The 70,622-nt window shown below is 34.4% G+C and overlaps 5 protein-coding genes across 5 annotated transcripts; 3 read left to right on the forward strand and 2 right to left on the reverse strand.

Annotated features, from left to right (window-relative positions):
• Positions 1 to 10,073: 10,073 nt before the first annotated feature.
• LOC110727646 lies at positions 10,074 to 11,947 on the reverse strand. The gene is made up of 2 exons (XM_021907224.1): positions 10,517 to 11,947; positions 10,074 to 10,391 (listed from the first exon to the last, which is right to left on the reverse strand). Exons 1-2 carry the CDS (start codon positions 11,945 to 11,947, stop codon positions 10,074 to 10,076), a joined length of 1,749 nt encoding a protein of 582 aa, XP_021762916.1.
• A 5,955-nt stretch (positions 11,948 to 17,902) lies between these two features.
• Positions 17,903 to 21,973, forward strand: LOC110727647. Its single transcript, XM_021907225.1, has 7 exons — positions 17,903 to 18,107; positions 18,313 to 18,539; positions 18,901 to 19,740; positions 19,876 to 20,188; positions 20,296 to 20,741; positions 20,843 to 20,968; positions 21,200 to 21,973. Exons 1-7 carry the CDS (start codon positions 17,903 to 17,905, stop codon positions 21,971 to 21,973), a joined length of 2,931 nt encoding a protein of 976 aa, XP_021762917.1.
• Positions 21,974 to 37,417: 15,444 nt separating this feature from the next.
• LOC110727926 (endoglucanase 17-like) lies at positions 37,418 to 40,296 on the forward strand. The gene is made up of 8 exons (XM_021907520.1): positions 37,418 to 37,818; positions 37,943 to 38,149; positions 38,286 to 38,486; positions 38,595 to 38,687; positions 38,770 to 38,931; positions 39,084 to 39,195; positions 39,319 to 39,482; positions 39,580 to 40,296. The coding sequence occupies exons 1-8, from the start codon at positions 37,567 to 37,569 to the stop codon at positions 39,910 to 39,912; spliced, it is 1,524 nt and encodes a 507-aa protein (XP_021763212.1). The 5' UTR covers positions 37,418 to 37,566; the 3' UTR covers positions 39,913 to 40,296.
• Positions 40,297 to 46,395: 6,099 nt separating this feature from the next.
• Positions 46,396 to 56,126, reverse strand: LOC110727927 (sucrose synthase). Its single transcript, XM_021907521.1, has 15 exons — positions 55,884 to 56,126; positions 55,465 to 55,597; positions 53,660 to 53,811; positions 53,384 to 53,576; positions 52,901 to 53,019; positions 52,529 to 52,745; positions 51,955 to 52,050; positions 51,641 to 51,814; positions 49,897 to 50,013; positions 49,633 to 49,799; positions 48,552 to 48,776; positions 47,912 to 48,233; positions 47,435 to 47,679; positions 47,217 to 47,355; positions 46,396 to 46,833 (listed from the first exon to the last, which is right to left on the reverse strand). The coding sequence occupies exons 1-15, from the start codon at positions 55,976 to 55,978 to the stop codon at positions 46,759 to 46,761; spliced, it is 2,469 nt and encodes an 822-aa protein (XP_021763213.1). The 5' UTR covers positions 55,979 to 56,126; the 3' UTR covers positions 46,396 to 46,758.
• A 2,290-nt stretch (positions 56,127 to 58,416) lies between these two features.
• On the forward strand, positions 58,417 to 65,038 carry LOC110727928 (exopolygalacturonase clone GBGE184-like). Its single transcript, XM_021907522.1, has 5 exons — positions 58,417 to 59,299; positions 60,471 to 60,779; positions 61,227 to 61,516; positions 63,181 to 63,400; positions 64,370 to 65,038. The coding sequence occupies exons 1-5, from the start codon at positions 59,099 to 59,101 to the stop codon at positions 64,628 to 64,630; spliced, it is 1,281 nt and encodes a 426-aa protein (XP_021763214.1). The 5' UTR covers positions 58,417 to 59,098; the 3' UTR covers positions 64,631 to 65,038.
• Positions 65,039 to 70,622: the final 5,584 nt, after the last annotated feature.

Genomic DNA, 70,622 nt, shown 5'->3' on the forward strand with positions numbered 1-70,622 from the left:
AGTCAGAAAGCGCACATGAATACGATCAGAATAAAGTAGAGGCCTATTATTAGGGCAGGTTCAATCTCTTTTAGGTTGGATTTGTACCATCATCCCCGAACCCTTATTTGGTTCATGACCTTATGGAGTTGACGATCTCTTGGATCGTTAAGGGGTGTAACCTTCATCCTTTGAACGGTTTACAAGTTCCTTAAAAACTTGTTGGCGACTCTTTTGCTCTATCTTCTTCCCTTTTGGACGCCACCGTACTTTAGTGTATGATCACAGTAGGGTTCGAGCTAGTGGGATTTTAAAGCTTGAAATTATTCCCTACATTAATAAAATAAATGGGAGCGAAAAAACTCTGTTTTCCTCCCAAGTGACCTTGTGTACCGATAGGACACAAGGTCTACTTAATAAAAGAAATGGGAGCGAAAAAACTCCGTTTTCCTCCCAAGTGACCTTGTGTACCGATAGGACACAAGGTCTACTTAATAAAAGAAATGTTTAAACGTAGCCGTTTAGGAGATGAATCGTTTGCTAGGTTTTAAGTGGGAAATATGCATTGAGGCATGACACGTGTTGTTAATCTATCGGTTTGTATTTAAATTTTTACAAATTGTCCTAGCCATTGGATTTTTGACTCAACCGTCACATCAGTTTCTTCTCTTTTTTTAAAAAAAAAAGAACAAATTTTCTCTTTTCTTTTATATTCCATTTTGAAAAAGCAAAATGTCGGTTCAAAACGGAGATTTTCAAAGAAAAGGTGTTTTCATCTTCTCCTCCATCGCTGCCATAGCAAAGTAACTGCCTGTTTGTCAGTTCGTTACTTAGAAGCACAATTGAAGTTCTGCACTTTTGGCGAATAGCTTTAAGGTATTTACAGAATTTAATTATTACATACACAGGTTTTTTGTTAAAAAAGGATTTGCATGCTTCGTAATTTGATTTTTTTTTAACCTCTTTTTTCTAAAAAAAATCCAAGTTAAGATATTATATGTCCAATAGTAGTATTGAGGAAGAACTTCCTTCCCTTAGCATTGTTAGGCGTCGTCTTATTAGACAATCGTTGGGGAAAGACCTCGACCGTTCTGGAGGGACTACTTCTTCCCTTTCTGACAATATTGACGATCTGTTTAAGCCGTTATCCCCAGAAGAACAAAAGAAAGCTTTTTACAGTCACAAATTACTAGCCGACTGTGAGAAGGCTACTCGCCCTGTTAACCCTTTTATTCCGGAAGACACTGAAATTCTTGATATCGAACCAGTTAATGTTCGTTATCATCTGAGGAGCTTTAATAACACACGGTTCGACCAATACGGCTCTAACGTCGAGAATATTGGTGTAAATACCACATCTATGCGAGAATGAAGCAAAAAAGTTGTCAGCCTGAGGTTGCCGCCAGGGAAGCTGCGGAATCAAGTAAAAAACCTGAGCAAGGTCAAGTGGTAAGTCCTAGTTCTTCTGATTCCGATAAAGAAGAGCGTCCTCCATCTCGGCCTGAAGATCAATCATCTCCTGTTCACGAGTCTGCAGTAAATTCGGTTCTTGGGGATGAGGATGATGATAATTCCGATGATGAGAGTAGGGACAATGTTGTTGACTTAACAACAGAGGTAATTCAAGAGGAGAGATTGGATGAAGAGTACAACTCTGAGACCGATGACAATGATTTTCGGCAACCCCTTGTCTTGTCAAGGAGCAGTAAAGTAGGGAAAGCTATAATAAGTGATAAATTCAAAAAAACTGCAATAGAAAAAGATTATTGCCGTCGTGCTAAGCGATTTTATAACCTTCCTAATGGTTATGACCTTTATCTTCCAGCCGCGGGATCCTCTGTACTAGATTGCCCTGCTGGCCATGTTGCCGTTTACGCTAAGCATTTTGATTTTGGTTTACGGTTTCCCCTTCATCCGTTCGTGGCAAAAATTTTAAAAGCTTGGAATGTCTGTTTAGTCCAGATAAACCCTCCCACAATTCGTGCCGTAATCGCCCTTGTGTGGGTTATGCTGTATAGGAATTTTCCCCTAACTCTTAATGCTTTTTGGAAGCTGATGACCTTAAAAAGAGATGGCCAATCTGTGGGTTGGTGGTCTTTGTATACTGCTTCTAGGAAATATACAGTTCACCCTAAGTTATCTAGTTGTAAAGGGTGGCAAGACAAGTTTTTCTTTTTATCTGTTCCCGATGATTATCCTATTCGGATAACTTTTTACTGGCCACATCCTCGATTTGACACTATTCCTGAGAGAGAACTTGGCCGCCATGAACTTAGAACCGTCAATTATTTTGACATTGTTGAATCCCAAGATGATGAAGGTAGATCTCGCCTTGCTCCAAAGGTGTGGGTTCCTAATGTGGGGTACATTCTCGGCAATGCCCCATTGTCACATGTCGGTCTGTGCTGGACTGACTGTTATGGTATTAATCCACTATTTATAATTATTTTTATGATTTTACTTTTTGTTGTCTAATATCTATATCTTACCATCTTAATATAACTTTAACCCCCATTTATATATGTATTTTTTAACAAGTGTCGACAAGTTAGATAATAAGCAGCTTGGATTGTCCGCTGACGGAAAGAGAATCATTCGGAGGTGTCCTAGAGCTCCCAGCTCCAGTTGCGACACACTTGCCTCGTATTGCAGCCGCGCTTCCCCTGTCAATCCCAAAAGAAAAGCTGAAAGGATGGCTGATGACCAATCAAAGAAAAGAAAGTTATCCACTCTGAGGAATCGCCGAGGCGGCAATGTCGGAGCAGTCAACACCAGAGTACCCGACATCCAAGTTGAGAAAAAATCGAGGGCGGACGACAACCAGACCAAATGCCCCTCTCCGTCTTCTAAGCCCGCTACTATAGAAGACAAGCCAATGGTTCAAACTGAACCAATTACTAAGAAGATGACTGAGGGGGTGGAGATTGAAGATCTCACTCGAACCTCCGAGTCTCCCCCTTTGCAACCTAATGAGACAGTTCCACCAGCCGGCCCAAACATCCCCATTACGGCTTGTGGTTCTGATACCAGCATTCTTGGGCTAATTTATCGGTCTCATCAGTGGATCGAGCGCCCAGAAGGGAGATTCCCAGAAGTTGTTCTGAGAGGGTTCTCTGTTCCTCCTGGCCATTCGGGGGATCGATGGCAGCCAAATCTTGATGTGTACCGAAACGAGTCTCTCTACACCGACGACCCAATGCAAGGTGGGAATCACGGATATCGCCTTTTGTGCAACTTGGCTCCTCCCCTGGATAGGCCTGTGGGCGAAATCGGTCCCCTCGCTGCTGTTCATATGCATAACATGATGAAGGTACTCAATTTTCCCTTTGGTCCCTTACATTTTTATACATATTTTTGCTTATACATTCACATATCTTTTTATTATAACATTTTGTTTACGTAGGCGAAATTGTGTCGTTTTTTTTTTATATCATCCTTAAATTATCGTTTTATGCTCTTATATTGGGACAACTTTTAAATGCATGCGGTTATGTCCGGTACCGAGCTGGTTGAGATGTACCGCTATTATCAGGAGCAACATCATCAGTCTTCTGCCAACCAAAATGCTTTACAAACCGCCTTAGACAACGCCGACAAGGCTTTAAATTTGCTGAAAGAAGTTAAAAAGAGGGATGACCTGGAGTTGGCGTCTCTAAAGGATAAAGCTGTCAAGGTCGAAGGACTTGAGAAAGAGGTTCAACAGCTAAAAAGTCAAATTGCCGAGAAGAACCTTGCTCTTGAGCGTCTTCCCTCCCTTGAGAAAGATCTCAATGACTTCAAGGCAAAAATTCAAAATCTTGAAGAGAAGGTTCAGAAGATGGAGGCTGACAAGCCAGGTATTCGGCAAAGAGCGATTGGCCGTTATTTGGCTTCTAAAGAATTCTTCACGCGGCTACAAGACCGCTTTGACGGAGGTTGGACAGCCACTCAAAGGTGCATTGCCCATGTTGCCAGCTGGAAAAAGAGGATTGGGCTAAGGTTGAAAAATCCTTTGACAACGAAGCCTTCAAGATTCCTTCCGGCTTTGAACAACAACAATTTGCTGAGGAAGATTTGTTTAACTACGAGCCAAGCGCCGACGAAGGCCTCAAAGATCCCAGCATTTTGGATTCCCCAACATCTGATAATAAACAAGATTGAAGGGACGGGAAGTCATCACCGACATCTTCTTGTGGGTCTTGTGTTGTTGGACCTTATCAGTCTTAGTTTGAAGTGTTTTTCCTGTTTTTTATCAAACTGTTTTTGTATATTAATGCTGCTTTATCGGCATATGCCCTTTTTGTGGTGGTGCACGTCGATTGTTCTCTTACTGTTTCAGACATGTAGTCGCTTTTCCGTTTTAATAACTTATGTTATGCTATTTTTATGACTATAAATTTCACATGTTAGTTAAGTGCAGCTCTTGCCTTTCATTACAAACCTTGTACATAAACCATTGCACCAACAAGTTGGCTAACCAATTTTACACGTTACGACATTACTAGGCTTAACGTCCTAATTTCATTTTCTGGGAAAAAATTCGTCTTGTCAGTAAGACAAAAGATTTTTATTGAATTAAGCCTTTTTCCTATACTTCCTGCCCCCTTAGTGCATATGCTTGTTAAAACAACTATATGCACTATAGCGCATTTTCCGTTGGTGATTCAGAGTATAATACCGGTCGCTTACTGCACAAATTTCAGTCAATTAAGCACCCTCTCGGAAATCATTATCAGAGCTACGCCTCTTATCGGCGTATACTCGATTTAATTTTTACCGGAATTATATTTTGAACCAGCAACCTCGTGAGGTAATGACTACAACTGATCAGGTTGCGATTACATTACCCTCACGGAAGCGGTTTTTAGTTGTCCGTCCCACTTAACGATGTTTTGTTAAGTAGAGGATGCCTATTCAATCAGTAGAATTTTTAAGCGACAATTTATATATATCCACTGTAATCATTGTCGTTATTACCATCAGTTTTTCTGATTACAAAATTTCATTATATTTCTTATACATAATACTTTTTTAGTACTGCACTATTCCAAACATTCTTCAATGGCTTTCCATCCATTGTCTTTAAGTAAAATGATCCTTGCATCACCATGTCTCTTATCATGTATGGCCCTTCCCAATTAGCCGTTAACTTTCCATCTTCATTTCCTTTCCCTGTGGCCGTTGTTCGTCGCAACACCAAATCTCCTTTATTCAATGGCCGATATGCAACTCTTTTATTATATGCCCTTGACATTCTATTTTTGAAGGCGGCTGATTTGATTGCTGCCTTTTCTCGTATTTCAGGGAGAAAATCTAACTGTTGCCGTAAAAGCAAATCATTCTGGTCTTCACAGTAATGCTGAATTCTGAATGTTGGCAACCCTACTTTTTCCGGTACCACCGCTTCTATTCCAAACACCAATGTGAATGGAGATTCTCCCGTTGCTTCTCTCACTGTAGTTCTATTTGCCCGCAAAATTTCCGGTATCAAATCAGCCCATAAACCCTTTGCATCTTCTATTTTCTTTTTTATTGCCCCTATAATCTGCTTGTTTGCCGATTTCGCCTAGCCGTTTGATTGCGGGTGACCGACTGCCGCATATGCAAATTTCACCTTATACATAGATAACAAACCCTTTATTAGTTTACAATCAAATTGAGATCCATGATCAAAGACCATTGCCATCGGCAATCCAAATCTCGTAAAAATACTTTTCCAAATAAACTTTTTCACCTCCGACGTTGTTATCTTTACTACTGGCTCCGCCTCTATCCATTTTGTAAAATAATCCACCCCTACTATGAGAAATTTCCTTCTACCCGTCGCCGAGGGAAACGGCCCTACTACATCCATTCCCCATTGTGAAAAAGGGACTGGATTAAGTATCGGTTATAAATCATTAGGTGGCAAATTGATAGCGGGCGCAAATTTCTGACATTTCTCACATTTCTTCACATACTTAACAACATCTTCATTCATTGTCGGCCAGTAATATCCTCTTCTCATTGCTTCCAGCGACAATGCTCTTGCCCCAAGATGATTTCCGCAGGTTCCTTCATGTATCTCCTCAATTATCTTTACAGATTCAAGATCCGTTACGCACCTTTGTAACAGCAAAGAAAATCCTCTCTTGTACAGCTGCCTTGATACATTATGAACTACACGCTATCCCTACGCAGTTTTCTTGATTCTTCCTTATTTGGGGGTAAAACTCCATATAGTAAGTATGCTAGTATCTTGTCAAACCATTGTATGCCGTTATCGACACAGCACACTTCTGGTTTTTCTTCTATACTTCTTTGTCTTAACACCTCCACCATGACTGTTCTCTCCAAGTCATTAAAACTTGAGGATGCCAACCTCGCCAAAGCATCAGCCTACGCATTTTGTGCTCTCGGCACTAGTTTGATTTCGAAATACTGCAACTGTGCCGTTAATTGCTTCATTTTTTCAGTATATTTTATCATTGTCGGCTCCCTTGTTTCATACTCTCCTGTATACTGGCTGGATACTAGCTGAGAATCGGTGATCAAAATTATTCGCTTTGCTTCAGCTGCCATTGACAACTGGATCCCTGCTATGGCTGCCTCATACTTAGCTTCATTGTTGGTGGCTTTGAACTTGAATTTGATTGCACACTCAAAAGTTTTCTGATGTGGGGTTGTTATCACTATCCTTGCCCCTGAACCAGTTGATGTTGCAGATCCATCTACTGATACCTGCCATATTGTAAGCTAATTGTAAGTACTTAATACATTTAAAATTTTTGTATCTTAAACATTTAAGCTTAAAACTTGTCATTAGTTTTTTTTTTATATCATAAGTATAGGATTATAAACCAGTGAAACCTGCCAAGTTCCCAATTCTTCTTCTTCATCATTGTAGGTGGTTTCCACAATGAAGTCTGATAAGGCCCGCGCCTTTATTGAAACCCTGGGCTTATAATTTATCTCATACTCCGACAGCTCCACAGCCCATTTTAGCAACCGACCTGATGTATCCATCTTGCGCAGAGATTTTTCCACTGGATGGTTTGTCAAGACATCTATCGGGTGTGAATCAAAATACGGCCTCAACTTTCTAGCTGTTGTGACCATTGCCAGTGCCATTTTTTCTATTACCGGATACCTTCGCTCAGTCGCACTTAGAACATGACTGACAAAATACACCGGCATTTGTATCTTCTTCCTTTCTATCAGTAATACTGCAGCTATCGTCTTTGGGGAAGCCGAATGTATAATTGTAACAACTCCCCCCTTTCCGGCCTTTCCACTGTTGGAAGGGACCTTAAATGGTTTCTCACGACTTCTAGTGCATCCCTTTGTTCCTTTCCCCACTCAAATGCTTTGTTCTGCCTTAAAGTCATCACAAAGAACGGAAGTGCTTTGTCAGCTTATTTACTGATGAACCGAGTTAACTCTGCCATCCTTCCGGTTATTGTATATCTCGGATAGTTTTTGGTTGTTTCATCTCAAGCACTACATTCACCTTATCAGGATTAGCATCTATTCCCCGTTCGCTAACCATAAAACCCAAGAACTTTCCTGACCGAACACCAAAGACACATTTCTCCGGGTTCAACTTCATCTGATATTTCCGCAATGTTTCAAATGTTTCCTTCAAATCGTCTATGTGATCCTTCTTTTCTCTACTCTTAACAACTGTATCATCTACATACACCTCTACATTTCGGCCCTTCTGTTTCTCGAAAATTTTGTCAACTAACTTCTGATAAGTTGCTCCTGCATTCTTTAACCCAAACGACATTGCCTTATAACAATATACACCCACATCTGTGATGAAAGTCGTTTTCGATCTATCTGCCTTATGAAGACTGACTTGATGATAACCTGAGAAAGCATCCAAAAAACTGAGCATTGCATGACTAGAGGTAGAGTCTACCAACCTATCTATCCGAGGCAACGGATAACAATCTTTAGGACAAGCCCTGTTCAAGTCGGTATAGTCCACACACATTCGCCACTTTCCCGTTGGCTTTCTCACCATAACAACATTTGCTAACCACTCCGGATATGTGCACGGCTATATAAACCCTGCCGCTAAAATCTTGTTAACCTCTGCCTCTATGGCCTCTATCTTTTCAGTGGAGAAATTCCGTTTTTTCTGTCTTACAGGCCTAAATCCTCTGTTGACATTCAACTTATGCTCCATTACACCAGGGTGGATTCCCGGCATTTCACTTGCCGAGAAAGCAAACACATCAGCGTTTTCACGCAACAAACTTATCAAATGACACCTCAGGTCTACATCCATATCTGCCCCAACCTTCACTGTTCGACTGGGATCTCCTGGTTGTAACTCTATCTGCACTGTTTCACCTCCCGGCAATGGCCTTGGAGTTGCTTTCGGCCTAGTGTCAAAGTTACTCATGGCCAGATCTCGTACCGTTGGCTCCAACTCTTTCTTAGGATTACTTATTACCACATTGATGTGTATATTTTATATAGTATTTTACCCCCGTCCCTTGGTCATAATTGGTAGTGTTTTTGGCTCTTTAGAGCCACTTTTATTACTAATTGGTGTTTTCTAGTGTCTTCGTAGATTTGGTTGACTTTTGCAGGGATTTATGCTTTTGGAGTATTTTCCCGAGATATTTTGGAGCAATCACGAGCATTAGAGAAGCACGACCAGATTCAATGGCCCAGGGCCGGTTAGAGCCATCAAACCGGTGATTAAGGGCTCGGTATAGGTGATACCGGGGCATTTGGACCGAGTATTCAAGACCCAAAGAGGAAACCCAGATTGGCCCGAAGAATTGGAGCCCAATCGAAGTCCAAATAGTGGCCCAAATGAGTCGCCCGGCCAAAGAGGCTGGCTCCCGAGGCGCGCCCGGCCGGGCGGGAGAAGCTTAGTCTGGCGCCCGGTGACGCGCCCGGCCGGGCGCGACATTTGTACTGTGATAAAAAAGGCGCGCCCGATTGGGTGGTGCCTCGCCCGATCGGGCGCGTGTATTTCTTAGTAGACGATTAACGTCGTTTTAATTTGTTTTAGTTTAGGATTTTTGTACGGAGTATAAATACTCCTCCGTAATACGTTTTTAGGATCACTTCTTCTTCTCCTTTTTACTTTTCTTTACTCTCTTAATTATTCTCTTAGATTTCTTTTCTCTTAAACCTTTGTCCTTAATTCTTCCTTTAATTCCAGATTTATTTTGGTTTCGATTTCTCTTTTCTTAATCTTAGTTATTTACTTTATTCTTTTTATCATGTCTTGCTTTATTACTTTGATTAGTTTAGTCATGATGATTTGTGAGTAGTTTAATTTCTAGGGTTTATGGGGATCTAATAAATAATATGAAGGGGTAAATTATTGTTGTTGATTATCAATGCTAGATTAATTTTCTATTGATTGATTTAATGCTCTGTGACTAGATTAGGCCTATCTTTTATGCATGAGTTTGACAATATTGATTCAAGATTCGAGAGATGAGAATTGATGTTTAGGTCTAGTTTCAATAGGCAGGTTAATTTATAAATGGTTAAGTCGAGATTCGAGAGATGAGATTTAATACCGGTAAATTAATTGTGTGATTGTAATACGTAGCGAAAGCCCTTTACAATCTGGTTAATTGATGCATTAATGATTGACTATTATTGATTATTGGTATTGCATGATAATTTCTTATTGAATTGTTTTAATGTTTTACAATTGCGGCTTGTAAAAGTATAGCAATATTAAATTGATGAATCGAGCAGATGTTAATTTGATATTAAAGGCTAGTTTCAATAAGAACTTAGATCTAGTAAATTGCGAGAGCCTGTTAGATCTATGTTGATTAATAAATTGCGAGAGCCTGTTAATCATGTTATTTATGCAATGTCAATGATTGATTACTATGTTTTACCCTGGAGTATTATTTATTGGTGAACCTATGCCCTAGATCCTTTTATATATTGTTTTCTCCCTATTCCTATTCTTTGTAGTTTAGTTTCATACTCAAATATAAATATTGGTTACTTAGATAATTTAGATTATAATAATTAATTAGGAGTAAAAAGACTTGTTTCCCTGTGGAGATCGACCCTACTTCCCTATCTACTTTATTAGAGGATTTAGTTATTTACTTTTGATTAGGGGATATGACTTTAACCTGTCACACATCCTCCCCAGATGGATTTTTCAAAGCTGTTACATAGCAAGATTTTGCCATCACCTGCCCTCCGTGAACCTTTTCAACAACTCCTAAATTTGATACGTAAGCTATTGTCAAATGGTATGTCGATACAACTGCTTGTACATCATGTATTATCGGTCTGCCGATAATGGCATTATAAGCTGACGGGACATTGACCACCAAAAACTCCTCCATCACATCTCTCGCACTCGGCCCATCACCCAACCGTACCGGTAAGACTATGCTTCCTTCTGGTCTCACTGTCGACCCATTAAACCCAATAATTGGGTAAGATACCTACGTCAAATACTGCCTCCCAATCATCATTTCATTAAAAACTTTCATGACAAGACATTTGCAGAGCTGCCCCCATACACTAGGACTCTCTTAACATCAGCTTCATTAATCTTTGTTATGAGCACCAGTGGGTCATCATGTGGAAATACAATGCCCCTAGCGTCTTCTTCTGTAAATACAAGATCTGGGATTGATGCTGGCCGAGGGCGGTTGTCGGTATCCAGGGCATTGATAATGTGACGATGCTCAGACAGATGCTTCTTGGCCCCGCTAACTGTTCCTCCATGAACCGGCCCTCCAGTTATCACATCTACCCTCCTTCTAGTTGAGACGGGAGGCATTCCGTCACTTCCCTGTCGGACCACTCCTCCTTGTAACCTTTCAGGCCTTGCTTCCAATTGGTGCCTTTCTATCTGCCTTTGAGGTGGTTGAGCTCCTCTTGCACTTAACCGATATTGAGTCAAGTGGCCTTTCCTTATCAACTCTTCAATGTTGTCTTTCAATTGCGTGCACTCTTCGGTATAGTGACCCACATCTCTATGAAACATATAGTACTTCTTAGCATCTCTTGGTCTTGCCTTCATCGGAATCGGCCTTGTCCATTCCTCTCTATTTTGATTAACTAAATAAATCGCTGCTCTTGGTGTATTCAAGGGCGTGTATGAACTATATCGCATTGGAGGTTTTGCAACTCTGAACTCCTGTCGATTTCCCCCTCCCCTTCCTGGGATCGGAGCTCTCGGCCTTCCACTTCCAGATGCCGACCCTTCATACTGATGCTGACCCTTACCAGCAGCTACACTCTTACTACTTGTTTTCATCAATTCTTCACTCTTGATATAATCATGGGCCTTGTTAAATGCAGCTGCCAGCATCGAGAAGTTCTTTCGTGTAAGATAACGCTTGAACTCAGAATCATTCAGGCCGTTCATGAGAGCCATTACAGCTATCTCTTGCTGCAACTTTGGAATTGTGTTTTCCTCATTGTTGAACCGCCTGATGTAATCCCTCAAAGAATCATCTTCCCTTTGCTCTACTGCCATCAATTCCCCTGATGTTCTCTGCCGCACGCTGTTGATAACATACTGCCCTATAAACATCTCGGTTAACTTTTCGAAACTATCTATCATCCCATTTTCCACATTGTTGAACCAATCGGCTGCAACTCCAATTAATGTAGTCGGAAAGACCTTGCACCACACAACATCTGAATTTGTGTAAAGCATTATATGCCCCTCGTATGACGTTATGAATCTACTCGGGTCTCCTCTTCCGTCATACCTACATGTCGGCATCTTGATCTTTTCCATCGGCTGATCCAAGATGCTTTGCGCAAATGGTGATGCTCTTAATTGTACCACAGTGCGCGGTACCTGCCCTTTAACCTGGGAACTCCTCTGCTGATGGGTTCTTGTAATCACAGTACGGCTTGACGATTGCCCCTCTATATGACGCGGTGTGGTATGTGTCCTTACCAGAGTTTCTTCCCGGCGGTGCCTTGGTGAACTCATTGCTTGATTGGATTGTTCACCATGATTAGCTAGCGGCACCCCCATTCTGCCTGAGCCATTTCGGCCTTTTTTCTTTTTTTTCTCATTGCGGTCATTACTCTCGATGCTACTTGCAATTCTTCTGGCGTAAACTCCGCCATGGGATCTACTGTCGTTCCCACTTGCCTCTCCGGGGTTAACGGCATGTGGAACTGATTTTCCTCTAATGTATGTGTTTCGTCTTCTACCTCAATTTCTGGCTGTGTTATAATCGGTCGATTTACCGTTTTGCTTATTATCGGTGTTGCATTGTTTTCGGCCATAACTATCATTACTTTTGTGTGCTAGGTTCTTAGGCGATAGAAGTAATCACTGGTCCCCTCCTTCTAGCGCCAAATTGTTTCTGTCTGGATCCGATAGCTCGAGAACCCGAACCCGAGATCCTGATACTCCTATTGGCAAGCTGAGAACCTACACAATGAGCAGAAGTTAGCTAACCCCGGGGTGATCCGGGGATAACCACTCCGATGATAAAATTAGAATGTGTTTAAGAGAAGGTAAGTAAGAGAGAGAAAGTAGAGAGAGAGAGAGTAATTAATGCTTATCATTTAATGAAACTTAATCTACTATTTATAATAAATTTCGTGACAGGTGGCTATAAGGACATGCAAGGCTTTTCTCGCCAAGTGTCAATGATAAGACTGCCACCCGAAGAGCCTACATGGTCGATATGTCTGCTTTTTAGATCATATCAGCCCTCGACACATATCATTCTGCTTTTTAGAGCATATCAGCCCTCGTCACATATCATCCCATACAGTTATGATTATGATTAAGTTATGATCGATTACGAGAAGAAAATAATGAAGTTTAATTTGATTAGATTTAAGTGGAATTATGGCTCAATTTAAACCAGGCCAAGCGGGTGCAATGCGAAATCCAAATAATTTTACCCTTTGGCCATATTTTCATATCCATTTTATGTTAAATTGAAGACTACATTAAGAAATGTGACAATATCTTCTTATTTAATGACATTGGCTTAAAAACCTCATGTCCTCTTATCATGCCATGCTTTGAATTTACATGCATTGATTATATAAATTATGTGAAAATATTTTCGGAATGTTTGTATATTATGTTACAACGTGAAGCTGTATAACTATTATTTCTCAGCGATAGTAACGATACAACTATTGTAAAAGGAATCAACCACCCTATTATAAGACCACAATTGCTAAATTAAAGTAATCATTCATGAAGGATACTTTTTTTTTTTAAGTGATTTAAAAATGGATTAAAAGAATATTATTGATTATTGATCTCACAATAATGTAATCATAAGTTAATCTTAGGCTTGACGTGATTTGTGCACGCCAATTACTGTACCTTACCCAATATATCTTTACCTCCCTATTAATTACATGATTTCATCTACTTTAACTTAGTAATTAGAGATCATATTAATTTGATAATGCATTGCATAATTCCATATTTTTAATTAAATTTACAAATTAAGTAGATTTTCTCATTCACCAAATCATATATATATATATATATATATATATATATATATATATAATAATATATATATATATATATATATATATATATATATATATATATATATAAGGAAAAATTGCTCCCATTAATCTGAACTTTGCCCCATCCGCCGAAATTAATCCCAACTTTTGTTTATTATCTATTGCACCGAACTTTGGGGGGTATTAATTTTCGTTGCACCCAACAGGTCAGCCAACCTGATGTAGCAGGTTACCTAGACACGTGTCAACACGTGATAGTTCCAAAAAAAAAGAAAAAAAAACCTACCAAACCCAACCCCCTACCCTTTCCCGGAAAACACCACACCCCCACCCCCACCCCGCCGGAATTTCAGCCCCCTCTCGAAAACCCCTCCCCCCGCCATCGAAAACCGCCGCCCAGCCACCCTACCCCTTCCCCCACCCCCGAAAACCCCTCCCCCACCTTTAACAAGTGCTGCGTACAAGTTCCGGCCAGAATGATTGGGAAAGATCAACAAAATTGGAATTTGAACCGCTCACAGTAACAGTAGTAGTAGCGTTCTTCTGTGTAGCGTACGGTGTCTCGTGCCAAGTGAAAGGAAAGCTGAGCTTGCTCCAAACCATGAAATCCAAGAGAGTGCCTGGTCATACTCCCTTCTTGGATGCTTCTTTACGGCTCTATAGTAAGCTCCGGATAGTTCGAGGAAGCCCCTATCGATACCATTAAAGGCAGAAATCGTGAATAACTAATACGAACAGCGGCAGGACAGGTTGCTAAAATAAAACAAACGGGAGGAGAGGATCGACCCGTTCAGTAAAATTCCGAAGAAAGACTGGCCCAAAAACCCATCCCTTGCATCGAACACCACCCTTAAAACCCCAGATCCGTCGCCCAGCACTTCCCCTTCCCTCGAAATTCACCCATTTCCTTCCCCCACCCCCGAAAACCCCTCCCCCGTTGCCGGAAAACGGCGCCCATCCCTCCCTCACCCTCGAAATCCATCCCTTTCCCTTCCCCCACCCTCAATTTCACCCCCTTCCCACGAAAACGGCACCCCCTTTCCCCGTCAATTAGCCACGAAAACAACTATGCTAAGGTTGTTTCCGGGGTCTGGGATGGGTGGTGGAGGAAGGCCGATGGTTTTAAGTGGAAGTCAGGGGTTCTTCGACCGTTTTCCGGTGAAACTAAGGGTCGGGGTTAGGGTGAACGGCGATTGAGGGTGGTGGTGGTGGTGGAGGTCGCTGTGCGTGGGTTTTTTTTTAATTTTTTTTTTTTAAGCCTATCATGATGCGACACGTGTGCAATTAATCACAAGTCAACAATTTTTACCTGATTAACCGGTTGCAAGTCATTTGGGTGCAATAGAAATTAATACCCCCCAAAGTTCGGTGCAATAGATAATAAACGAAAGTTGGGATTAATTTCGGCGGATGGGGCAAAATTCAGATTAATGGGAGTAATTTTTCCTATATATAATGGGTCCTTATAATGACCAAAACTCCATGATATTAACACTACTAATTTCTCTCCTTTGCCTAATCGCGTTCACACAAGCCTTCGACAATGGTGTACTAGTCAACAAAATGTGCGGTGCAACGTACGCACCAAGTGTATGCCTTAGCTGCTTAACGAGCGATAGCAGACACTCTAAAATTGACGTAGATGTCATCCAACAAATGCTCGGATGCTTGGTTAAGGATGCTAAAAAGCTCAAAGAAGATGTGAACAAAATACTAAAAGACGGAAAAAGTGGATTCCAATACGAGGGATGCCGTACTAACAGTTAGCTCTAATATGAGGGCTATTATAATTGCAGGTGTCCAGGCAAATGACAGAGTTGGGAAGAGGAAGCTTAATGATGCTAGGAGTTTAATTAGGAACGTAATTGTTGAGAATCTAAGAACTATTAATTTTGCAATTAGTAAGGCGGTTAGTAAGGATGGAATTAGTATACCTCCTCCTATCTTTTCTGGGATTTTTAATATTGAAGCTGATCATAAGATCTCTGATCAGTTGATTGCTTCTGTCAAGGCTTAATTATTGGATAATTAGTTTATCAAGTAATCTAAAACTATTATTCAAGCAATCCCTTCAATTTCCCTCCCCCTCTTAAATTATAGGAAGGTTTTTAGTTGGTTTTCCTTAATTTTCTATCCTTTACTTATTAAAAAATATTTATAAGTGGGCTGACCACGTTGACTGACCCTTGACTTGACTTGGCGTGGATTGGAGAATTGGACCCTTGACCTTGGGCTATAATTGAATCATTTATCGACTGGCTCAATTAGGCTAAATTGGACCCAAACAACTTGCCCCTAAAACCCGATTTGGAAGAATGACGGGTCGGGTTTAGATTTAATTAAAAATGGAGGGAACTAAATGATTTAATTAAATCAAAAGATTTAAATTTTTAAACAGTCATTAAGGAAATAACTGTCATTTGGATAATAATTGAGGAAGTTGAACGGATAATGGGTAGTTAATTTAAAGGGAGTGTGTTTTAATGGTTACTTAATGAAGGATTAAAGAGAAATTAAGGAGCGGACTCCCAGAATTCCAATTTTCTGGAAATATAACCCATTTCGAACTCTCTTTCTTCATTTCTTCACAAATTCACACTCCAAACTTGTGCAAACCCTTGATTCCGCTTTTAAAACTTCGCTAATTCCTCGAGAACCGAGCTTCAAAATCAAAATTCGTTACTCCGAACTTGTAGATCCGCAATTTCCGCTTCGATTCAAGGTAATTTTCTTCGAATTTGGTTCGGTTTTCTTTGATTTTCGAAGTACCCTTTGTTTTTCCGATTTTCTTTCAATTTTCCGGCGACCCAAATTATGGCTAGAGGCAGAGCTCGTGGCCGCGTTAGGCATCCGAGGGACAGAATCACCAACCAAGGTGATGAGAACCCTCAGCCAGCTCGGGAAGAGGGAATTCCCGCCGTGCCATTGAACACAACGCCTCCCCGTGAAACAGAGGAGGCAAGCACCTCTGACCAGGATGAAGCACCTGCGGCCGCACTGTGGGACTTGATCCCCGGGGCCATCGAATGGGTGGACATCGAGGCAAACTATGGCTTGATGACGAACCTCCCCTATACCTGGTGGGTCAGGAATGGGGCTGATTACCACTTCGCCGAACAGGTGGAATTAACTTACGGCATTTTAGAAGAAGATGGGTATTGGTGCCGAATGCCCGTTGAAATCGATATAATTCACCGTCCACCCCCGGGCTATGTGGGGGTGTACACTCGGCAACTGCAGTACAGGCTTCGGTTCCCCCTGCATCCCTTTGTGAGGGACTTGTTAATAAAATACCGAATATCTTTCTGTCAACTTACAATTGTCATGGAAGGATTTGCTTTAGTATAGGTTAATAGATGTAGGTATGTAGTACCATTAAAATAAATGTTTTATTTTTTTCAAAAAAAAAATATCATTGATAATATTAAACTTCGTCGTATCTCAAAAATGATACAAGTATAACATTTGATGTATCATTAAATTTTAAAAAATATATGCTCCATACTTCGTATACCATTACACCATCCATTAGTGCTATATATACTACGAGTATTTGCCTATATACTATACATATAGTATATACTATACATATGTCAATAATTACAATTTGACCATCCTAGTTACTTCAATATTAATAGGCCATGTTGCTTAGAACTTTTTCTAGCCCTAATAGTATAACCTAAAGTCAATCTCAAGAAATTGACCACCTCCTTCTAAAGAAATATGTCCAGGTGGGAAACCCGACCCATGGCTCTGTTCCGGTTTCTTCTTAGTTGGATCCTTATGCTCGATTCAACCGGAATTATTCTCAGATGACCTTTCCGGCGGGTATGCGCTTTTCTCCGCCGCCGATTGGGCCTTCTGGTCCTCTGTTTCCTGACCCGTATGGTGCGGGCTACAGCACTTGGATGGGATGTTCTTCTCAGAACACTCAAATCTCTCCTATTCCAATCCCATCTCTTGTTCAAGACTTATCAGGGTAAGTATTGGGAAATCAAGGGGCGAATTCTAGTTATATGGCGGATTCTTCTTCGGGTATGGTTCAATATTCCAATGAGAAACTTGTTGTAACCCAGGGATCCTCTGAGCATACTCTGATGGCGGATTCTGATTTCCCAGTGTCGATGGACTGTTCTCCACCGATTTCTTCTCGGTCTTCAGCTCAACCTTCACCAATTTCAACTGATTCAGTCAAAACAGGGAGGAACAAGGGTAAGAAACCTCTATGCCTCAAATTATCAAAACAAGGTAATAAAATGTGGACTTGGGTAAAATAGGGATGTTCTCTTAAATGTGCTGCCACTTCTCATGAACTTGCTACTTCTCCGTTGACTGTTGATGATGCAAATTCAGCTATTTTAGCTTGTCTCAAACCTTTCAAGAAACGCAGGGGTGCTTCTATGGGTGGTGATTCTTCTTATAGTTCTTCTTCTTCTGAGGGTGAGGTGGCTCCCCGGTCTGGGCCACCACAGCCACCATGAATGTGGCATCTTGGAACTGTAGGGTCCTAGGTTCTGCGGACTCCCCTAAAGCTCCATATGTGTCTTCTCTAGTCCGCTCTTTTGAGATCGAATTCATGTTCTTAATAGAAACTTTAGTTCCTGTAAATGTTGCTGTAGATAAATTATCTAGCTTGGCTTTTGATGGATTTTGCGGTTCAGATGCTTTAGGTCTTAGCGGGGGTTTGGTAGTTTTTTTTGTTTGCCCCGGTTTCTGTAGTTCCTGTTTCAATTTCACCACATGTTATCTTTTGTAAGGTTGTAGTTCCTATTCAATCAATAAGATATGTAGTGTTTGTGTATGGGTCGCCTCATGTTTCTTTGCGTTCTTCGGTTTAGGATGAACTCTTACAAATTTTAAACCTTTACCCTGATGTTGTTTTATTAGGCGATTTCAACCAAGTAAAGTATTTAGTTGATAAACTAGGAGGAGCTCCATCTATCCTTGGTCGTTATGATTTTTTAAACTGGAAAATAGCTTCTGGCTTAGTTGACATTCCTTTCACAGGATCCCCTTTTACTTGGACTAATGGTCAATTAGGAAACCCTACTTTTGAACGTCTTGATAAAGGGTATGCTTCTTGCTCCTGGTTAGAATCTCATCCAGATGCTATGGTAATTCACCGACCCATCCTTTTTTCGGATCATGCGGCTATTGTTTTAAAGGAAACGATTCCTCTTTCTCCCAAGAAAACCCCTTACCGTATTGAAAACTGGTGTTTAGATATTCGATAAGTTTCCTTACTGAAAAATTTAGCTTGGGATATTAATCTTTTTGGTTCACAAATGTTTGTTCTATCCCAAAAAATTGATGCATCTTAGGCATAAGTTATTGAGATGGTGTGTGGAGCATAAAAAGAGTTGGGGTATTGACTTGAAAGATTTACAGGATTCTATGGGTTCGCGGGCGCTGTCTTTAAACTCTATGACTGCAGGCTCTCACTTCCTTTGAACTCGAGATTAGAATTTTTCTCAGGCTCATACTTTATTTCTTTATTGGAAACAAAGATCTAAAGTGAGATGGGATGATTTTGGTGAAACTAATTCACACCTTCTACTTTCATCAGTTCAAGACCGACGTCGTCGAAATAAAATTTTTAGCCTAAAGGATAATCATGGAAATTGGATTTCTGATCCCATGGGAATTGAGAATCTGCTGATTCAGCACTTCTCGGATTTATATAATTGTCAGAAAAATCCAGCCACTAATATTCCAGAACTTTGGGATGAACTAGATATTCCTATGTTGTCTTCTCATCATCAGCAGCAACTGATGGCTCCGTTTACTGCAGCTGAAATTAAGAATGCAATCTTTCATATAGGAAATGATAAATCTCCTGGACCGAATGGTTTTACGGCTGCTTTCTTTAAATCTCATTGGTCGATTGTTGGCACCCAAGTTACCTCTACAATCCAGTATTTCTTTGCTCGAGGTTATATGCTTAAAGATTGGAACCGTACTTTTCTGGTTCTATTAGCAAAGGTAGACCACCCTGATAACCCTTCTCAGTTCCGGCCGATTGGTCTGTGTAATGTTCTGTATAAGTGTATTTCTAAGTGCATGACGGCTCAGTTACGAAAAATTTTACCTCTCCTGAACTCGGAGTCCCAATCTGCCTTGACAGACAACAGTCTCATTGCTCATGAACTGCTATCCTATATGAATTCTTCTACTTCCAAGATATGCTCTGCTGCCTTGAAGTTGGATATGAACAAGGCTTATGATAGAGTTAATTGGGAGTTTCTCGGGGATGTGCTTAAGGCTTCTAGTTTTCCTCCTTATTGGATCCAGCTAATTAAGCAGTGTGTTTCTACGGTTTCTTACCCGATCCTTATCAATGGCAAGCCTTCTTCTATTCTTCGTCCGGCTTGTGGCTTGCGTTAGGGAGATCCTTTATCTCCTTATTTATTTGTCCTCTATATGGAAGTTTTTTCTTTAATGTTGAGATAGGCCGAGGGTAATGGTTTATTTCAAGGTTTGCGCATTTCCAGGCGAGCTCCTTCGGTCTCCCATTTATTTTTTGCAGATGATGCGTTGCTTTTCTTCCGGGTAAATCCTACTGCTTGTTCTCACCTTTTGGGTGTTATTGACCGATTTTGTACTATTTCTGGTCAGATGGTTAATGTTCAAAAGTCCTTTGTTAAGTTTAGTTCGAATACTCCGGAGGATTATCGTGAATTTTTAAGCTCTGTCTTACATATGCAAGCTAAAAATTCGCTTGGTTCTTATTTGGGTCTCCCTGTGGATTTAGGACGAGCTAAATGTCATTAATTTCAATCCTTGGTAGATAAGGTGACGCAAAAGTTGTCTGCTTTTAGTTCTCGGCATTTATCGGCAACAGCCAAGTTAAATTAGTTCTTATCAATACAGTGGTCATCGCTTCTTTAAATCATGTTCTTTCGGTTTTTAAATTACCGGCGACTATTTCTGATCAGATTGACCGCCTTTTGTCTCACTTTTGGTGGAAAAACAACAACTCTACTAGGGGTATAGCTTTGACTCCTTCTGCTTCCCTCTATCTTCCTCGAGGGTTAGGAGGTCTGGGAGTTCGTCATGTGCCCTCTTTCAATTCGGCTTTACTGACTAAGAAAATGTGGCGTTTAATTCATCATCCACAGCTTTTAGTTTCAAGGATTTACCGTGCTCGGTATCCTCATCTTGTAAACTACAAAGCTTCTAATTTGCCTCCTCGTCCTTCTTGGGGATGTCGGAGCTTGATGGAAGGGGCTCGCGTTCTTTCTCAAGGTGTGAGATGGAAGGTGGGCTCTGGATCTCAGATCAATATTATTGATGACGATTGGGTTCCGGGGGTTTCTGTTCGTTTCAAGGATTCCATTCCCTCGCTAATCTTCCTTCTTTAGTGTCGCAAATAATTGATCCTGGTTCTCATGCTTGGGGTAGTACTCGTATTCGACAGGTTTTTCCCCCTCCTATTGCGGATTCCATCTTGGGAATGGAAAGACCACATGAAGAAATGGATGATTTTGTGTATTGGAAATTTACTTGGGATGGTTCATTTACTACTAAATCTGCGTACGCTCATGTTTTAAATCAAACTGGGTTAATAAGGTCATTAAATTCTACTATCATTCCTGGTTGGTGGAAGAAATTTTGGGGTCTTCCGATTTTACCAAAATAGAAGATCTTCGTTTGGAAAATTTTACATAATGGTCTTCCCACGGTGGCTGTCTTGGTCTTGAAAGGTGTTCCTATTAATGCTACTTGCGGGTTTTGTCATCAGCATCTTGAAACGGTCTCTCACATTTTTCAACAGTGTGAGTTTACTTGCTTAGTCCGGCCTTCTCACCATCTTGAGGTAATTCGGACTTTGCCCTTGGATCGAGACTTTAGTACATGGTTTGCTGAATCCATTAGTGGTTTTGCGGCTGCTAAGGATTGGAATGGTTTAGATGAGCTCCTAGTTTTTTTCTGGGCTATTTGGTTAGCTAGGAATAATATTAGATTCCGTTCAGAGGTTTATTCTCCTGCTGGGATTTATGCTGTGGCTGCCTCCTGGGTTTCTAGGAGTAAAGAGGCTAAAGAATTGTCTGATCGTTTTCAACCCTCGTGCCCTCCGGGGTTTGGTGTTTCTTCCTTGCACGACCTAAATTTGGGTGATCCGTCTGATCAGTATGACATTTGTCTTGCTTCTGATGGCTCTTGGAATGCCAAGGATCAACGTGCTGGCATGGGTTGGTTTTTATCCTCTGACTTATCTTCCCCAGTTGTGGGGGGAGGAGCCCAAGCGGGTTTTGCTTCCTCGGCTCTTCATTCTGAATTGTTTGCCTGCCTTCTTGGTTTGCGACATGTTCAAGATAGAGGCAACTCCAGTGTAAGAATTTTTACGGATTGTTGTTCAGTCAAGATTCTGATTGGGGGTCAGTCTTCGGATACTATCTCTGTCATTTGGATCTTGCGGGAAATTCGGCAGATTGTTGCGGGTCTTCAGAGGTTTCACATTCAAAAGGTCTCTAGAGCGAAAGTTGGTTATGCTCATCATCTGACTAATTTAGCTCGTAGTCGTCATTTTATTTGTTTTCGATTTTAGTTTCTTAGTTCTCTTTGTCAAAAAAATAATAATAATAATACAGCCTTTACCAATTGATTTTAAGTTTTGTTTGCCCAATTGAGGGGAAGGAACACATGTGGTTTTCAAGTACAGGAATACATGATTGGTAATCCAATCAAGTTTCTCTAACTTTAACTTGAGGCCTATAATAAAGTTAGATCATTGACATTCAACATTCAACAATGAAGGTGAGATATTTCAATCGGCAAGGTAGACAATTAGATAATAAATCAACTTAACATTCTATGTAATTGTGTTTCATTTCGGAAATTTGAAGCACAAATTTTAAGCCATCTTAATTTTGTTTAAAAGTGAATGATGTAAAATAAATTTAGCAATTCCTTGCCATCAACATGCCAAAAAGGTTTTTGTTGTTTTAAGAATTATGTGTCGGATAGCTAGACGAGCAAAAGATCAGGAAATCTTTAAGCATCAAGTCATTATGTTTTTTATTCTTAGTAAAATTAATAGCTCATTTGCCTTTGTAAGAAATTCATGAAAGAAATTTGGATCCAACAAATATGACATCAATATACAATTGAAAAAACATTTAATTTCTTGTGCACCAAAAAAAACATCAAAATTAAATTAATATTTTTGTGGGAAATATGGAAAAAAAAAAGTTTCATAAAGTTAAATCCTTTTTATTGCTTAAAGCCACACGCTCAATTTACGAGTAAGGTACGTACTATGGTCATGCTGTAATGTTCAATTCATGTTCACCTAATCTAATTTATTCAGATTTGAATTTTTCTAGTTTGATCTGGTTTAATATGATTTTTATTTATTTATTTGTACTCTAATGCTTGAGATAAAAAAATACAAATAAATGTCATTAAATCACTAGGTGAAAAAACGAAATTGGCATCGGTTCAAAACCCCTCAATGCCACAAATTTTGAACCGGTGCCAATTTGGGGGGTGCCAATTGCTTGCATGAAAAGCCAGTTCAAACCGGCGGCAAAAATGGTTATTGGCAGCGGTAAACCGGTGCCAAAAATGGCCAAAAAAAAATTTATTTCATTGTTTTTGGCACCGGTTCACCGGTGCCAAAAGTGCCCTAAAATTTTTTTTTTGTCTTTTTTCACTTAAAAATTAAATCGACTAAAATAAATAAGAACATCAAAATATAAATCGAATATCAATCAATATAATCGATAATTTACAATATATAATCAAAAAAAATTTACAATAGATAATAAAAAAAATTACAATTACAAAATATAAATTAAAAAAAATACAATATAAATAATATAAATAAACCCCATACACATCTAAATCAATATTCTTGCATCTTGATCTTCGATTTAAGATCTAAATCAATAAACCTGCACCAATTAAAACAAAAAAAAAACGATTAATCTAAATAAGCTTCGAAAAAAACCAGAAATTCAAACCCAGAAAAAAAAAAAAAAAAAAAAAACCCAGAAATTCAAATCTATTAAAATCGAATTGAAATAAAAAAAAAACCACAAACCAAAAAAAAAATCAAAATCGAAAAAAAAATCTATTAAAATCAAATAAAAAACCAGAAATAAAAAAAAAATCAAAATCGAAAATAAAATCGAATTGAAATTGGAAAAAAAAAACCAGAAATTGGAAAAAAAAATCAAAATCGAAAAACTCAGAACTCGGAAAAAAAAACCAGAAATTGAATTCGAAGGAGAACGGTCTTGGTAGTGGGGGAACGGTGTTGCATGTGTTCGTGGTGGTCTTTGAATGAAAGAGAAGGAGTCCCAGTGGTCTTCGTGGTGGACACGAGGGAGAAGGAGACGTGGTAGAAGGAGATATAGATGAGAAAGAGAAGGAGGAGATGAGAAAGAGGGGGTGAGCAAGAAGGAAAGAGGAGGAGAGGAGAGAGAAGGAAAGAGGAGAAGAGGCGGCTGAGAGAGAAAGTGAGTTAGGGTTGGGGAGATTTAAGGGGCGGGTTTTTTTAAATAATAAATGGCACCGATTCACTTTAAACCGGTGGGCTATATGTTTTTGCGACCGGTTTGAAGTGAATCGGTGCCATTATAACCGGTTCATTTACCCGCCCATTTTTTAGCCTATTTTTGCCACCGGTTTGGAATGAACCGGTGGCAATTAGGGGGTGTCTTTTTGCTTTTTTCTACTAGTAGTGAATTTAATTTGTATTAATGATATGTGTAGCTTCGTTTAACCAAATATATATGACTAAGTCTTTATAACCACAGAAGTAAAAATTAAAGATTTAAGTGATAAGAAAACATAAATTTTTTTTAAAAAAAATGATCTTAAATAATGTTCATTTTGAAATAATAAGCAAATATTTAGTTGAATTGATCAACATAGTTGTAGCTTTAAAAAGTTTGTATTTAATTTACAATTTTTTTTTTTGCTCATCTAATCTGATTTGAACTTTTTTTTTCATCTAATTTAATTTTTTTTTAATCTGAAATAAGTATATTAAAGGACTTAAACAAGTAGAACTAAACATAGTCTTAGTTTTAAAATGATGATCAAACTCAAAAATCTGAAATAAGCATTAGTTGCTTGTTGATGAATTTTCTCACTAACAATTTATTTATTTATTTTAATAATCCTCACTAACAAATCTCCAAATATGATAATGTAACTTTTTTTTGTAATGAAAAAGTAAGGGCCTGTTTTGATTGAAGCAGAAATGAACTGAACTGAACTAATTGAAGCTGAACTGAACTGAACTGAATATTTTATGAGAGAAGGAAATTAGGAACTTGTAGACACCCATTTGTGTTTCCCCAAAACCAAACCCAGCGATGAGTACCTTTCACGTCGAATCATAATCGAATGAAACAAAAGTGTGGAAAGGTTTAGTGTTGCGGAAAGTTTTTAATTCTTTTCTCTTCTCTCTGTTTTTGAAAACTTATTTTAAGAAAATAGCCAATCCATTTTGGTTGGTCCATGATATGGGTCCAATAGTAGTGTATTTGGATGGGGATTGCAAAGACCTTTCCAACGATATATTATAAGCCCAATTCTGATTAATATTGAGGAAGTTATGGCCAATTTACCAAACTGGGCCCGGTTTGAGCTTTATGTACGACCCAATGATCTAGGGGAGGGCCTAATATTTATCATTCCTAATGCAATTAGGAATGGTTTTAGTCTTCTAGAATCTTCTAGAAGATTCTTTTCATTCCTAATTCGATTAACATTGATAAATTGACTTTTGTTGACTTTTCAGAGTTTTAATCAAAATCAAATAGCATTTTCGAAGAAATTATATGATTTTATTCTCCAGTACGGTAAACTTATCGAATTTTCAAAAACGCGTTAAAATCAGGCTTGGAGCCTAACCCCAGGCCTTGGCGCCTGGAACTGGTGCCTGGAGCTAGCCATTGGCGCCTGGCGCTGGTGTTGGTGCCTGGCGCCAGCTAGCCAGGGTTGGCGCCAGCTCTGTTTTCTTAGCGTCAGACTCTGTTTTGTTTAATGTATCCTTTTGGCTGATTTTCTCTATAAATATCGTATTAAAAACTCCGTTTTCATTAACCAATTGTTTTTTCATCCATCACCTATTCTCACTAATCATTCACCAATTCTCCTCATTCACAAGTTTTCATCTACAATCATTAATTCTTTAGCATTCTCTTAATCATTCAATTCTTTCTTCAAACTTTGCTTTTTCATACAAAATTCCACATTCGCAAGATCTAGAAACACCTAGCCATATTCGAAGTTGCCTTCGCCCTAGACGTGAAAGGTTTAATTTCTGAGGGTTTGGTCCCAAATCTCTCTTTCAATTATTTAATTTAATTGTTTGTTTATTATTTTCCTTGAAGTTACTAACGTGTGTATTTTGTTATTAGAAAGAGGTACGAGGCATCAAAGTAAGTACTTTAATGGTTTTAATTGATGTTATGATGTAGAAATCATGTTTACATTGTTATTACGATTCCTAGTATCATGTCTAGGATATTTTTAATATTAAATATGATTCCTGTGATGTTTCCTATGTTCTTCCTAATATTTATGATTGATAGTATCATGTTAGGGTTAAAGATTTGATTTTTATTGCTTAGTGACATGCTAGGGTTTGTTATTAATCTTGTTAGTATCATGCCTAGGATCTTGCTATTATTATGCTTTAATATTAACATAAATATGATTATGATTACAATTGTTGTAATTTATGAGGGTTATGATTATGAATATTATTATTATTTTGATGATGATTATTTTATTTATGATGATATTATTATTCATGATATTGATTATTTATTATTGTGTTGCTTGATATTTATTATTTATTGCTTGATGCATGTTTAAAGGGAATTGGTACTTGTAATCACGCTTAATAAGATATTAATAATCTTGTTTAGGGTTAATTGTGATTATAATTTCAAGTGATCGCCAATAATAGATTTATTTGTGCATTAAATTCAACCAACATAGATAAACAGGTTTAGGGTTAATCCTATTGATTGCATGTTAATTAAAAAGCGCACATGAATACGATCAGAATAAAATAGAGGCCTATTATTAGGGCAGGTTCAATCTCTTTTAGGTTGGATTTGTACCTTCATCCCCGAACCCTTATTTGGTTCAAGACCTTATGGATTTGACGATCTCTTGGATCGTTAAGGGGTGTAACCTTCATCCTGTGAATGGTTTACAAGTTCCTTAAAAAACTTGTTGGCGACTCTTTTGCTCTATCTTCTTCCCTTTTGGACGCCACCGTACTTTAGTGTATGATCACAATGGGGTTCAAGTTAGTGGGATTTAAAGCTTGAAATTTATTCCCTACAGAACTGAAATGAACTGATTGGAGCTGAACTAAACTGAACTAAAAATAAGTTGAAGAGAACATGCCCTAAAATAGTTAAATTTATTTTGTTATCTATCCTAATCCCTAATGTATGTCTCTTGTACGTACGTTTTGTCAAAAATCATGATCTAGAATGTGGGATAGTTTATACGCTTTATTTTTTTGAGTTTATGGGCAGAGAAGAGCAGAGGTCAACAAAACAGGGCATATTTTAGTAGAATAGAGCAAAGCTTTCAACATTGCAGAGCAGTGCAGGACAGATCATAAAACAATAAGTCAAAAGAATAGGGCCTAAGTCTATATTATCGATTTATGTTAAGCAAGTTAGCAACTCACTATTGATTATTTATTCAATTATCTAACATTTTGTTAATCATTTTTTCAATTTTATAGGTGTTAAGGCCAAAATCTAACTGCTAGATTCAACCAGGTTCTATAAGACAATAGCTAGATTAATAAGTATGCAAATGATAGTGTAGGTTCAATGAATGAGGGTGAATAAACTACGAAAGATGAACAAAGGGGAAAGGAAAGAAGAGACACGAAATGATGACGCAGAAAACCCAAGGAATAAGGTAAAAACCTCAGGTGGCGTTGAGTCCACCAATCTACTAGTTTGAGAATTAAGTACAGGTACAATGCAAGTTGTTTTTTGATCGAAAACGAACTTGTAATTTAGTGCTAATTACTAACTACTATAGAATATAATGCCTAGGGCTCGTATCTTGTGTTTTTACAATGGTTTTTTTATCCTATTTATAATAGAAGAGCCTTTTGAAGTCTTGTAACAGCTTCTTTGATGATTCATTGAAAGTAGGAGTTAGCTACCAAGTTCAGCTTTCTTTGATGATTCATTGAAAGTAGGAGATTCATGCCACATTCTTCATGCTCTTACCCATTATCCTCTGACTTGATCTTTGCCAATGGTTAGTTGGAGAGTGGTGGGAGTATCCTCTGTAAAAATAGGAGAAGTAGTTTGGCTCTTTGATTTGGTTTTCAACGAATGTGAGCTGATTTGTGGTGCAGATACAATTAACATTTCTAATTGACTTATTTCTGGTGGGAAATATCCCTTCCTTAATCGTAAAAAAAAACTTATAATAACTTTGACTTGTTCAAACTTGGTTTCTCTTAGAATAATCCTTGGAAATATCTTTGTTTAACTTCGTTTAATACCTGGAACCTAATCACGTAGCAATCTGTAACTTGCAATCTAGCAACCGGCGGACATCTAAACATGTAATGAAAATTTAGACACAACAGTAGGATCCTACTTCAATTCAGTCCAATTTTACCAATTCAAATCTATTTCATATACAAATAATTATTTACTGATTCAAAGTAGAATCTCAATCCTAATAACATTTTCTCTCCATTCATTCTCACCCTACTATTAACCAATTTTATACATCCTAATTTACATAGTATATCCAACCTGGATAAGCATTTTATTCTCTCCTTGACTCAGAGGAAGTCAAAGATCCATATAAATAAATTAAACAAGAGGACGTGATATGATAATACATAGTCATACGTAGCTCCCAAAATATACACACAACACATTGGCCTGTTTGACAGTTAATACAGCTCATATTCCTACATCCAATGAGAGATGGCACATGCTCATGGATATACTCTACTTAATTATTTATACAATAATGTTATTTTTTTTTGTATTTTATTATTAAATTGCATGTGAAAAAAAATAAAGATATGAGGTTATCACATGATGCTATGATATATTTATGTAAATGTGGCATTCTATTATCATGCCAATTGCCAAATGCTAGAAAACATGATGAAAAGCTCAATCAGAGAGCTCTTTTGTGTGGACCCTTATGGTTTATTTGCTGACCTAAACTTATTGAATCTTCTTTTATCATCCTTTTATCTTTTATTTATTGAGTTATTTATAATCTTTTTTATATGTTATGTTGTGTTATCCAGACTGCCAAATTATATTCTTAGAGTCTTTTTACTGTAAATTTGTTCCATTTTGGATTTTGGATGTTCTTTAGATGTGACAAAATTGAACCAAATTGATCGATTGATCAGAGTTTAGGCCAATAAAAACTACTTTAGATATAATTTACAATTATGTTTTTAGATCATGGTTAGACTGGTCATATTATATTGGTCAAAATGTTGACATTTACAAAGAGACATGTAAATAAGATGAGCGCATGTAGTAAAGAATAAAATTATAGGAATGACGACATTTTAACAAATTGAATTAAAGTTGTAACATTTATATTGAATGATATATTGGCTATGATTAGCCATACTTCTTACATACATTGATTGACTGGTTAATTATTTTCAACATGTTAGACATTGGTCAAAGGGTGGATAATTGGATAAAAAAGATTGAGATAATAAAAAGTTCTAAAAAAACAAAGGAATTACGGAGATGACAAGATTGTATGTATAACAATAGTTAAGAATGATACCAATTAAGAAAGTGAGTTTGCAACAACATGTATCATAGTGTACTTGTTAATAGATGATGGGGTAAGAGGATTTTTGTGGATGATTATATGAGAGTGAGATAGATTACCAATTCATGCACACATGGGTAGTCGACCCCATCATCTTTAAGAATATGACTTTTGTGTGTGTGTGTGTTATCTGTATGTATTAAGTTCAAGCATAGCTAAATTAGGGTTAGTAAAATTATTATCTAGTAATTAGTATCATAGCAAATTTGAAGAAGAAAAAAAATAATAATATACTCTATAAGTGAAATTATAAAATTATTCAAAACGACTTAAAATAGTTAGTAATACATATGACCCAACCCAACTTATCCTAGCCGAAGTAGCTTGGTAAATTCACTAAATTGACATACTCATCAACTTAGATCAACATGACCTAAATGTTGAATAATTGTTAATCAATTATAGTAGCATGTACTTGTATATATTATTGTAGTTTATTATCATCTACTCGTACACTTTATCCGAAGGAGTATTCATAATTCATTGAAAAAATTCGTTATGTCCCTTATTAATTGGTTCAATTGATGATTGTATCGCACTTCTCCATGTTATGCTCAGCTGGCTTTATATTCCTCTCTTCATGGCTGTCCCGTGCCATTGCGTATGTTGGTCGTGCGGAATTTCTGTCTCAAATTTAAAGTCACTCAATTATTTTAGTCTCATTTTTAAATTCCAATGATTGTTACTTTTATTTTTAATTTTATTTGTTTGTCTAAGGTTATTTTAAAAAGAATATTAGTCATAGTAAACCGATAAACATTGGAAGTTAATAATTAGCCTTGAGTACTTGAGATCATGCATGGTTGTAAAATTTATGTAGTACAGAAATCAGTGTGCATGGGGTAAACTCTTTTTTTAAGGGGATTATAAATATTAGTACACATATTATTATTAATTATTATTAGGAAAAATGACTCAATAGTTATTATTATTATTATTATTATTATTATTATTATTATTATTATTATTATTATTATTATTATTATTATTATGTAAAAAAAATATAATTATAATCCACTTAAAAAACATAAATAGCTTTAACTTAATAGTTTATGACACTCAATGACTCAATACTTCAAATAGTGAAATAACATGTATATAAACATATAATACCTATAAAACAACATATAGGGTATTTCATAACAAATTTTTTAATATATATTATTAAAGATTAATGGTCAAAATAAGTATATGAATAGTGAAAAGTCAAACGTGCTAATTATTTTGAAACAATAAGAATAATTTAGATGAACCTAAGTGCTTGATTATGTACTTCAACTGGAACAATAGTTTGAATTGAATTGAATTGAATTGATCAACAACGATTAACTCAAATTTGATTCACTACGTGCATAGTGTGATTAGCTAACTACCCTACTCACAAAAGTCACAATACTTTTATTTGTTGTTGGTTATGTACTCATTCCATAATTTTATTATACTCATAAAAATCGAATTCTAGGTTAGTCATTGTTCACTACAAAAGTTTGTTAGAATTGTTAGACCACAGAAAAAATATTCATGCAGTAATAGTCAATGTAAAAAGTATAACTTCCCAATTTGTTATCTAGTCATAAGAAGTAAACATTTATACAATCTACTTTAATTTTAAAAAGTTCAAGACCTCAGATTTTGTCTTCCAATCACCTCACGCAAATTCTATGTTTTACAATAAATAAGTTGTTCCATTATTTCATTATTCCCAGCATCCAATAATAGTAATCATGCTATAAGCCTGTAAAAGTATAAATAGAACGTTTGATCTGTAAAGTTCTTCATTCTTTCTCCAAATTCATGAATGTAAACCTTTAAACATTGATGAATGCATTCAACTTTTATTTCATTGTCTTTATTTCGAGGGCTACCCAGTTAATTCCCCAGATAAATAAAATTTGTTTATCTGGGGTTATAAATGTCTTTTCAAGTACTAATAGAGGGGTACATGAGTCTTTTTATGTACTAGTTGAGGGGCACATGTGTAATTTCCTTATCAAACAGTAATTGGACAGCTTACCAAAAGTACTGAATAAATAATCATGTTTTTTCAACATATTTACAAAAATGTCACCAGATTAACAAAAATTCGTTTATCTGGCAGATAAACTTGTATTTGCCCCTTTATTTCACTCTCATAAAATTCCACAAGTATGTTTATTACTCCATCTATCTATTATTGGAAAAATTGTCAAAAATAATACAAACTTTGAGCAATCCGCCAAAAACAAGTCAAACTTTTAATTATTTTTGAATAATACAAACTTTGAGGGGTATCCACTTTAAACAAGTTAAAACCGATTAGTAACCTCATGAACATATTATATGGAACACGTGACATTGTATTTTTTTTTTAAAACTATTAAACAACCCTATAAGATAAATAAATAAAAAATTAATCGACTAAATAAGTCGTATGTAAAATAACTTGTTTAAAGCGGATATCTCTCAAAGTTTGTATTATTTAGAAATAATTAAAAGATTGACTTGTTTTTAGCGGACCGCTCAAAATTTATATTATATTTGACAATTTTTCCATTACTCGTACTTCTATATTAATTATTGTTTATGTGGACAAATTGAATGCACTTCATGTTAATACTACGTAGTAATAATAATAATAATGACTATAATAATATCCTAATAATAATAATATTAATAAAGGTACTAGATAAACAGATTATAACTAAGACTTTTTGCACAAACTCAATGCATTACCACTATAACAAAACTAATTTAATGTTATTTATTGTATTAAAATTGTATTTAACGTATAAAGTTATTTATTGTATTTAATGTCGGCGTCGGGGAATAGGTGGGGGAGGGTCACCGGCGCCAGGGGATGGAAGGAGAGGGTGGTCGCCGGCCGCCGACAAGTGGCTAGGTAATGACAGTGGATGGGGGATGAGTGTGTATATTATAAACCGGACTCACGTAAAACGGTGTCACGCAAAACCTTCTGATTAAATAAAGCTATATAATACTGTAATAAGTAAACGAAATATTGTATAGTCATTGACATAAATATTTATGATTTGATTTGATGTGATGTGATTTTGATGAGAATAAGTCACAAATTTTTTACTAGTAAATAAGTTCAAGAAATCAAGTTTCTATTTGAATTCATATAATATTATTCGAGTACATATTAAGCCACAAATTAATTAAGTGTGGTTTCACATAAGCAACCCCAGGCATTCATAGATTAAACTACAAACTTTAATGATATCAAAATTGTATCTCGTTAAAATCTAATTATTCATTTTCTTTTTAATTAAGGAGTTATAGGAATAAAGAAAATGATATATGCTACTATGCTAGTTTAGGGGTGGTTTTAAGCTTTAACTTCCTCAATCAGTGAATTAATTTCATAAACAAATCCATGTAGTACTCTTTCCATCTCATAATATCTGGGATATTAAACTTTTTTTTTTAACTATTTATCTATTGGTTTTGACCATAATTTTTTTACTAATATAATAAAAAACATATATTGTCATAAAATATGTTGTTAGATAAATATTAGTAAAAAGCTTTATAATGTAATTTTTTGAATATTTTTCATTAAAATTTAATTATATAAAAATAATGTGAAAGTAGTACATTGACATGTGTACGTTACCGTGTTAGGCATTTCGGAACATAGGGATTGGAGTAGTTATATGTACTCCAAGTCTGTTCACATTTACTAAACTGAACTGAATTGATTGGAGTTGAACTGAAATGAAATTAAGGTGAAATGAATAGGCCCATCACGACACCACATTAAATACATCTTGATCATCAAAAAAAAAAGTGGATGGATGGGGTTGTAGTCTGAAATCTGAACCAAAATTAAACAAAGAAATGGGAAACTGATGGAAACCCTGAATTGACAATTGTAAGTATTAGGGTGGAATGAAGTAAATAATTGATATTGATCTTCCATATTGCATGTGATATATACGACCATACCATATACTATAAGTCCTTTTATCACTGCAAAACTATAGATGGCATGGGCCTATTAGATCTCGACCGTATTGTGGTCCAGTCAATGAACTTGAGGATGATACTTGAAAAGTGGGTCTTAAACCTTGAACCTAAACAACCCCATAAACTAAGACATCTCTTTTTTCCGACACCATTTTCGGTGTTACTATTACTATACTCGTCTTATTCTTTACTCTATATTTCTTCAGATCGATCACCCATGTGATTCTCTGACTACTTGAGTTTAGTTTTGCTCCTACTTAATGGGAATGCAACCAAGTTTTTGAGTATTTTCCATACTTGTAAGATTTCTTGGCTTCTTGTAATGATACTTGAGGTGAAAATCGGGTTATAAAAATGAGAATCGATTTGGTTAATTTAGGTCAGGTAGGGTTGAGTTCGAGTTAGTTTACATTTTGATTTTACTTCTTATCTTATCATTATTTTGCAATTGAGAGGCTTTAATTGGTTGAATAGTTTGATCTCCTCGTAATAACTACGTAGTATTTAATTGTGAGTACATCCATATCATACAAGGTTGAACTCGATCTTACCTTAAGAAAATACTATGCATAAATCAAAGGACTTTTTGTAAAAAATTACCTAAGCTAATAAAATCTAGAATTTGTGAGAAACTACCTAATAGAAAAATTGTTGTAAAAATTACCTAATAAAAGACTACCTCTAGCAAGATTTTCTATACTGACCAATTATTTCAGCATTGACACGCCACAAAATACACCTCGAGAACCACATTTATATTACGATATATCTATCTTTACCCTTATATTACGATATATCTATCTTTTGGAGGGTGGTTTTGTCCTAATGGAGGTTTTGACCAATTTTATCCTTCTATTACAATATATCTATCTTTTATTTTTATTTTTTTTTGCAATAACTAATCCTAGACAATAAATTAAAACATGTCATTATCCTTATTGGTCATTTTGCATATTCTAATAGCTTTAATTAATCAGGCATATATCAAATGTTTTTATACAAGCAGGCAAGCAACTAATACGTACAATAACATAATATAACCAAGTAATCAAAATCAGCTAACACAATTAGCATTAACTTTTAGTTATTCACCAAAAATGGTACAATCAATATTTACTTTCAAGGCTCATCAAATGAGAATACCAATTGACATTATATACTTTAGCCATCAATAATGTTACGTAAACTCATCATACAACATGAAAAATATAGCTAATTAGAGTCAATATCAAACTGTTGTGGCAGTGTCTGAATAATAAAATGCGTCTAAGTTTGAGGGGATAAACTTACTCTTATGCTACTCCGTAATATATTATTAGTGTCAAAGTAGGGCTTGAAGCTTACCCTTGTTCGTTGATTGATCCTCAAATATATAGAGTACATAGTTTCCTAAAGCATAACAAATTAATATCTTCAAGATATATCTTAAGCCTATAAACTAGGAAACTAAGTATATGATAATAATCACAAATATATGATAAGATTTCCTAAATATATTCCTAATACACACCCCTCAAGTTGGAGCAGGTGGAGTGAAGATGCCCAACTTGCCAAGCAATATATCGAATTGAGCCTTGCCAAGAGCCTTTGTAAAGATGTCGGCTAGTTGTTCACGTGTAGGAACATAGGATGGATCAATCAAACCCTCAGAAATAGCATCATGGACGAAGTGACAATCAACTTCAATGTGCTTCGTCCGTTCATGGAAAATCGGATTCTTTGCAATGTGCAAAGCGGATTGACTATCACAAAATAGCTTGATAGCCTTCGGATGTTGTACCCCTAAGCTCAAAAGTAGCCGTTTCAACCACTTTAACTCCATTGTGGTAGCACACATGCAACGATACTCGGCTTCCGAAGAGCTTGTAGAAACCGTCTTCTGCTTTTTGGTTTTCCAAGAAATAGGTGACTTTCCAAGAAATATTAGCCACCCAGTCAAAGATCTACGTGTCAAGGGACATGCGGCCCAATCTGAATCGCACCAACCCTGCAAGGTTAATTCACTGTCCGAGCGTAGCAAAATACCTTGACCCGGAGTTTCTTTCAAATATTTGACAACTCGCAGAGCTGCCTCCTAATGTTCATTTCTCGGAGCATGCATGAATTGAGACAAAATATGAACTGAATATGCTAAATCGAGCCTAGTGACAGCAAGATAAATCAACCTTCCAACAAGTTTGCGATACGGTTCCGGATCATCGAGAAGAGGACCACTAGCTAAGCCGGGCTTGTGTTTCTGCTCCATGGGAAAGTCGGTTGGCTTTGATCCCAATAATCCTGCTTCTGAAATGATATCAAGAGTATATTTTCTCTGGCATAGGAACAAGCCCGGTGAACTACGAACCACTTCAATTCCCAAAAAATATTTCAAAGCACCAATATCTTTCATATGAAAACAATCACTAAGATATGCCTTGAAAGCCCTTCACGCAGCGGAATTATTACCAGAAACAATGAGATCATCCACATATACAAGAACATTAATTTGCACGGCACCCTTTGTATACTAACAATTAGGCTTGATGTGTGAGCTTTACAAGGAGACATCAATGGAGTTTATCTATTTGTTGACTGAAAAGAGACAAAAATTCTATCTTTTTGTCTTTTCGATAACAGTTTATTTACAAGAGTTGAACTCTATATAAGATCTATCTAAACCGAACATGATTCTCGCTACCAAGAATACCATGCAAGTACTTTGTATTAGTTTGTGTTATTAATCACCTAGCAAATACTCAAATTAGAGAGAGAGAGAGATTATTATTGTTAGCAAAATATACGTGAGGGAGGAGTAAATATTGAGAAAGTCCCTTTCCTTGGAATGTATCCTAAAGAAAGACAATATTGTTGACCGTTTTGCAACTTAACTACTTGTACAGTTGTACTACTATTATGAAGTTAGTCACGAGACCACACTTTTGTGAGTAACGTCCCTAACTGACCGGTCCTAATCTAACATCCACGGCCATTAGTCCATCTTGCCCAATTACCGTGACTAACGGCAAGATGATTATATTCTGTTTTTTTTCGTTACATGAATTGTTACATTCAAGTTATTCGTTAATTATTATTACCATGCACTATTTTATACAGTAATATGGAGTATATTCGTCACAATACAATGTTTTTTTTTAATTATAAGGAAACAATATACTACCCCCGTTTCATATTACTCGCAATAAATGGGTATTATTTGTGAGACATAAAATATTTATTTGTTGTGAATAATATGAATTGGAGGTAGTAATACTTACTAGAATTTGGATAATCTTGTCTTAGTAAAAGTAAATGTATCTATCTAGTTTACATTTTGCTCAAACTTGTTTTTTAAAATAGTGTTGAATGTAATGTGTAATTGAGGCAATAAATTTCGCTACTTTGTTGACCTCAAAGTACACCGTACACATTATGCTTGATAAATGAAAATGACAATGTTGTATAGAGCCATTTTTTCTTTTTATCACGAATATTTAGTTTAACATATGAAACAATTATGAAAGTTGGTATGAACCCTGCAAAATATGGATTAGTATTGATCAATTTACCTATTTGAAAAGTATACTATTGGAATTCTAAAACACAATTTTGGCTATAGAATTTGTATTGTGGTTGTAATAGTGATTGTGTTTTATTTGAAACTCCAAATGTTGACATGAATGGCTAAGGGAACAATATTGTTGTCGATAACTAGAGTAAACCATAATTTTAAATTCAATTAGATACAATTTAACTTACTACTATAATTATTGTGAGAGTGTGAGACATTGTACTATGAAGATAAGTTGGTTTCCACACTCGAGCCTGAATCATCTAAAGACAAAATCTTGAAATCTATGCTACATTACAGGATACCAATACTACACAACTATACAAATTTAATATACCATCCTTGTATACAAAATTCTCGGTTCAATCTTGAATCAATTATATCTACCACCAAATGTTATCCAAAACAAACATAATTACCATGGCATGGTATTGGTACAAGACCATCCAAAGAGCATGGCATACTGACCTAGAATAAATCATTAATATTGATCATATCCAATCCAATTCAAGATAAAGAAATTAATTGTTGCAAAAAGCACCCTCCAAAAAAAAAAAAAAAAAAAAAAAAAACAATCATAGAATGCAAAACCCCTTTTCCCCCACTATAAAAACTGAAGCAGAGCACTCTGTTTCCTCTGCCCATCTCATACTCATTTTCTCTCTCCTCTAACTTTTTTCTCTGAAGAAGAGGGCAGTTGTTGGTTACTTAGTCAATTCCAACACTACCCTTTTTTCTCTCCCACTAAAAATCCCTATTTTTACCTCCATTTTCCCTCCAAAAATCCAACAATGGCTTCTTCTTCTTCAACCTCCCCTGTTTTTTTACTGCTCTGTTTTTTCACCTTCTTCCTCCTCTGCAATGGAAACCCTTTCAGAAGCTACCACCACCCCCGCCATTCTCGCTTCGCTTCTCACAATTACCGAGATGCCCTCACAAAATCCATCCTCTTTTTCGAAGGCCAAAGATCAGGAAAACTCCCAGCTAACCAAAGAGTTTCTTGGAGAAAAGACTCTGGTCTTTCCGATGGTGCTCAAGCTCATGTACTTTCCTACATTTTCTCCCTCATTTTTTTTTTGTAATTTTTTCTTTATTTTTCTGGGAATTTTGTAAGGTTTAATGGGTATTTTTCTGAATATTTTTTGGTGCTGTAAAATTAAAATGCAGGTTGATTTAGTAGGAGGGTATTATGATGCAGGGGACAATGTTAAGTTTGGGTTTCCAATGGCATTCACAACAACAATGTTATCATGGAGTGTGATTGAATTTGGTGGTCTTATGAAAGGAGAACTCCAACATGCTAAACAAGCTGTTCGTTGGGGAACTGATTACCTCCTAAAAGCAACCGCACATCCTGACACCATCTATGTTCAGGTACCCGTAATTAGTTGTCGCGTTGATAGCATACTTTGAACTAGTAATGTGATAACTAAATCCGAACATAACATGTGCCGTAATTTAATTTTTACGACAATTGTTAAAATGGGTGTTTTATTATTTTTTTGTTTAGGTGGGAGATGCACAAAAGGATCATGCTTGTTGGGAAAGACCAGAAGATATGGACACACCAAGAACTGTATTAAAAGTTGACAAAAATACCCCTGGTACTGAGGTTGCTGCTGAAACTGCTGCTGCTCTTGCTGCTGCTTCTATGGTCTTTAGGAAGAGTGACCGTGCCTATTCAAGGGTTCTCATTAGCCGTGCCATTAAGGTAATTTAGTACTTTACACCCTTAATTTTCTAGTACATTTTATTTTATTTAATTTTTTCATTTATATTTAATTGTTTTATTGATTTTTTTGTTTATTTTTGGGTTAAGGTTTTTGAGTTTGCTGATAAGTACAGAGGGACTTACAGTGATGGGCTCAAGAGCTATGTTTGTCCCTTCTATTGCTCTTACTCTGGTTATCAGGTAACCAAGATTTTCTAATCAAAATATTAAATTACCAATATTCTAATTAACTATTTTAATAATAATTTTTTGTATATTTTAGGATGAGCTTTTATGGGGTGCTGCTTGGTTACATAGAGCAACAAGGAACCCAATGTACCTAAACTACATTCAAAGAAATGGTCAAGTTCTTGGTGCTAGTGAAGAAGATAACACTTTTGGTTGGGATAACAAGCATGCTGGTGCTAGAATTCTTCTTTCTAAGGTACTTTCACTCTTTTTTTGAGTCTTTTTATACCCTTTAATTACATTAAATACTACATATTATCCATATTTCCGAAAGTAGTCCAATTGATCGTAACAAATCACGCATCGATCTGTGTAATTAATAATTTTTTATGCTTACTATTTGGGCAGTCTTTCCTTGTTCAAAGAATGCAAGGACTCCATGAATACAAAAGCCACTCTGATAATTTCATTTGTTCCCTCATTCCTGGTGCACCATTCTCAACTGCCCAATACACTCCAGGTGGGCCCCCTTAACACTCTTTAACAGTAATGTTTATTTGTTTTTGATATGAATTTTGTTGGTGAATCATGAAATTGGCATTTTCTAACGGCTAAGTTAATAAATACAATGTGTATTTTGTAGGAGGACTATTGTTTAAGATGAGTGATGACAACATGCAATATGTGACATCTACCTCATTCCTTCTATTAACCTATGCTAAGTACCTTAAACGTTCTCGCATGACCGTGTCGTGTGGTGGCACCGTTGTTTCTGCCCGAACCCTTCGATCAATCGCCAAAAAACAGGTATATAAGTAAATTTGTGCTTGTATCGACATTTTAATATGTTAACGTGTAAATAGTTGTTAGATGACTAACATGGTACGTGACTAATAAATTGCAGGTAGACTATCTATTGGGTACGAACCCAAAAAAGATGTCCTACATGGTAGGCTACGGACCGAACTACCCGAAACGAATCCATCACCGGGGAGCATCGCTACCGTCGATCACATCACACCCACAAAAGATCCAATGCTCAGCAGGATTTGATTTCATGAAAACAGAATCACCAAACCCAAATGTTCATGTTGGTGCAATTGTTGGTGGGCCAGATCTTCATGATAATTTCCCAGATGAAAGGTCTGATTATGAACAATCTGAGCCATCAACTTACATCAATGCTCCTCTTGTGGGTGCCCTAGCTTACTTGGCTCATTCTTATGGACAACTCTAAAGTAACCCAATTATTTTGGGCACCTTCCCTAATTATTTAGGGCACTTTCCCTAATTACTTTTTTTAAGGGTTTTTTTTTAAATTAAATGAAGTGTAATTAGTGGGTTTAGGATCTAAAGTTGGAGCCCCTTGAGAAAAGAGTGGTTCTGCTTTTTTTTTTTTTTTACTACTAATATTATTAATGTTTTAGTAGTACAATAGTTTGAAGAATTTAAGGAGAAATGTTATTAGGGTGGAATTTCCTATTTAACGGGTAATATTTGCTGGTTTCGTGCCACAAACGGCGTGTTCGTTATTGTAAAGTCCATATTGTCAGTGTTTGTATTGGGCATTGGACTTTATTTTCATATTATTATAATATACTCTTTTATCTAAGTTTGCAAATTGTAGATTATTTTTATATTATTAGTTAAAAAATTAGTGTTCATGTAGATGTATGCTTGATTGTTTAAAGTTATTCTACTATGAAACTTGCAAATTTTTCTTGGGAAGTAATGTGAAAATATTTTGCTTAATGTGTTGGTTGTTTGATGTTGTTAGATTAATCAGAGTAATCTTCTACGATGAAGGCAATTGTACCTAAAATAGAGAAGGTTATGGTTTTAAAGAAATTGGTAAAAACTATACAAGTACGGGAGTATAAAATAGTGCTAAAATGTACTTCAAAAAAAAATTGAACAAATTATTTTACCCTTATAATCCTTGATCCTTCGTTTATCACTTTCAAATAATTAGAGTTTTCAAACAACATTCATGTGATCTTAAAAGTGTATCACATTAATGTGTACTCTATCTGTCTTTAAATATAAGTTTAACTATATTTTTATATCTAAATACAAATTTTAATTTTTTTTTATATTCAACTTTAATCAATTAAAGCTCAACCTCTTATTTACAATTTCACCTATAATCAACTAAATTTCAATTATTTTACATTCACCTTCTCAAAACATACACATGCAAATGTGTAATGAGACTTTTATTTAGTGATTTGATAGAAAGAGCATAAATGTCTGAAGAATAAGTACAACCTCCGTTAACAGTTATTTGCAACATTTGCCATTTTCGGTTGCTATCTATTATGTGCAACATTTTTTTTTCTTTCCACTTTCAGTAACTTTTTGCCAATTAAATGACCATATTACCCTTACTCAAACAACTTAGACATCTAATTAAATCACTAACTTGATTTAACTCTTTACCTAATGAATCTGTTTTTGTAATCATATTTACCAAAAATCATTTTCATCAAAATCATTCATCTGCCTCACCATTCATCTCCATCAGAGTAATTCATCTCCCTCACCCTTCTTCAATTTCATCAGAATCATTCTCCGCCCTCACCCTTCTTCATCATCATCAAAATCATTCATCTCCCTCACCATTCAACTTCATCAAAAGCATCCATCTTCTCTTGCAATTTGGGTTCGTGTGGTCATGGGTTCAAATTCGTGGAATTGCGTTCGCCTGGTTCGTGGGTCTGAGTTCGTGGGGGTGGTTTTTAGGGGTTTCAGTTCTAGTTCGTGGGGGTGGCTTGAGTTTCGTGGGGATGGGTTTCAGATCTGGTTTGTAGGGGTGGCGTGAGTTTCGTGGGGGTGGTTTTAGATCTGGTTTCATGTTGGTGGCTTAACTGGGAGTAAATTCAATTCGTGGTGGTTTCGATTAAATTGAATTTCGTGGTGGTTTCTTGGGTCGTGGTGGTTTTGTCTGGTTTGTGGTGGTTATGGGTGGGTTCGTGGAGGTTTTATGGGTTTTTATGTGTTCATGGTGGTTTGCTAGGTTCGTGGGTTGTTTGTTGGGTTCGTGGTTGGGTTTTAGTGTTTCTGGCTGGTTCGTGGTTGAGTTTCGGCGGTTTGGGTTCTGAGTGTCGGTGGTGGTCTGGTGGTTGTCGGTGGCGGTCTGGTGGTTGTCGGTGATGGTTATGGGTTTATGTGGTTATTATGGGTTTTTGTTTATTTCTTTTTGTAGGTAGGATTAATAAGTTAATCAAGTGCCCTTAGTTTTTAATAATCATTCTTTAAAAGTTTTGCCTAGGAGTCCGTGCTACCCCCTTGTTGCAAATAACTGTTAACGGAGGTAGTAATTAAGTTGTTCAAGTTCTGTTCATACCACAAGGGTTTGCTTTTAAAAAATTGAAAAAAAATTGTAAGAGAAAAAACTTTAAAACCTAATCTAACCTAAGCTATTGAAAAACTCACTTATCTAGAAACTGACATGTGAAGTTCTAAGTTGTAACATCCTAAGCTTTCTAGTTGTAGATGATTGTAGGCTTGTTCTAGCAATTGGGCTGGACCATTTTCTATAACAATTCCTCAAGAGGGGGAGTTGAAAAGATCTTGATTCCATTAAATTAAGAAACATTTTTAGTTACCTACTACAATATTGTCTTAAGTGTGGGTAAAATTGTTCCAAAATTTCTCCATATTTTGTTTGAAATTGTATCTAAACTTATTTTTTTGACTAACGCCTTGTTTGTTTCGCCTTAATTTTACTTATTTAAACTTATCTGATCTAATCTGGTCTGATCTAAATGTCATATATGACCAAACTTTGACCTTATATATACGATAATCTATACGGAAAAAATATATCAAGTGGGGTCTTGTTAGATTCTTAATAATGTGTATTTTATTAATATGCGATTTTTATAATTTTTTTCATTATGAAATTAAAGATACTTAGCGATAAAAAACTGCACATTAACGATGATCAAATCTGAACTTTTTTTTTTTGAAATAAGTAAAAATAAGGTGAACTAAACAAGGCCTAAATTTAGTCAAAATAATTTTTAGTGGCAAATAATGTGAACGAGATTTAATCTCATGTCTTGTCATTGCATGAGTACACTCTTGGTCAAAGTATGTGTTGTCTACCTCTGATTGCTTGTAACTATGCATTAGGCACATGTAATGATCCACAGAGAAATATTGGCGCATAGGGCCTATATACCAATGAAACAAATAGGATGACATTTTTGTAAATAATGGGAACATGAGAAAAAGCGGTGGTACAAAATTTGATGGCAAAAAGTACCACTACATGCATAATGGTACCTTAAATATACCACTGCACCATTAAGGGGGAGAAAAAAAAATAATAAAAATCCCAAAATGCCCTCCTATGCGCCTGTGAAACACATAGGCCCTATGCGTCTAGATGCACTCTGCTATTTTTGGCCAATTATTCTAAAACCATGCTATTGTTGTCTAATTATTCTTTTGTTGACTTTCCTTGACCTTAAAACAAATAAAACCATGAAGGAAAGCTCCAACATTTAACAAGAGTGCAAGCTAAAGTTTTGGATATTAATTCTAGTTCATAAGCCCTAAATATGAAACAAGGTTCTTGTTAATAATAATTTAATTATTACGAATAATATACAAAAAAACTCAAGCTTATTCATGAGCTTTCGAGTCGAGCCAAGGAGAGCTCAAATTTGGCTAATTAAAACCTCGAGCCAAAATTGGGGGAGCCTATACCAAGCTTTGACCGAGCCGAGCAGAACCTCGAGCAAATCACAGCAGGCTCGGCTTGTTAACACCCCTAATCCTAGGTATTACTTCTACATGTTCCAAGAACGTAAATGAGCAAGCCCTGCTTATCTAATGACAAGCATCCATGAAGGAAATCGTCAAACCTTGTACTAATTAACAAGACATGATAGTTGTATCCCGTCCCTCGGTTACTTTCTTGTGTTAGGCCGGTTAAGAGAGTAAAACTATTTCATTGCATTACCTATGGTGTGGGCTCCTCTTTTTACCTTATAAAAAAAAAAAAATAGAAAAAACATACTGTACCTCACTAGTTCACTTTTAATTGCTATAATTTAACCAAAAGCACTCATAGTTTTAGTCAAATGGATTATTGAAACGAACTAAAATAGGAAGCATATATAGTAAACCTGAAAATCAGTTTGTGATAATTTCGAGTTTGTTATAATTTGGTTAGGTTTGGGTCATTTTGGCTTAGATAATCGATCTGGGTTGATACTTTGGGTCAGGTAAAGTTCGAATTGGGTCATTCGAGTCAGTTTGAGTTTCTAGTCATGTTCAATCGGATCATTTTGGTTCAAGGTAAGTTTAGATCAAGTCATTTCGAATTGTGACTTTCGCTCTAGCTCAAATTGTGAGATTTATTATTTTCATTGTTGTTACAATTATTAATATTAGTATCATTGTTATTGATGTTAACATTAATGCAATATTATTGTTATTGATTTATTGGGTCACTTATTGTATCAAATATGTTCAAGTCAATAGATTCAGAATAAAATCCGATATGGTCAATTTGGGTATCAGGTAACTTCAGACATCAAATCTACTTCAAATCAGGTCACTTTGTATCTAGTTGACTTAAGATTGTCAGATAGGGTACAATTAGGTCGAATCACTTCGAGTATCAAGTTAAGCTGGTGAGCTCCAATTCAAGTAAGGTCGGTTACTTTTCTAATTTCGGGTTAAGTTAGGTCATTGTTTTGAGTCTAGTTTGGGTCCAATAGAGTAATCAGGTACGGGTTGGATGTATTTAGGTGATATTATTCCTTAATAAAGAAAAATCAAATTCAGTCAATTTATAGGATTAGGAATCGAGCAAGGGTAATGGGCGAATATATATTTACAGCGGTAAAAAGAAGTAAAACCGAGGGAATAAAACCCTGACCAATGAAAGTTGAGAAAAAGAGGGAGAGAGCATGAGATGATGAACATGTGATACGGATAAAAATAATAAGTGAGAGTAGAAAAATGCCATAAAGGTTACTGGAAAAGCTGCAATAGGGGTTTATTGGTAGGGGCAGTTTATGTCATACTGGGAATAAGGAGCTGACTGACTCAATTTTAGCTGACCCTAATCTTTTTCATGCTTCCATTGCCTGATTTCAAGGATTTCCTTTTGCTTTTGGCCCTACTTGTATTAACTTTTTGGATACTCTCTTTAACTATATTCCAATTTTACATTAATTAAAGTTTCATAATTATAAAGAAACTCGATTTCGCAAGACATTCTTTTCATATCTTGCGTGATTTTCTAATTCCATTTTTTATTTTTATTTTTATTTTATTTTTATTATGTAAAGAAGTCTCAAAGGAAACTAAATTTCATTGATTATTCTTCCAAAAAAAATAAATAAAAAATTTCATTGATTAAAATCATACGACACTTACAATTGGTGATTAATGACAAAGAAAATAGATTTAATAAATACATAGATATAGTATTTTGGCACATCTTCGATTTGTTGTCTCATACAACTTTTTGAATGGATCTGTCGTTTCTTAATTTTTGGAGGAAGATCATTCTTTTGACAATTATGTGTCTTGAGTCAGACTAACCAATATCAACCGTAGCCTCGCACAATCTGATACTATTCCAAGTGAAAGAGTTTGAAGGAGATCGAAAAAACCTTGTATTTCAAAGGAGAAAAACTCTTTCTTTTAAGGGAGATAAATTCCTCTCGAGCGGAGGAACCATTATTATAAACTAAAGAAAAACAAAAGACAGAAAAAACTTAAATTGGGGCTTTCCACCGACAAAATTCGGTAGAAACCCTCAAAAATTAATAATGGAGGCTATGGTTAAGGAGAGAGGAAAGAATCAATACTTTCACGGTCTCATCGTTCTACACTTCTACAAAAGAGTGAAATCATAACCTTAAGGAGTGGAAAGAAAATAAAAATTAAAAAGGTTGTGGATCTTTGCAAAAAAAGATAAGCAACAGACGAAATTGCAAGTGACTTAGTGAACTAGAGAAGTAGACAAACTAAATTGAATATATCAAAGTAAAATATGAATCTTTTAAACTTGTTTGATTGGTTATATGAAAAATATATCAATGGAATTTAGTCAAAAGTAAAAAGTTACTTTAATTACTTATGGATTATATTCCAATAATTGAACATGTTTAAACTTGTATTCCCACATCATTTGAAAATTAAAATTTCATAGTACTTCTATTCACAAAATTCACAAAATTACATGCTGGGTAACTTGGGCTGGGTTATTTTACTGCCCTATTTTTAAATTTTAGAAGTTTCTTTGAGTTTGCTCCATAAGTGGGTATGGAAATATACTATTTTTATAAAATATATTAATTGGGAGAAATTAGTGATTATACTTGCTTGTGATGAGAGTCGAAGCCCTCTCAGGATGGAAGGAGGGCCTTCAACCACTAAACCAACCTTGATTCTGATATGAGGCTATAAAAAAGGGAGACTAAGGTGCATTACATTTCCTTTTTTCTGGATTGACATCAGCTGTTTCTAAATACTTACAACACTTGTCTTTTATAACCGTTTTATAAAAATGTAAAATAATTATAGCATTTCCTATTTAAAGAGATACAGAGTATAGCTAACCTTACGAATCAATTAAAGTGACTCGGGCAAGAGCCATCCTCAAGTTGGGGTAGAGTTGAGTCACTCCAAAAGCCCTTAATGGTAGCAGCAACGGTCACACTCCTTACATTTTTATCAAGGACAACGATGATTTAGATTTAGGATCAAACTATGCTCATTGGCACATTAAACTTACAATATTTACAACGATTTCGTATCCAACTCTTTCATGAGCCCTGGATACTCACATTCAAAACACATTTCGTTTATTTACAATACACTGGTACTTTGAACACTTAAACATGTTATCATAATGATACATTCTGCGCCATGCAGACTAAAAATGAACAGAGTGATCCCGATTTCCACGAGAACACCAATCATCAACAAAATTACATTATGTCACTCTTTATTTGCATAAAGAAAATACTTACAGGTGAAACCTAGTATAGGCAACACTTATTCGTTCCCTAAGGATGTAACCATAATTATACATCAGAGTAAGCAACAGCTTTCAAGGTCCACGAAATGTCGCAACTGCATCTGTGGAAGAAGGCTCGTCATCTATTGCCAGGGGAACAGACTTAGCCTGGAATAACAACCATATGTTATAACTTTCAGTTATACTTTAACCATTACACTAACTATTTTCATAGAATATGCATGATACACTAGATTATAATAGCTATCTCCTAATATATAATACAAGTATTTCAAAAGAATGCTACACTCGGTGCAATAGTTCCAGGTGCGCGGTAAAGCATGCTGAAATATAGCCTACATCCTGAATCATCACATTTACTACTCTCTAGAGAGAAGGGTGATCTGATTATTAAGCTTGATTTTCAAGAAAAGAAAAAAAAATTCCTCTTTAAGGACAGGTTATAAGTACGAAAGGCACATACAAACCTGAAGGATATAAAATGGGACAGATAAGCTATAAAGACATGGACAGAGAACAAATGAACTGACCAGATCACGGAACTTCAAAATGTAGAACATCTCAAGATAACGTCGAGTCTCTCTTCTCTCCAGTTTGGAGACATATTTCCAAAATCCATATACTCCTGCTAGGGTCATTAACCTTTCAGAATACTTTTGCCAGGTATACCTGCAATTTAAAACTCAAACCAAGTAAGCAACCTGCCTCTACGCGTGCTTTTAAATATTATTGACAGCTTGATGCTAACCTTTCTTTGATCCTTTGTAACCCAGCATCAGATATTTTATTCCAGTAGCTAGGATCCTCACTGCATTTTGCAAAAAATTCAGCCATATGCTGCGCGGCCTGATCAGGGTGATATGGATCAATATGAAATCCTGAAACACCGTCTTCTATAATCTCAGAAGGACCACCATGGCATGTAGCAAATGTTGGTAGACCACAAGTCATTGCTTCCACAACTGTAAGCCCAAATGCTTCATAAAATGCAGGCTGCAAGTCATAAATAAAGCATTCTATGAGTTTCGGTGATAAGAATTTATGTTTTGGCTTTGATTAATGAAAGTTTATCAGAGTAATTTAATGGGAGTTACAATATTTGTACTCTAAATACTTCATCTTGCCTATATCTCCAACATATAGATTATATCTGCGTGTCATATGAACACTTGTTTTACGTATTTGATAGAAAAAAATAGTAATACAGATAAAATGTAAAGCATACCTGCACAAAAATACCTCCTTTGTCACAGATGTAGCGATAAAGTTCACCATTTCTTACTCTATTAGTTTGAGAAGCTATCCAACGGAACTGGCCATTCAATTTGTACTCCTTGATAAGATTGTGCATTTTTTCAATTTCAGCAATCTCTTCCCTGTCATTAGACTTTTTTACATCATTGTACCCAGCAACCACAACCAAGTTTGCCAGTTCCCTGAGTTTAGCATTCTTTGCGTAGCACTCTACCAGTCCTGTTATGTTCTTCACACGGTCTAGCCTCGCCATGGAAAATATCATAGGCTTTGAGGTATCATCAAGTATACCACTGCAATGATGAAAAATGGTAGATAAGCAATAAAAACAATTTAAGTCTAGTTTTATAATTTTAGATTTTCCTTATGATTTACTATAATCACAGATCCAAATACAATTCTCTCTGAGGCAACAGATTCTGTTCAACAAACTAGACATAGCAAATTTTGAATTGTCATAGTATCGTAGTATAACCAGAGAAAGAATTAAAAAAAAAAAAACTGTCACTTATTAGCCAAGAGATGAACAACGTCCATAAACATTTCAAATGCTAGTTGCATGATATGGGTTCCATGTGATCAATGTAAATAAAAAAAGAGCAGGAGCTTACATATGTTCATCGTTCTGTTCAGGATTAAATAACAGATCCTCTATGAAGCTATGAAGTGCAGTTAGCCGATTCTCCTTCTCAGAAAATGGGAAATAGATGGTCATATCGGCCCCTGGTGAGACAATGTTAAACTTGGGATCAAAGACATCAATCCCATGAACAACCCGATACAGCCCTGGCAAAGTGAAGGCCTTGTGGCTCTCATATTGGCCGACAGTATTTTTCCTGAAAAAAAAAAGTTTGTATTTAGGTAAGTATTCATTAAGTAAACTAATAATCACAGGTAAAATTTGGAAGCACATTTAGAACTTGCAACAGGTTTTAGTCTATAAACAGAGCTGCACTGGTAATCTTCAACTCCGGAAACAGAAATTAACACACAAACACAGCAATATCGACAAGTTAAAATAACATCTAAAGTCTTTATTGGAGAAACTTGATGAATAAATTTATTTTAATAGACAGAGGCCAAAACAATAAATGGGAAAGAGCATCAGAATTTGCAACCTAATGTACCTAAGATCTCAGCAAGTTGGCATAACTGCAACAAAACTTCTTTATGGTTGGGTGACTAGCTGAATGACAGGAAAAAATACTCTAAAGATTTCTCTGGTGCATCCTAAAAGTAGAATGTGATTCATTTATTAGGAATTAGGAATTACTCAGAGGTTATATCAAAATTCAGAGGGAAGAATATACTTAGAACTCGCTCTGAGACAACAAACAGCTTATAAGATTAAAACACACTACATCCTTATTAACATTTTATACTTATAATAGACGTCAGAACATAGTAGTAGTGCAAGAAAGTTGCCACAAGGCAAGACTAGCCTCTCGAATTCAGTTTAATCAACACAATAGATCAGGCTTGATGTAAAATTCGAACATTTTCCTGTAACCACTAAACCACACATAAGATGCAATTACTGCACTCAATTACAAATGATCACATGATCTGGCACAAGGTATGAATGTTTTTTTATTTTTATTTTTTATTTTATTTATATTTCACAGTAATCTAACGAGTCAGTGATCTGATGTTACCGCATGGGATTGTTAAAAGTGACAGTTTTGTACTTACGTTCCAGCTATCTCTTGGTACGTGCTTGTAATGATAAAATCAGCATGATTCATTGCCATCAAGTCAGCTGTGAACTGGCAAGAGAAATGGTATTTCTCCTCAAATTTTTTCCAATAAATATCAGAATCTGGATATTTGGTCTTCTCCAATGCATGGGCAATATCGCACTGAAAATACGTAACATAGAGAGATGAATTTGAAGAGGAAATGAAGAAAAAAATATCCCTAAAAAAAGAAAACAAAAACTAAAATATAAGGCTAGACCTGGGTAACACCCATCTTGTAGGACAATAAAGAAGCAACAATATTCCCATCACTGTAGTTTCCAATTATCAAATCTGGACGACCCTGTAACTCGCCAATAATTTCTCCAGCTGCATCCTGAAAAAACATAACTCACAGCTTATATATGATTGTGATTAGCATATGAACTCAACAACAATAAGCACATGAGCGTGCACGCACACACACAATATTCTAATTCGGCAGGTATACTCTGACAAAAGAAATGGGCCATGTCCATATTCTTATCTATAATATTTAAGTTGGATAGTTCCATTAATGGAAATTCTTTGGTTCATTTCACACATTACAGCTATCGACTGGATAGAGCTATGGGGATTTATGAAAACCTTAAACTACATCTCATCACAACACAATGGAGAATTGGAGATCAAGGATTCATCAGGTAGAACCACATACCAATGGACCAATGGAAGGGTAGCATATAGAATTTCATGGAGAAATTTGAATCACTAAATAGATATTTTATAAATGGACAAATGAACCAGTGGAAGGCTAGCATAAGTTACATCTGGTATGGGTGACGGGACTTCCTCGGAGCTGTATAGAAGGTGGATATTGTTATCATTTTCAAAAGTTACATGAACAAAAATATATATATGAAGTAAGCATCATGACATGCTGGGGATCATCTGAGAAATTAAAACAGTCTGAAACTATAAGTAATTTTCATAGGCTTATGCCAGTCAAAAGTGTCTATTATGGTACAAAAATAAATAATATAGTAATTGGCAGAATAATCTGTCTGAACATTACCACACTCCAACTCGACATTAAAAATAATGTTCAACTGCAATAACTTTGGCATTTGACTAGTCACTAAAATCAATACACATAATCAGTGAGTACTATATACTAAAAAGGCTAAGGATACAAAACAAGGCAGCAACATACAAAGTTCAACAAATACAGCAGCACCTAAGTGCATTTAACATTGACAAAGAATCAAAACCATGCATTCAGTAAATCAGTACTTGTGGAATGTCAGGAATCAGAACTGTACTATCACTCAAACAAAGTACAACTAGACATTTGCCAAGGTTCGGAGAGACAAAAAACAACTGTTCAAACAAAAATTAAAGCTCCATTTCCTGTTATATTAAGAGATTTCCTTTTTTTAAAGTTGTATTGACTTTCCAAACATGATTTATGCAATCTACATTCTAGCAAAGGAAACACCTTACAAACCTAAGTTTCTGAATGAGTACATATACCATCTTCCAAACTCCAACCCCACCACATTCAACCCATTGTAGACTTGGCAAGAAAAATAGTTGTACATTAAGTAACCAGGAGGCAAAAAGCTAGGTAAGCGAGCATGTCATTCTGCCACAATGATAAATCCCAATTTAATCCATTACAATGATATTAGTGAAATAGTAACCACACCTTTCATATCTCATTTACTTGTCTACTTTTAATTTCAATATCATTAGGATGCCATTACGTCATATCTAACAAGGACAGACAGGGTTATACAACCCCAATCATTATTCCTTTCTATATGAAAAATCATCCGGCATAGATCAACACGAGGGCAAATTTTTATTCTTCACTAGGTTGAGATGAAAAATAAGAAATTCAAACATTAATATGGAATGTAGCACACATACACCTGAAGTTAAACTTTTACGCAGCAGGCAGATCTCCCAAACATGAATGAGATGCAGATTTGTAAGTCATTTTACTGACAGTAAGGAGTTACCTCAGTAAAAGTTTCTAGATAAGGCCAGACATCAAATCTAGATATCCATTTACGAAGGATTCCTTTTTCTGATCGGAAAGGAACCCTCAAGATACTGGCGTACTCCGTTCCACTGACTTTTTCCAAACGCTGGTTGCATGTGGTCCCTTTAGCATCAGGAATCAACCGGCTCACCTAGAAATAGAAGAACATCAAATTTTAAAACTACAGCCACCACTTTGTTGTTCCATCCCTGGAAGCAGATGGGCACTGGCCATTAAATTATCCTATAAAGTATTAGCCCAAACTCTAGGATAAGAGATCTACAGTCTTACAATAAGAATTCTTGGAGTCATATCCAGTCCTTGCTTCTTTATTCGTTGGAGCATTTCATGTTCCAATGCTCGCACTTGATCAAGAATATAAACAATCTACAACTCAAGGAAAAGAGCAGACAGGTTAGCAACTTAGCACCATTTGCACATATTGCAAAGCAGTGTATAAAATATTAAAGAGCCGCGCCTTGCTGAGGTGCAAGGCAGAGTTCAAACACATTTTTGCCTAGGTGAGTTGAATAAAAAGAGGTGCAGCCAAGGAACACCCAAGCAAAAAAATTTCACCCATAAAGTGTGACTCACTTCATGAGGCACATGAGGCACACCAAAGTGCTACGACCTGCGCAAGGATCTCTATCACGGTATCACCTCACTGAGTCAGTGCACCTCTGAGCCTTTATTGATTATATACATTCATATAGAGTCCATCTAATCCAGAGGACATAATCTACTGAAACTCCCAACCTCTGAACAATACCTATCAGGTCAAACTTTAAGGGCAAACCGTGGACCAGGAAAAGAATGTGCATAAAAAATAAAACTCCCCTCATAAAGCAGAAAATTAGCCTCATACCTGCCCACCAGTGTCAGGCAAGCCCAGTACATGTGCCTGGCCAAAGTATCCATGTACAGACAGAATAACCACATTGAACACCATGGGAACTCTTCCAAGAAATGTCTCTAATGTGGATGGATCAGGAGCCTGAAGGATGTCTAGTAGTAAATGCATCATCTCTAAAACTCTTTCTGCAGTGTCTCCCCAACCTCGCTCAAAACCCATACCTTGGAGTCTGCATGCACATGTAAATAGTGGAATTATAAACTCAAATCTCAAATCAAGCAACCAACTCTTTATTTGTGGAAGAGTTGAACACAGTTAAAGACAAAAGTATAAAAGAAGACATGCTAATTAGAAGGCATCTGCATTTAACAATATATTTCATACTCAAATTCAAACTCAGAGTAAGGTGTATCTGGTGGAAGCTTGGTTAGATGATCCTCAGCTTTAGACAATGCAGACTGAAGACGAGATATAGTTTGTATCCGATCATTCAACATCATGACCTGCACAATCACTTGCAAGTTACCTACAGCATCCTTAGACCAAGCCAATCATACAAGCAGCGGCTGGTATTATTATTCCCTTCATCCGAAACTAATGGTCAATTTACTCTGACCCTTCATAATTAGGGGTATGACATAATTATACTAGATGAATTATTTCTTAATAGTAGGATTATTGTCACATCCCCGCTACTTAATCAGTAAAGTATTTTGGAAAAATCATCCACAAACCATTATTATTTAAAAATATGTGTTTTAACTTTTCCAGATATATATTCTAACTAGTATTTACGGCTAGAGGGAGTAACATTCATGTTGAATCATTAACATTCTCAAAGTAGTGGACAGTAACAGTGCAACTTACAACTCCTTTGTGTTTGTGAACTCGAAGGAAATTAAGTAACGGCTCCAAGCAGTCTTTATTGCGAAACATAATGGATGATAGGTGTCTGTTGAGGAACTGAACACCATTACCAATTGATGAAGAACGTGTTGGACGTGGAACTGACTCATTGAAAGGCTCAAAATCAAGCTCAAGCGTATAGTGGTCATCAGCCCTATCACACATTACATATATATATGAATATCAGTACATGAATTTTGCTATCAGATTTATCAAATTTTAAAATCTTATACTCACTTTCCATCCTCAAGTTCTTCCTTGAAATGGAGATACTCAGATACAGTAAACTGCTCCACATTAAGTTCATAGACATTAACACGAACATATTCCCAAACTCCAGGTCTTGGACGGAGTGCTATAGCAACAAAGGGAGGAACAACTATTGCTTCCTACCATAAAACAAAGTCAAACACATTAAAGATTGACCAAATATAATAGGCTAAATAATCAGAGATCACTGTCAACAGTTCCACAGGTCATCATTACACTAATTGTGGAACAAAAAGAAAAAGAAAAAAAAAAAAAGCTTCCCTTATTCGCGGTTAAAATTAACAATTCGTATAGGTTTAACATAAATATTTATTGGAGTATTCAAATAACGTCTCTTCAACCTCCAAATCACCACCTCCAATCACTAACATCCATAGTTTGAGAAAACAATACTCTGTACGTCCAAAAATACAACAAAAGCATCCTAAAAATCAAACATTACACAACCATAAGCTAATAGCTAAAGTATTAAAGAGGACATTTCATTGTTTATAATCTATGCAGTTGTTAACATCTGTTTAGTAAGTAGTACGTGTTTTGGAAAAAAATATAACAAATAGAATAGTAAAATAGAATGAATAAGCACATTGTACAAATCAATTTGCCATTTTAGAGGTCTAATTAATATTTCATCTGTCAAAATAAAAAAAAGAAAAAAAAAAGAGAAGAAAACTTCTTGTTTAACTTTGGAAGTCAAGTTTGTATAAATTTTACCAATAATTTGTTAAAAAATACTGCAATAACAAAGTAGTGATAAAATTGTTAAACATAATCTTTAAAGTAATTACGATCGATTACAAGCCAACATTACTCAAAATTTGCCAATGACTATTGAGTTTCGACTACTCCGTATTTTATTAAAACAAGTAACAATATCCACATCAATTTGGACCGCTTGGCACATATAACCAAAACATTCCAAGAGATAAACCGATAAAGGTACTAACGACGTCTCATTCAACACATAAGTTTGATGTCCCCCACCTTTTAAATTGGATAAGTGTGACAACAATGGCTAGATCATACCATATCAGGCAGTTTTGAATACATTTTTTTGTGTAATGTTCTCCATCATTCCATAACATGATCAACAAAATCCCCAATCATGCGCACAAAGAGACGTAAATAATTTGAGGACATTCTATCGGTCCCTTCAATTATTACTGTAAAAAAGCTCACATCTTAAAGCGGTGGCAACACACTATCTTACAAAACCCAAGTTTGTCTCTTATTTAGTGCTTACTCCAAGTACTAAGGATCTAGAATCATCATTTGCCACAACTATTTTTGATAAGCAATATACGTACTACGTATGGTCCAAATTACTCGCAACTTTGGAATATTTTATGTCTCACAAATAATGCCCCAAAGTTACGAGTAATTTGGATAGGAGGTAGTATTTAAGTACTCCCACTGTCCACAAATAATTGTCATGCTCTAGATGTCCGGACAAAATTGTCACATCCACTTGATCGTAATTTAACATATTGGTTAAATTTCCAAACATACCGCCACTAAAACGTGTTACGAAATTACCAATCACTACAAACATTGTGAATTCCTTAATTACAATGAGGTAAGACAAGTGGGTGACATACTTTTATTAATTTGAGACGGAGGGAGTATACAACAACGATGGGATAATTCCGTGCTAACAAGACAAATGGGTGATTACTGATTAGTTGATTACAGAACATATTTATACCAAACACAAAAACAGAGTACAATCAAAATCAAAGCGAAAAATATTCAAACAAATGAAGAAAAATCACCTGAGCAGACCTAAGAACTTCGCTAAAAGGACCATCTCTAAGAATTTGCTTTCCTTGATCTTCACCAATTATTTGTTCCAATGCATCAATCAAATGATGGGGTTGTAACAAACATTTTCCTTGTGCTACATACCTATATTATTCAATCAATCACCACCCAAAAATCAACAACAAAAAAAATTAAATAAATCAAAATATACTTACTACAAATATATTCTACAATAAGAATATAAAAATTAATACATTAATCATCATTAAGATCAACTAAACATAATAAATAATATCGACTGCACACACGTACTGTTACAAATATTGAAATATGTACCATATTTTAGAAAGACGGGTTTGTTAAATGTTTATAGATTGAATTAAGGGTTGCATATATCAAAACCGTTTAAAAAAACACGAAAAAATCGAACCTAGAGAGAAGAGAAACAAGCTCGTTACGATGAACAGAGAGAGTATCTTGAACTCTCTCACGCATGCTAGGAATTTTGGTAAGCTTAGGCGCCATTTGAATATGATCTGACCGAATTCAGCAGAATCTGGAAAAAAAACTGTTTTTGAAAGAGATGAAAAATGTTATATTGTAATGGTAATAATGATCAGAAATAAAGAGGATACATAAAGGGGAGAATAAGGAGGAGAGAGAAAATAAAGAAAGTGAAAGATGGCGGAATAAGAGAGGAACAAGTGGTAAAATAAAGGATAACTTTGGGAAAATACCATTAACTGTCGTCTGCGTGTTTCAATTTCCGGGTGCGATTATGACTGGCCAATTGTGGATGGGTTCGGATGATAGTTAGTTTAGTTGGTTATATTGTTTAAATAATAAGGGGTAATTTTGAAATATTTACAATTGTGTAATTGATAAATAATATGAAATGAACGAAATACAAATAATTCGGGATGATGGTTGTACAAAATTCTAATTCACAAATTATATATTGTTACGTACGGAGTATCAACAAAATGTTAACTCACACAAGGTTTTTACCTCAATTGTAAGGTTTGAGGTTCACATCCTTAATTCTTCATTCCAAATGAAGGTGACTTGGGGGGGGGGGGGTTTGAGCATAACACAATATCTTATTAAAGTTGCAAGAATTGGAATCAAAATCAGAACATGTTATAACAGATTCTTCAATGGGAACTGGAACTGGAACATGAATCTATAGAGCAGATTCCTAGAAAATGAGTTCAAGGTACCCTGTTTTTAATATACTTAATAATTTTTTGCAAAATTATTTTAAGAAAATGTGGATGGTCACAAATTTATACGGAGTAACTTTTATTCTGCAAATACAACAAAGCAAAAGTAGTTGTTTAGCAAATTTTAAACATATATTTATAATTATTATTTTTATTTTATATTTTAAACTGAATTGGTGTATAATTTGAGCTTCTTAGTGGTATCTTTTAGTTACAGAGCACCCTATAGTTTCGATCCAAAAAACTAAGAGCCTAAATCAAAATCTGTTACAACTAACAACAGGTTCTCAAGTTAAACTCGAAATCGAATCCTCTTATCCAGGTACCGGTTTCAATTCCAAAACTTGTGGTTCCAAATATGCTTTGATTGTGATTTAGGGTAACCTGATTTTTTTTTTCTTTAGGGGTAGGTATTTCTATACCCTCTTCCTTTCAAGTGTCTCACCTGTAAATATTAAAGTTGAAAAATCACGAAAGTTGAGATCTATCCAAGCTCCTTCATTAAAAATGATAATCATAAAATATGGAGTATTTCTCAAACTATGTCCAGTATGTGGTATTGTGAATAATTGAAAAGTTTTATCTATTAAGTGATGGTGATGGGTGAAATGATTACTCTAGATAATTTCTAAATGGTGATAGATGGATGAGTATACTTTCACTATTTAAACCTTTTTTGTTTAAACGAGTAATTTATTTCAATCTTGTTAATATGGGTCCTTTACCAATCAGTTTACATGGTTTGACAGCCTTCAAACTTGATTTATAGTGTACACCTGCACCATAAACTTATATTGGTCAAACATGTTGATTAAAGGTACAAATTGGCTCAATCACTTGCATGCATATATAAATATATTCAAAGAGCAACTTAACAAATAAATTATCATGTTTTGCATTTATAATAAATCGTGACTTCCCATGAGTCATATCGTGCTCACACCATAAATTACAATTCTAATGACAAACCAATTCACGTAATAATAAATACTGTAACGTAGACATGACTTGACCTAGAAAACAATTCTAGCTACGAACATACCATGTTGATTGCTTAAGGGGGTTACTCGAAAGACTAAGAGCTTTACTTTAACAGCAAGCTAATTATCAAATTAACTTGTCATGCCATATAAACTTTTAATATATATAATTGTCATTTTAGCTACTTTGAGCTCCAGTGGCTAGTTATTAGCTCGCTTACTATTTAAGTAACCTCAACTCATTTAACTTTTATTTATTTCATTTTATTTATTCTTTTTGGCAAATATTTTTCCAAGCTAATTACATTTTCTAGCTCCAATTCAAGCTAGTAGCTAGGCATTATTTTAAATTGCAAGGAAATCCGTATCTACAACAATTGAAGTTGCTTTAATAGAATGCCTGCATATCTTTGGTTTCACTTCCTAAAATTAAGGAAATAATTAGAATTATAAAACTTATAACTAACCTAAGCATGGCCTAGTTTAAATTTCAACAAAATACTAATACTAATATAAAATTATATCAAGTAATATTTTAGGATGTTGAAAGACGAAGGATTTTAAAACCATTAGTATATGTTGCCTAAGTTTCCCTTAATCAATGGAAGAATCTAATACGAAGTAAGATAGAAATAAAGAGATACAAATCATATGATCCATGATCATTGATGGGTTGTTATTATTACTTTGATAACAATTTCCATTATAAACAACATTATAACATCCAATTAAACGTTCTATCGATCCACCCATTTATTATTCAATTTGGATGAATTCATGATTCATATTGACCTTTTATGAAGAAATGAATTTCGTTTCAACAATAATAGTATTGTCTTTCATTAAAAGCGAATTTACAATAGTTTGCCAAAACTTCACCTTATAATTTGTTTACAAGTTTATATACAAATTTCTACTCATCAATAGATGTTTTCCTATTTTAATTTCTATATCTATTGAAAAGAGTAATTGGTCGCAACACAACATTAACACGACTTTTTAAATCGACATCAATAAAAAGAAGAAAATAGTATAATTCCATTGATTGTTAAACCAAACCAAAAAAAAAAAAAAAAAAAAAAAAAAAAAAAAAAAAAAAACCAACTTAATTTGCATGTCATAATGTTTAAATTATATCTTAACATGGTTTCCCACTTTCCCTCACAAAAATGCACATAGACCACAACATTGATTAGCTCCCTTCCTTCTCCAAGAGAAAAATCAATACCATAATGCTAAATTAATGATGGTTACAATTAAATGCAGGAATAGATAACACTAATTATAGATTACGATGTTTGTGCTAATATTAGTGGAAAATATGATCATTATAACAAAATCTAGCAACCTCCTATATTCTCTAAACTAATTTTTTTGTTTTTCAACATTTTGGTCTTTTGTTAGTGTTTTAAACCCTTGGAATAATTGCTACAAGGTCACCCATGACGATATTATTTCTTCTATTATGCCTAACTTCATTGGTATACAACGTCGATGGCAAACCTAAATTAAAGGGTGGCCCTGGAATTGGTCCTCCGGCTACACCGGTACCGTCTGGAGCAGTTTTTGATATCACCAAACATGGTGCTACACCTGGTGCTGCTGATGATACCGACGATGAAGGAGAATCTGCCAATTCTTTGGTATAGTTTTCATTGTTTTTGGTATTGTATTTTACGTGGAATTGGTAGGAACAATAGTTTTACTAGTTCGTTTGGCGGGTGTTATAACAAATGACAATATTGAAGATGAATTTATAGTAATTTTTCAACGAACTATGAATTCTGCTAATATTCATGATAATGCAATTCATCCCAAACATTTAATTTTCTTCTTAAATTGTAATGAGCATTGTCATAGGATAGCATTTGCATATAAATTCTTTTTCTTTATTGTCAAAAAATAAAAAAATAAAAAAAAAATGCCAAAATGGTCGTATATGGTTTTTATCCTATTGGATGCAAATTTTAATTGGAATTTAGGGTATAAATTTTGACTATCCAATAGCCACATATAATGTAATGATGCATATACCATATATTCATATTATTACAAGGTTTTTTTTTTATTTTTTATTATTTATTTATTTTTATTATTATTTCTACCCTAAATAGAATTGGATCCAACCATCAAAACAAAATTGTTATTGAAATACATTCTCTACATGTCAAATTACTTGTCATATTTTGATTGAATGTACATTTGCCAATACATAATTATGATCGTTATTATTTTTAATTACTATCTATTGATACAATAAAAAATATATGGAGTATATATTTAGAAAATTTACATATAGTTAAACCTGATAGAATGTTAATTGCTTTTTACATATGAATAAACTTTTTATATGTTAGTAAAAAAAAATGGTCAAATTAAAGTATGTGAATAGTGTTAAATTAAAATCAAAATGTTACAGGGTATAATAATTAGGGACAGACTACAGAGGATGTACCACTTCCATTGATCCCATCTCATGTCTACTCCGCATTAAAACTCTTAATCATTACATTAATGGAAATTAAATCAAAAATAAAAAAATCCTATACCATTAAGATATATCAGTGACAAAAATTAACTAAACATGGAGTTACAATAAAAGCTAAACCCACACTTCCTTTGTTGCTTTTTTTACACTCTTGTTTGATAGGCACACTAGTCAATGTTGTGTTTTGATTAACGATATCTTTAATTATCGGCAACTATAAATCATAAAAAGTTGATATTCTGTAACCCTTGTTACTGTTGTAGATAGTAAAATTGTCTAAAACCTAGCTTATAAATACATAATAACAAAATAAAGGTAAAATGCAGGCATTTATCCAGGCATGGAAGGCAGCATGTGGTGGCATAGGGGCAACAAGAGTACTAATTCCGAAAGGGATATTTGTGACAGGTCCAGTTATATTTGCTGGACCATGCAAAGCTAAAGTTACAGTTGAGATTCAAGGTAATGTGTTGGCTAACACTGATATTAGTCTCTACTCTGAGCCTCATGTCATCATGTTTGAGAATGTCGAAGGCGTCACCTTAACCGGTACCGGTGTCGTTGATGGCCAAGGTGCTAAACACTGGCAGAGCAACGATTGCTCTAAGAACTCCAATTGTGCCGCGCTGCCTACTGTAAGTTAATGGTAACCATCCTTTTGATTGGTAGATAGGTTTTAGTAAAACGTGGAAATGGTCATGAATTTTTTTCATTATTAATAACTTTTTCAAAAGAAATTTTCACATCATATGTTTATGGTAATGCTTGTACATTTTCAAGTATGTGTAGTCCTCCTTAACATTAAAGCCTAGTTTAACATTTAATCCTTTACCATCTTCATTTTTTTGTCCGTTGTACTTTAACATTATGCTGTTATTTTTTAATACTATTTAAATTAAAAACCTTGAATAATTAAAAATATGATTTCTATTCAAAAAAAAAAAAAAATCCCCCTATTTTTCTTTTCTATGTATTCAATATTTTTACTTTACCACAATTATCTTCAATAGAAAGTTCCCAATAAACACATATTTTCTCAATTTTTTAAACATAATTAACATGAAATTCATTTGGTTTTGTAGTCCATCAAATTCCACAGGGTGAACAACAGTGTGATTGAAGGAGTTCAATCAGTAAATCCCATGTTTTTCCACATGTTTGTTAGCAACTGCCACAATGTGACAATTCGTAATGTGAAAATAGCAGCTCCGTTTAATAGCCCTAACACTGATGGAATTCACATTGGGAGCTCCGATCTTGTTACAATCGCCGATAGCCTAATTGGCACCGGTGACGATTGTGTCTCTATAGGCCATGGATCCAGACAAATCACAGTCACGGGTGTTACATGTGGTCCTGGACATGGTATCAGGTAAATTACACAATTTCTTTTATGAGAATATCAGCTCCGTGTTTGAATTAAATGTTAGAAATTTAAAAATCCCCGTTACAATTCATTGCTAGATTGTCCTTAGATTTGATACATTTTTACTAAAGATGGAATGGTTACCATTTTACAAAATGAGACAAATTATGTAAAACTTCGAAATTGAAATAGTGATTATGATTTTCACCCCACACCATGGTCTTCTTCTTCCTCCTAGACATTTGGGTAGATTATTATCTTTGAAAAGAAGCTCAACTCCCTAATACACTTAATAATCTATCTACGATTGTAAAATTACCGTCTATTTGGTAAGTGGTTTAAATGGTAATAATGAGAATGAATTTGTATGAGAATTTTTTTTTAAAAATATTTAATCTTCCTTACCACATCTTGCCACCTTTAATTCTTTATTAAATTTAACAAATCGCAAATTCAAATTTCATTATGTATTTTATTAATCCGTGGTTTATACACACAGGTGTACAGTGCTCATCATACACCCGGATAAATAAAAAAAGGGCGGAAAGAACATCTTGTGTTTCATAAAGAACATACATGTATTTGATAAAAACATGCATTACCAAAGAACATAAAGATATAATAAAAAGAACGAGATTAAAACTTAATTAAATTTTCTGAAAAATTACACGGAAAAAATTTAGAGGTGATAAAAAATCTAGTAGGGCCGGGCCATATCATAATTTATCGTGCCCAAACTCGTAGAAAAGTAGCGGGTTTTCGGGCTTTTTTCTAACCCGGTTTGAGTTTTAACTAAAAATGCAATTTTAGGTTTGCCCAAACCCACCCTATTTCGGGCCGGATCGGGTCGGGATGCGAGTCATGCCAATGTTGATCACCTCTTAAAAAATCCTTACCAAAGATATCATTTCCCCAAAAAATAGTTTTCTATCTCTCCAAAAAAAATTCACCTTTCCATAATAATTTAGTTTTTTTTACTCTAATATTATTTTCAATTAAAAATAATTTAAGATTTCAATATCAAATTTCAAAATACCATATGTTAAAAGAACATAATTTATATTGTAAAGTACATATAGTTAATACCTAAATAACACACTAATCAAACTCAAAGAATATACGATAATAAAGTAATTTAAATATGACATATGATAATAAAAGTAGAATTTGGGCATCACTACGACCTTAAAGAACATACACGCCAAATTCAAAGAACATACTTTGTATTATTAAATCCAAAAACACATATATGTTTATCAACATATGTTAAATAACATAAGTTATAATGTAAAGAACATATAATTTTACTCAAAGAACACACTGATCACACTAAAAGAACATATTAAAGGTATGTTCTTTGTCAAACATTGGTATGTTCTTTATCAAACACTATATGTTCTTTCCGCCTTTTTTTGTTTACCCGGGTGCACTATGAGCATGGTGCACCCGGGTGTATTATCTAATTTTCAGTATTTTATAGGTAAATATTGATTAAGTGAGAAAATTAGATTCATATGCATTGAGGTTGAAAATAGTATCAAAGATTTAATATTAATTAGTTCATACATTTTAAGCATTAAAACATTATAAATTATGAATAAAATTTTCATAATTAATTAAATATTGATGTTTAAATTCTTATGTATAAATGCATGTTTGATTAATAATAGTGTGGGAAGCCTTGGAAAGTATAATAACGAGTTAGAAGTAGTAGGGGTGCTAGTTAAAAATTGCACTCTTAGTGGAACAACAAATGGTGCAAGAATCAAGACTTGGCCAGGAAATAAGGCAAATAAAGCTTCTGCAATCACATATGAAGATTTGATTATGGATCATGTAAAGAATCCAATTATCATTGACCAACAATATGGCAAGAAAAAAAGCTCTGAGGTAAAGGAAGCTTTTATTTACACATGATTTTTTCTTCTGATAAGGTATTGTGTGTGTCTAGACTCACCGTAAGACAGATATAAGTTATTAGACATTTTATATAAATTTTTAAGCACCTCAATTTTTGAAATTTAGATATAATTTAAGATTTTGAACATTGCTCTTAAGTTTTGAAAATATTTTCATACAAAATATTATACTTATACCTCTAGGGTGAGTATAGTAGAATCACGGTGAAACAGACTCACCTAATATTTTGTGATGTCTTTTATTTAGAAAATACTCACAACTACACTGCTCATTCAATGTCATTGTTAGTTCTTAGCTTTTTGGTTTTATGATTTGGCACCTCATAAGATTTAATTTAGATACACTCATGAACAAAACTAACCCATAATTAATAATCGTTTAATTTTGAAATCAAATCGGATAACAAAAGGCTAAGAACTTTTTGTGGTTTAAACATTTTTATTTTAAGTTTAGTTTCAGAGAAAAAAATTTTAAACAAATAATGATTACAAGCAGGTACATAGTATACATTAAGACTATGTTCAGTTCGTATGATGAGCTGAATTTTTCTGATTTGATATTACTTCTAGGTTTGACCTAATTTGTACACTGATGACTCATAAGTTAAAAAATCATACATCCTTTTCAAATATAAAATTTTCATAAATTTTTAGATTACAAAAATAAAGATATTTAACGATAAATAAACACAAATAAAAAGATAAAATATGATCTAAGTATAAGTTGAAATGGGCATATCCTAAGGGAGTTCTCTTATAATTTTCTGTACAAGCACAAGCACAAGCACAAGCACATATTTGTTACTTTATTTTTAAAAGTTGGAGACTTCATAACTATCTTTGATTTGTATATATATATATATATATATATATATATATATATATATATATATATATATATATAATATATATATATATATATATATATATTTTTTTTTAGGCATCTCATGTGAAAATTAGTGATGTGCACTTCAAGAACATAAGAGGAACCTCAGCCACAACAGAGTTGGTGACTTTTGCATGCAGTCCAGCATTACCTTGTGAAGGTATTGAGGTAGCCGATGTAAACCTCTCTTTTGAAGGGAAAGCTGTGTTACATAAACTTAAAAAGCCACTTGGGGCAATTGGTAATTTGGCAACTACTTGTATGAATGCCAAAGTTATCTTCAATGGTAAGAATGGGGGTATTGGTTGCAAGTAATTCATTATTTCATTCTAATAATGAATTTGAACATGAGTTTGTGCCTAATTTTATCTTGTACTCCTTTTTTAATTTTAAGGGCCAATACAAAGTGATAGATAGTGAGAGAATTTGAGAAAATATAAAAGAGAATGATTTCATTTTTTTTTTACTGATGAAAGTGGCCTACTTTTACGTTTGTTATTATAAATCTTTGATTCATGCAGCCGACGTACCCTATTCTATTGGGATTAAGGCTCTGATACTGTTGTTGTTGTTGTTATTGTATACTTATGAGAAGTTTTCTTGTAGAATTTAATGTAAATTAGCACACATTTTGCTTGTACATACGCTCATTTCCGGCCTTCCATTAGAAAAATTCTTGTCTAGTATGCAAGGCTACAAGCTAATGAATTTGATTTTAATTAGTAACCGTAAATTTTATATTGGTGTACGAGCTAGTCTCAATTCACGATTTTTTTTACATACATTTTTGGCTCATAATTTTCTCCCTATTACTTTCTTTTTAGATTTTTATACTACTATCGTTACATATTATGTGTAACTTTAGGGTATTATTTATGAGATATGAAAAATTCAAAAGGTGCACATATTATGTAACTCATGTAGTATATTCCGTGTCTATTTTACTTTTGTGGATTTTTTGGACAACTCTTCTATTGATCATTAGATAGCTTACCTTTTCTTCAATTTTTTTTATTCAAAATTTTTAATTTTTTTTTTAACATTTATCATTAGTAATACAAATTGAAACCATTACATTGTCCTTTTACTATAATTTGCAACATGGTTGTATTATTCTATTTACTAGCTTAAGTACAGTACTCTATGCCACGTACGATATTTACAAGATTTTATAATTTGCAACATGGTTGTATTATTCTATTTACTAGCTTAAGTACAATACTCTATTTACTAGCTTAAGTATAGTACTCTATGCCAGTACAATATAAATAAATTATAATGTTAATTCAATAATAACTTATCAAGAACATATAAATATTTACTGTAATTGAAATAAATACCTTAAATTTTAATTTATACTCATACCAAAGACATTAATAAGAATATTAATACAACAAACTTCATAGTAAAATTAAAGAAATATTGGCATTATGAGGTTTTATATAAATAAAATGAAAATTTTAGATTAGTTTTTGTATATCCTTCGTCTCTATTTTACGTAGTACAATATAATTTGACTCGCACAACATTTTACGTAAATTTACTTTATTTTATTTTATTTTGTGTAATTAGTAATCAACTCATCTTTTTTTTTTTTTTTTTTTTTTTTTTAATTTATAGAATATAATGGAGTAGTAGAGTGTTTTTTTATTTAGACAAAAATTGTATTCCGACCAAATTATATATTTATATTGATAAGTAAGGATAAGTATCTATCTATAATTTAATTAAGGTAATAACCGCTGACATTATCATTGTCCAAGTGCCAGTTTCTCATTAAAATGTTTCCATCCGAAACCTTTGGTAATATCATTTTTTTCAAGATAAATAAAGGTTTGAAATTAGTAGATTAATTGCATATTTTCTAAGATATTTATGACTATTTTTTTTTGACACAATATTTTATGATTAAATTGAATTGACTAAATACAACCTAGCTTATGGAATAATTACCTCTTTCCTCTCTCCTCCTTCCTCTCTCCAAAACCCTAGCCTCCATTGTTGAATTTTAAAGGACCTTCCATCAGTTTTAACCGGTGGAAAGCCCCAATTCTAGTTTCTTTAAAGCTTTTTTAGGTTTTCTAATAATGCTTCCTCCTTTTGGGAGGAATTTTTCTCCCTCGAAAGAAAGGGTTTCCGACCGCCTTCAAAAGACAACGGTTTTTCGACCTCCTTTAAAAGACAAGGTTTATCTCCTCTTTTCGGGGGTAGAAATTTCTTAGTTTTGAATCCATGGTATTAGATCTAATGGATTGTCGGGAAATTATTTCGTTGGTGAAAAGGTTATCAAGTTTTCGAAAACAAACAGATGAATCAGAAGAAAAACATCCTCACGGCTACAAAGGATCGTTAGATTGTCTCTCCAACAAGGCTGTATTTTCCAGCAATATAAGCGGGAGATGTTCCACAATGCAAGATCTCCTCAACGATCGTAGTTTTTATGAAGGAAAATTTTATTTGATTCAATATCTTATGTATTTGTTAACGTCGAATCTATATTGTAGATGTCGTATGACTTTTAATTAATGAAATATTTTTTCTATTCGAAAAAAAAATTGAATTGACTAACTACACAATATTCGATGGATTTTAAAAAAAATGGTGGCTGAACTACCTCTTTTTTTCCAGAAACCTTTCATCTCCTCTAAATTAGTTCTTCAAAAAAAAAAAAAATGAAAGATAAACCAGTAAACTAATGCTAACATGTTAGAAATAAGTTTTAAATTTTATTTAAACTATGAAATATATAGTATCAATCTATACTAATATACTAAAGTAATTACCGGAGGGGCACTTGGCATAATTTCATGAAAAAATTTCCCTCCAAAATGATGTTCTTTTTTTTTAAAAAAAAAAATTTCTATTAAAAAAGTTTAAGGATAGACATTACTAAATTCAAATTAAAAAAAAAGTGTTACAATAGTCATTTAATTTCAATTAACTCTATTTCAATTGACTATTATTATATCATACTTTATAAACACGGGGACGAAACTAGTACGAGTACTTCTATAACTATAACTAAAATAAAATCCGCTTACATCACCATTGTACACATGTCAATTTTTCATGAAAATATTTCCCTCCAAAATCTATAACTATAACTAAAGAAAAAACCGATTACATCACCTGTGTACACATGTCATTTTATCATTAAAAAATTTCCCTCCAATTTGCTTATGTCATCATCATTTTTTTTCCTTATTTTTGTCTTTCGAAATTCAAAATTGGAAAAAATAATTCTTAAAAATAAATAAAAGTGTATAACGTGTTGTGAAATCAAGGGAAAATATGAGAGTTTGAGAGAGAATTAATCTATATGTGTTTATTCCATAGAGTAGGGGATATATATACAAATACAATGCTAGGGTTTGCTTTGAGAATGATAAACCCTAAATCTAGAATGTTTCGGAGAGTACAAGAGTATATAGACATCTATCCACAAATATTTCATAACAGAACATCAATTAATCAAAAATATATTAATGATTTTTCTCTTTTCAAAAACCCTCATTTTGTTATTATTTTACACTCTCTTATTGATTTTGTTTTATTCTAACTAAATCGTGCATCGCACGAGTACTAATCTATATATATACTAAAAGACATACCAGCAAGGCAGCAATGACATGTGTCATTTCCTGATGTGTCCCTTATATTTTAATTTATTTTTATAAAAAATTCCATATAAAAAAACAAATGTTATGCATAAATAAAAGATTTGATGTGTCCTTATATTTATTGCCAACTATAAAGTTAATATAAGTATAAAACATAATTTCTTATTTACATAAATAAAATATTTGATGTATCCTTCCACAATACAATATATAGTCAAATGCATATTTAAAATATTTGTTTGTCAAATAGGATATTTTATAATCCAATATAATATTTACATATGTAAATTTACTTATCCTTATATTTATTGCTAACTATAAAGTTAAAGTATAAAACATAATTTCTTATATACATAAATAAAGTATTATTTGATGTATCCTTCTCCGATACTATATATAGTCAAATGCATATTTTAAAATATTTTGTTTGGAAAATAAGATATTTTATAATCCATTATAATATTTACATATGTAAATTTACTTATATAATGTTAAATTTTTGTCTTTTGTTTGTAAGGCTTGGCCCACTTATGCATTAAAAAAAAAACACCTTATACAATGTAGATAATTTAAAATTAATTATTAAAAATCTTTGTGCATGGCACGGAGTCTAACCTAGTATTATAACTAGGTTAAGTCCCGTGCCACACACGGTTATTTTTACTATTACTATCAATTCTACACTATTTTAATTAGTGTAATAAAGATTAGTTTAAGAAAATTGTCTAATAATTTTGTGAATTAAACTACCAAAATATTTATTGAAATAATCATGGACAATTGGCTAATTATGTATTTAAAAGCTATGCATATGATCATATAATTATTATAATTATGTATTTCAGTGTAGTACCATTATTTTCTTGTTAATTAATTTTTTTTATAGCTATATTATTCGCTTTATAATCACTATTAAAATCACGCTATTATGTTATCTCAAATCAAGTCATTTATAATATTAATACATATGTTTCAAATAACGTATTATTTTTTTATTCAACCTTTCTACTGTTATGAACTCTAATCGGATATTAGTATGTTTTTAAATTATGTTTGGCAATAGCGTATGCAAATAATAAAAATAAAATTATTAGTCATTAATCAATATATTATGTAGTTATTTGTTGATGTTTATTATTACTCGTACATAGTTGATTTATTAAGGTAATTAGCTTGGCAAAAAAATTGTATAATAATCTTTAGTTATTATTATGGATTGTATTATAATCTGCGGAGTATATGATATTTTTTCTAGTGTTGTGATTGATTTTTTTTTAATTATTTCTAAAACTAAAGATTTAGATTATAATTAATTTTTAACAATTAGTCTATTAGTCAACTTTTTATTTTACCTCATTTAAACATTACTTAATTAGTGTTTTTCACAAAAAAAAAAAAAAAAAAAAAAAAAAATCACCTAAAGACACACTAGAAAATGAATGTATCATTGCTGGTGTGTCTTTTAGTATATAGTTATTGATTGATATAAGATTATATATTCCGGATTTGACATCATATCTTTTGTTAAGTATTATGCCACATCATCATCGTTTAACAAAGCATTCCTACCATTATTGATAGATTAATATAAAAAAAAAACTAGCCTATCATGGGTTTCGAATACTATAACTTAGAAAATTAAGATCAAGTTTCTTACCATCTTAACCAATATAAATCATGTCATTTTTATAAATAAATACAACTATAAATGTGGCGAAAAATATAAAGGAGAAACTAGATATGCAACTTGGGAAAAAAAATAAAGAGGAATATAATCAATATTTCCCACATAATGGAGAGTTAAAAATTGTCTTCCTATATTGTTATTTTACTGTTTAAATCGTGTATCGCACGGGACTAACCTGATTGTTTTGCACAAAATTTTGACACACAATATATTTAGTATGACTTTTAAGAGAAGAAAAATAAAGTATATACAAGTATATGTTACTAAAGTCTTAAAAAAAATATGTTACTAAACATATATTTTTTTTAATTAATAAACATGATTGTCCAAATAATAAAGTATAAAACAATAATATTAGCAACTCTTTAGGAAAAATCCTAGCCTTTCCTCTCTATTTTTTGGTGAGGGGCCGGGGGAAGGGAAGGAGGTCGGAAATGATGGGGTTGGGGATCGAAGAGGGTGGTTCGTGGGTGGGGCTGGCCGGCTAGGGAAGGGGCCACTAGCATTTAGTGGCTGGTGGTTTTTATTTATTTTCTTTTTCTTTTTTATTTCTTTTTTGGTTTTTTTAAAATTTAATTAAAATTTTTTTGAACTAATTATGCAACGTGTGATAAACAATTTTATAAAAAAATTTAACCTTTTCTTCAGGTTATAGATAATCGGGATTGAAAAAAGAAACGCAGGTGAAAGTTGAGATTATTGCATAATAAACGAAAGTTAAAAATATTTAAAATCAATTGGCCTAGGCAAAATTTGAATTATTAAAATGAATTTTTCTTTCATACATTGATCATTATACTACTCATGAGTTGACCTAAATAATTGACAACATCAATGCACGCCATGTGTGCATAACATTTTAACTTAAAGACATGGTTTTAAATTCCTTTACGTACTATGTATTATATAATTTATGTTATTTCGATTAATAATTGAACTTCATATAAACAATGGGGAAACTTGATAGATATCTGAAATAATCAGTAAGGAATATATAATC

The sequence above is a fragment of the Chenopodium quinoa genome, unplaced genomic scaffold (assembly GCF_001683475.1).
Source record: "Chenopodium quinoa cultivar QQ74 unplaced genomic scaffold, ASM168347v1, whole genome shotgun sequence".
NCBI classification, from domain to species: domain Eukaryota; kingdom Viridiplantae; phylum Streptophyta; class Magnoliopsida; order Caryophyllales; family Amaranthaceae; genus Chenopodium; species Chenopodium quinoa.

Coding starts and splice junctions, on each gene's coding strand:
- LOC110727646 (XM_021907224.1), bottom strand. CDS start 11,947: ATGGGGGTGCCGCTAGCTAATCATGGTGAACAATCCAATCAAGCAATG. Junction 10,392..10,516: donor TTCCACATGATGACCCACTG/GTGCTCATAACA, acceptor TATTTGACGTAG/GTATCTTACCCAATTATTGG.
- LOC110727647 (XM_021907225.1), top strand. CDS start 17,903: ATGAATGTGGCATCTTGGAACTGTAGGGTCCTAGGTTCTGCGGACTCC. Junction 18,108..18,312: donor TGCTTTAGGTCTTAGCGGGG/GTTTGGTAGTTT, acceptor TTGTTTTATTAG/GCGATTTCAACCAAGTAAAG. Junction 19,741..19,875: donor TTAAGCAGTGTGTTTCTACG/GTTTCTTACCCG, acceptor ATGTTGAGATAG/GCCGAGGGTAATGGTTTATT.
- LOC110727926 (XM_021907520.1), top strand. CDS start 37,567: ATGGCTTCTTCTTCTTCAACCTCCCCTGTTTTTTTACTGCTCTGTTTT. Junction 38,150..38,285: donor CTGACACCATCTATGTTCAG/GTACCCGTAATT, acceptor TTTTTTGTTTAG/GTGGGAGATGCACAAAAGGA. Junction 39,483..39,579: donor GATCAATCGCCAAAAAACAG/GTATATAAGTAA, acceptor AATAAATTGCAG/GTAGACTATCTATTGGGTAC.
- LOC110727927 (XM_021907521.1), bottom strand. CDS start 55,978: ATGGCGCCTAAGCTTACCAAAATTCCTAGCATGCGTGAGAGAGTTCAA. Junction 53,577..53,659: donor GAAGAACTTGAGGATGGAAA/GTGAGTATAAGA, acceptor AATGTGTGATAG/GGCTGATGACCACTATACGC. Junction 52,051..52,528: donor TGCCTGACACTGGTGGGCAG/GTATGAGGCTAA, acceptor CTTGAGTTGTAG/ATTGTTTATATTCTTGATCA.
- LOC110727928 (XM_021907522.1), top strand. CDS start 59,099: ATGACGATATTATTTCTTCTATTATGCCTAACTTCATTGGTATACAAC. Junction 60,780..61,226: donor ATTGTGCCGCGCTGCCTACT/GTAAGTTAATGG, acceptor TTGGTTTTGTAG/TCCATCAAATTCCACAGGGT. Junction 61,517..63,180: donor GGTCCTGGACATGGTATCAG/GTAAATTACACA, acceptor GATTAATAATAG/TGTGGGAAGCCTTGGAAAGT.